We start from the raw sequence: 70,775 nt of genomic DNA, 5'->3' as shown, positions 1-70,775 counted from the left end.
TTTTATAGTAAATAATTCTCAAGGAGCTGTTTCATCACAGATTTCAGTCTTGACAACTGCAGAGATTCCTGCCATCTCTTGAATATAATGGAATTACGAAACTCCACCCACTAACTGTTTCACTGTGCAGAAGGAAGTGTGCATCTACTCGATCTCAGAGGAAAAGACTAAAGGTCGTCGCCTTCATCACTAGTATTATGCGTTTTAAGCTAAGCTGTTTTATTTCATACTTTTCATGCATTAAATTGTGCCTTTGCCAGCGTTAAAAACAGGGTCCTAAAGTATCAAATTAGACCATTGAAAAGAAAATTCAGGGGAACATGCACCTCAGCTTCACCGCACAACCTGAACACCAGTGAAAAAAAAAGTTCAGTAAAAAAGTTTTTTTCACCAGCACCCATGTGACAACGCAGGGTGTAAACATTAATGGCGTCCTCCTCAACTGAGCTGCAATGTTAGCTAGCTCAGTGGTGCTAGGTGAGCTAGCAGTAGATGCACAATTCATTTTGTCAGTTGATGTGGTTAGTGGGTGTTGTTTGGGAGAGAGAAATTAGTTCCTACATGAAACTATTCACAACAAGTGCTGTAAATCAACTTGAGTACCCATGTCATGATCTCTGGAAAGAGACATTGATGTTGAGTTTTTCAAATGTAGTTTTTTGGTGCTTTGAGCACCATAAGCTGAGTGCCATGTAGTTCCACTGGTCGAGAGAAGGCAGACATCTCTACGACTGATATCTCCAACACTCAGCAACTCACATCAAAAATCTCGACTGATAAACAGCACTACAGGTAAGAGGGAAAATATGTATATTTGACTTTGGGGTGAAATATATATGTATATATATATATATATATATATATATATATATATATATATATATATATATATATATATATTTAAAAGATACTTCTTCTTTTAGGTTATAGCAAATGTTTATATTTAAAAAGCACTTGTAAAGTTTCATGTAGGAACTAATAAACAACAATGGAAATCAAGGTTTTAATGTATTTTTTTAATCATAAAATCATTTCCCTAAGCTGTGTTTATTACTGCAAGAGAGATGTGTTTATAAATTAAATTATACATCAAATAGGTTTGTGTGAGACCGCTAACACCTTTGACGCTCGTCTGAGTTTAAATCAGCTTAATTATTACAACATAAACTGGTATTCTTTGATTTAAAAAAAAACTGCTGATGCTGCTGAAAAGGCCTCTGACTGAACTCACTTGCTCTTCGCTCCAGCGACAGCCTGGTTAAGAAAAGCCTGAGGAGTGTTCTGCTTGCCCATTCCTTCAGAGTAGCCCACCAGGTGTTGATTAAAATGTTTTAATATGTCTGTTATAACAAAGAAAATAATAATATAAAGAAAAGATGTCAGTGTTAACAGTGGCTCATCCCTGAGCAACAAAAAATGACGTTAACATGTTGTTTTTTAACCAGATGGAGGTCATTAAGAAGACTCACTGGGCAGCGTGGTGACAGTTGTGAGGTTTTCATCTCCACCAATACTGCAAAACAAACAAACAAACATAATACATAGTTAAATTTATAACTTGTAAATTACTTTTCAACTAAATTAACGGACATAGCAACATTTAATGTCAACACTAAAAGAGATATAACATAAGCATGATGTTGCAATGTTGTCAGATAGTTATGCTGAAGTCTTGACTCACCTCCAGGATAAACCTCTGTACTGTCTCAGGACGTCCAGGACGTTGCTCGGGTTGGATGCGATACCGTTCCCTGCCTGACAGATACAACAGGACGGTGTTTTAAGGGAAACACTACAGATAAATAGGGTAAAACTTTTAACTGCTAAATATCACCATGAAACGTCCCCAGTTAATACTAAGATTACAATACTTATTTTCTGTATCACAAGCTTTCTGAAATTTTTATGTTTAAATATGCAAATTATTCACGATTCACAGAGCAGAAATCTGAACTAAAATAAAAACCTTAATGTGTATTTTGGACTCCGCTGTTGTTTACTCATCTTTCCAATTCTCTAATATAATTACATAATAAATTTCCACCAGGGCCTTGATATCTCTGGACTGTTCACACACTCATGCCAACTGTTATGTCATAAAGTCTCACTATTTTCATTATTGATTAATACACAAATGATCTTTTCAATTAATCAAACGCATCTTAATAAATCTAACAATTTGAAGCAGCATCTGGTCGGGTTCACAAATTAATATCAGGTCACTCAGTGTTCATGCAGATCATATTTATATCACAGATCCATCTGTTGTAATCTTGCAACACTATCTACTGATGTCTGACACTTTTTATCTGTATATACAGCTATATATTTATCTAACTCTAAATTATTTTATAACTGACCTTTACCTCTTGGGAGCAATTATATCTAACATATAGTTGTAATCTTGCAACACTATCCAGTGTTATACTGTTCATTGTACACTGCATATTAATACAGCTATATATTTATCTAACTCTAAATTATTTTATAACTGACCTTTACCTCTTGGGAGCAATTATATCTAACATATAGTTAGTCATTGTCCAAGAACAATCCTTCATGTTACTGTACAGGATGTAACATTACTGATCATTAATCTGGGTCCCTAGTGTCCAGTGTTATACTGTTCATTGTACACTGCATATTTATTATATTTCAGGGTTAATTATTATGGTCCTACTGCTAGGATCCATTCTCAGCTTTTATTTTATATATATCTAATTCTATTTGATGCTTTAGATTATATGGCTTATGTTTTGTTATAACCTTCCTATCTACTTAAATGACTGATAAAATGACTCACTGTCAGAGAGTCTCCCACAGCAGCCACCACTTTGATGTCTGCAGGTCTGAGTTCATGGACTGAGGAAATAAAGAAGACCAGTTAGAACAGTAAAGGCTGTTAACATAATGAATCAGACAGCAAAGGACACTCAGAGAAAATAAACAGTAATATAATAATTATAATACATGTGATCATAATGATTTGGCAACAAGACTAACTGCAACTAATGCCATTTTATTCTTGGATTTTTTTTTCTATTTCTATTTTCTTATAATTTCTCCATGTCTATATACAGTATAAGAGCAACTGTAACATCTTCCAGTTTCCAGTTTCTTTCCAGTTTTAAACACGGTTCCCAAATATTTCCATTGAAAAGATTTCAAAACGTTTCCATGACTTTTTAAGACCATTCACAATGTATGAAACAAACAGAACTGTATAGGATAATTTACTCTCAACGTTAATTACTGTATTAAAATTAATCAGGAACCTTTTTCAATTTTTAATAGTTGGTGGTTATGTTCATATTCAATTCCAATTCTTCAGACTACAGGCACAGTTTGGCACTGACTTTCAAGCATGAAGAAACTAATTATATTATCACTATAAACTATTTCTGGGTGCTTGTCCAAAACCAATGCAGCAATATAAGAATGTAGGCATACGCATTATAAGCTTTGAAAGTGGATGTGGAGGGTTATCTACAGACGATTACTGTAACAATCAATTTCATTACACACAATACAGTTCCATGGCTTTTCCAAAACTTTCAATGATATTTTCTAATTCCATAGCTTTTCCAGGCCTTGAAAATGAGATGAAATTCCATAACTCTTCCAGGTTTTCCATGACCGTGGGAACCCTGAATAAATCTGCCCTGACTGTTTAATCTAAGTCCCCATAAAAGCATGTTTGACATTACACCCTGCCATGTAAGTGTGAACCATCTTACCTGAGGTGGGTGTGGAGGGTGAGGGGCTGACGTCCTCGCAGGGCATCTCTGTGCCTGTAAACTGACCCGACACACACAGCAAATCCACTGTCAGAACTACACAGGAGGCGTACAGCACTGCCACAACCTCCATTTGGGCTCAGTGCCGCATGATACTCACTGGTTGAAGGAGAGGAGAGGCATCACTGTGGTGATTTGAAGGAGAGTTTCCCTCCGTCCTCAGGAATGGTCGGTCCTTTGGGGAGGGAGGAAGACAGCCGGAGAGAGGAGGAGGAGGAGGAGGAGGAGGAAAAGAGGTGGTTTGAGATAGGAGAAGTGTAGAATATGAGTTTTGCACACTGAAACCTATTTTCCAGTACAGTGAGTCTGATGCTGCATTTTTAAAATGCTGATTTAGCTGCATGTGTGTGAGCTTGCAGCACAGTTACTCACCTCAGTTGGACACGGCAGTGTGATGATGTTTCCATTGTCTTCTGTGTCATCTTGGTCGCTTGTGGGCTGCAGCTGAGAGACAGAAAAGTCATTGTGGACATGTTTGTGACAGAGGGAACAATGACTCTGTATGTCTGTGCGTGTGTATGAGCAGTGGTGGAATGTAACTAAGTACATTTCCTCACATGCTGTACTTTAGTACAAATTTAAGGTACTTTTTAATTCAGCTTTATACTTCTACTCTACCACAACTCAGAAGCAAATGTTGTACTTTCACTTCACGACATTTTTCTGACAGCTTTAGTTACTTCAAGATTACAATTCTTCAGACCCTTCCTATCCACTGAAACCAAGGATCTCAAGATGTATTGATTTTGAATGTTTGTGACAAACTAAGGGATGAAGCGTTCCTTTGTGGGTTGAGAAAATTCTCCTTCATCTTAAGTTAAACAAACAATCAAAAAGTGACGGTACAAACACATGATGATCTCATAGAATATGATGCACTGCTGTAGATTTAACTACCCAACAGTGTATAAAGGAGTTAAAGTTAGCACAGCCTTGAAGGGAAACTTTGGTATCTTCAACCTGGACCCTATTTTCACATGTTTTTGTGTCTAAGTGACAACAATTTTTAAAACTGGTCCAGTATTCAGACAGATGCTGCAGCCGCAGCAGTGATACAGGCTGCAATGTTTCCACACATGGCATGTTCACACTATCAATATATGTCCATTAAACAAGCTTATTTTTGCCACTGACAGGCTCAGATTTTTATAAGTGTCTTTCAACATTACAGAAAGGACCCTACAGAGAAATGAAACATTCTTCCTCAACTTTTATGGCTCTGGGGTCTCATTTATAAAACAATACGTAGGATCTACACTAAAAATTATCATATGGACAAAAGCCAAAAATGGTGTGCACCAAGAATATTCAACAATATCTCCAAAATGTTTGTGAACCTGGGTCAAAGTTTCTCCCATCAACTTTCTTCACAACTGATCACAACTTTTGCTTGGGAAGTGGTGTACGCCTCTTTTGGGCATCGTTTTGTGCCAACACAGTGTTTATAAATGAGACCCCTGGTTTGTTTGTATGTGTGTGTAAGTCTTGTTCAAGAAGTCTCATTTGAAACTTTGAGCAAAATCAACTCTTCCTGCTACTCCTCTCTCCAACTCTCACTAACATTTTTACCGTTGTTTTTCCTGCAACAAGTCACCTTTTGCGAGATTTCAGAGCGAGACTTCTCCTTGAGCAAGACTTAGCTAAGCACAATAACAAACAAACCAGTGAAAGGTAAGGAAAACCACTTAATTTCTCTGAAGGGTCCTTTCTGTCTGTCGTCAGACACTTACGATTACAATCTGACCTGTCAGTGGCAAAAACAAGAACTAATGTAAATTGACGATGCACAATGGCCCATATAGGGATTACACTGCACCCTGTTTCACTGGTGTGTCTCTTTCAATACTTGACCAATTTCAAAAATTTTTGTCTCTGTTAGTCACTCAGACACAGAAACATGTGAAAGTAGGTTCCAGGTTGAAAAATACTCAAGTTTCCCTTTAAACACCTACAGCAGTATAATGCAACATACAATTAATAGACTAACATTAATCCGAAAATATTATGTTCAATAATAAAAAACTGACGAGGAATATTTTACTGGCGAGTACTTTTACTTTTTATGCTTAAAGTATAATTTGTTGTGAGGTTTGAATGCCGGACTTTTAATAATGAGTATTTTCACAATGTGCTCTTAGCAGTTTTACTTAATTAAAGGATCTGAATACTTCTTCCATCACTGTGTGTATGTTTGTCTGTATGAGAAAGGAAGAGCAGACGATTAAACTGCTTTAGGCCTCACCAGGTTCGTCCACATCTGCACCATCAGTTTATCAGTTTGCTGTGATGCTTGTGACTCAGACAGAGGCTTCCCACTCTGTTCAAAAAACAACATACACAACATCATACTGAACGTTAGACACAGAAAGTACATCTTCAGTAAGATAACCAGGACTCTGTATCTGTTACTGTCACAAACTGTTACTTTTGTTACAAAAAGTCATGATGTAGAAAAAGCTGGACGAGATTCTCAGATTATTTTCCTTATATGACACAGTGAGCTCCATGACACGAAGGAGTTGTTCGTACAAAAGGTACTGAGCTGGTAACCGTCTTTTTGTTTTGTTTGAACAGGTGATGTTTGTGGGTCTTGTTTTAACTTTAGTTTTGATTAGTCGACATGGTAGTTGTTGTAAGTTAATAGGAAGTTAATTTTGTAATATTTATTGCTTTGATGCAGTTGCATTTTTCTAAATTGTGTTTTGGTTTTTTTTGTATCAATTTACTGAGCTTTTAAACAATGAATGGTGTTAACAGCCTGATTGCCACGGTGTTATGTTGTTTTCTTTTCCCGTAGTTTTTCTAGGTTGTAACATAAATCAATAATAACAAAAAATAGTAGCTCATAAAAAAAGAGGGAAACCTGTCCTCTATATGGAAAATATAACTGTTAGACTGCCATTAAAAACAGACATATTTCTAACTAAATGGGCACCTGTTATTTCCTAACTTTTTAAATGACATGATTTACTGGACTTTTTGTCCTCTTATTTAGAAACCATCAATATTAATTTACAGTATACTTTTTGGAATGGTGTGGACCAAAGATGCTCAACCCTACAGACTCTTTTGCAAGACATTTATCCATGAGCTGTATCTGTGAACATACTGACTGCACGATAAGACTGAATTGAACTTGTTGAAAATAAAAAGAAGTTAAAACAAAATGGTGCAAGTGAACTCACAGAGGCAGATGAAAGGTCTGTGATCATAGGAGTGTCCTGCACGATGACGGCGAAGTCATCTCTGTCACTGTACCAGTGTCTCTCTACCATGAGTTTATCCAAAGACTCCTGGTCAGTGAAAAGGAGTTGAGAAGAAAATTTCACAGCAGTTAAACCATCAAATGGTCTGAATTAAGCTGTTAGATAATCTGATATGAAGGATGGACAAACCTGCAGAGCATGACTCAGCATGGCTCTCTGAAGTCTGGCCTCTCCGTCACTGTTTGTCTCCATGCATCGACACATCCTGTCAGTACAACAGAATCAATTGTTAATTAATATGTATATTACAATTCAGAGAGAATTAAAGGTGCCGTTGTAAATATGAGCTCACTTGTGGTGGAAACTGTCGCTCTCTTCATCCCACAGTGCAACACTGACGATGGTCCGCTTCAGCTGCAACACAATGATGAGAAACAAAAAGTCAAATATACTAATGTTGGCAGTAAAAGCAACTTAATAAAAGATACTGTATATAATCTGAAACATACCTGAGAGTGCAGCAGCTGCAGAGCATCATTTACCTCTTCAACCACGCCTTTGATAACAGACTCAACCTGCACACAAACACAGTCAGATGCCTCAGTAATCTTTTCATTAATCTCGTCAATCATATTTTTTCTTACTATTATCAGTTTATTATCAGGTAATAGGAGACAAAATAGCAGCTATGAGGAAGCATTTCTTTCATCAAATATTTTGCTGCCTCCGCACAGTCTCACTTAGTACTGAACCAGATTCAAAAATTGTTGTCTCCATCAGTCACATGAGAAATTAGGGCCCAGGTTGAAAAGTACCAAAGTTGGCCTGTAACAATAGTTTAGTAACATTACCTGCTGCTGCTCACAGGCACAGAGCTGATCCACCTGAACAAAAAGAAGGACCAGCTTCCAGTCTCTCTCCACGTCAATGACCTGTAGGAGTAAAGAATAACATCAACCACTGTAAAGCTGCTATGGTACTCTTTTAATATTTCTGACCCTTATAATTATCCTTTAAGATGGGAGTGCAGACACTGGAGGACCCACCTGATTGTTTTGAAGGTGGAGGGACAGTTCCTTTGCCTGCTCCACCAGTGAGCTACAAGCCAACGACAAAACAATAAATCATTGAAAGCAGATAGAGTTGTTGGTACGATACTTCTCATGTGTTGTAAAGTGCTGTCTGTACCTGTGTTGAACAAACTGAGGAGCATACAGGTTTGTTTCATCTGAGAGAGGACTGATGAGCGCAGGGTTGAACAGGGTCAGCAGCTCTGATGGAGAGACGTTAACGCAAGTTTGTAGGTGAAACCACTAATCAGGTAGTCAAATGACGGAAAATGTATCTGTAATAGTTATAATATTTGATTAATCATTTTGAGGATTTTTTTTTTTTTTTTTACCTCTATTACAGTGATACTCAATTTTTGGCCCATGGGCCAAATCTGGCCTGCGATATAGTGCCAGATGGTCCCCTTCAACCATTTTCTAATTTAAAATGAAAATAAACTGATTCACATTGGGAAGAGCTTGTTGATAAAGAAAAAGTGCCAGAGGAAGATGTCCCGGGCCTCCCGACAGAGGTCCGGGCTAAGCATACACCTGACCTGCTGCTCTGGCCCCTGGCCTCCTGTCATCTAGCAAAAGTGGCCCCCAGGCAAAGTAAGTTGAGTATCTCTGGTTTATTATAGCAACAATAGAACAACTCTGGTAATCTAATGTTCACACCAAACATGATTCAAATTTTTGTGTCACATTACTCGTGTGAGTTTGAAAGCTAGAATATTTTGCGTTGACTCGCGTCATACACACATGAAATCTCTAAATCAATGAATGAACTTCCTCCAGTATGTCCTCAGCATCATATGTCCCCAGAGGATCTCAATCCTGACTGGCTATCGCCGTGCAAATTGGTTGCTGAAATCAGGTTTTTAAACTCTTGAGAAGTGTATGATGCAAAAAGGAGCTACTCGCTTCTTTCGTGACGCTTAATTTGTGCGTTTCGCTTAATTCACATCACGTACATAGCACCACATGAATTTTGTGTCTAATCCCGTCTTTACATTGACTTGACACCTAATTCACTCACACGAATTGTTTTATTCATGCCCAGTAATGTAAAAAGTAATGACAATAAAATAAATTAAATATCTTCATTCTAATAAATCAGATTAAAACATTGCAGTGTTTCAAAATGGTTGCAAATCCTGGACTGACATTTTATTCAGAGGAAAAGTTAAATCACACTTTGGTCAACAACTGTGAGCTTTATTGTCAGTCACTCTTTTATCTGCATGAAGTACAGAACTTTTTATTTCATTAATCTCTTTAGCAAAGATAACAGACACAGGCCTGGTGTGTGGCGAGTGTTGGGGTTCATTGTTTCAAATTATCGCGTTCGGTGTAGATATCAGTGTAGTAAAGATACCGCACAGTAGTGTAATAGAAGATCATATCAACCTCTTCAGATGAATTACGCTGTTTATTCAAACTGTTAGCCAATAATAGTTAATAAAAGTTCAATTCTGATTTAGCAGCAGTTACTGGACCTTTCCCAACAAGGCTGTGTGAAAGCAGCAGAAACAAATAAGAGTGCAGTGATTAACTTAAAGGAGTTAAATAATTATTTAAGGAACATTCGGCAACAAAATAAAACTGTCTTACCTCTGAGTCTTGATACCACCGTGGACAACTCAGTGCTGTACGAAAAGAAATAACCACAGTACGATCATGTCTTTATGCTGCTGACTTTTAGACCTCATGGTGCAAACATCACCTCATGGTTGAAACTAAACTGTAACTTGTGCTCACCTGTGTGCGTGAAGTCCAATGGAGGAAAGCACGGCTACATCTGAGGGCGTAACGCTGTTAACTAGAGAAAAAATAATCATATGTATTGAATCTCAGCACTGAGATAGAGAAATATATGTTGCAAATCAGAAATGAAATATTTTGCACTAGAGTTATGAGGGTGGATATAAAAAAAGGGCTGATAATTTGTTTGCGATATTTAGTTAGTGTATAAATGCATCAGTGGTGGAAGACGTATTCAGATCCTTTACTTTAGTAAAAGTAACAATGCTACACTATAAAAATACTCTATTACAAGTAAAAGGCCTGCATTCATGGTTTAGCTGCAGTAAAAGTATGCAAGTATTAGTTGTACTGCATCAAGCATGAAAAGTAAAAATAAACATTTTTGCCTTTTTTAAAAGATTATTTTTATGGCTTTTGCCTATACATTGTAATGTAGTATAATGCACATAGTTTTGTATTTTTACACACGGCTTTATTTTTCATTTGTTACATAACATGTAGATGTAATTCCATCCATTGCAACAGTTGGGAAAATCAACTGGACCAAAGCCTTTAACAGAAGTCAGGGTCTGATAATCTGACTTACCATTTGAAGGGGGCGACTGAGAGGGGAACAGCTGAGTGCAGGGCAGCCCAGTTACTGAAATCAGGAAAAGTAAACAATTAGGAACACACATGCAATATAGTGGATCGAATATCATTTTTAACAACTGAACAGCCGTGCAGAGTATTTAAATGTGGCTGCTGAGCACACTGGGTAACTTTTGTTCCTACAACTTGACCTTCAAACACATCAAAGCGTGTCTCCACATTATGCTCGTGGTAGTGATTCTACATTCAACTGTGCTCAGCTCAAAAGTGTTCAAACCCACTCCTCTTAAGAGGCACATATATATATTACACTGAGATATTGATATGCTACATCAGCGAATTAAATGTCATTAAAAGGTCACCTGTCATTTTTTACAGCTACTCTTTCCTCATCATTTCAAAAAATGTAGTGAAATTCAGAACCATCAAATCCAGCTTCATTCCCCAAAAATTGTCCTTTACAATGCATGATTTATAATGTTCAGATCCTCTATAGCAGTTTCAAACAGTGATTATCAGTTTCTCCTGTCAGATTTTTAAAAACTGCAGCATTAACAAGACATCAGCATTAAATTAGGCAAACGGTGGAAACCTGTCGTCCATGTGAGCCCCAGGACTGTGAGCAGAAATAGCTGTGGAAGCTTCATCTCTCTGATCTTTAATGATTCTGTCCTCATGGATCTTTTCTGCAGCCTTCTCCTCTCTCTGTTGGTCAGCCGTCTTCCAGTGTCATTATCAGTTATACCTGGTCAGAATAACTGATAATGAGGATCATAAATATGCAGAGGGGGGAGGGACTGGCCTGCTTGTCCAAAGGACGAGGCCATAAGGTTTTACAATGATACTGATAATGAAAGTTTTATTCTAATAATGAGTGAGAGTGAACTCCAGGGTGTTAATGGGATTCTATTTCTGGACTATAGAAAGGCCATACAGGCTAATTTTCATCTGCAATAAATGACATGTTTCAGCTAAAGAGCCATCATCAGTGTGACAAAACATGACACGGTATGAAAATTTCATACCCGATTATGGTGACCAAAATGATATTATCACTGTCGCCCATATCCCTGGAAGAGGTTGCTGAGGTAGTCAAAATGATCCCGAGCAGCAAGGCGCCAGGTGTGGATGAGATTCGCCCTGAGATGCTGAAGGCTCTGGATGCTTTGGGGCTATCTTGGCTGACACACCTTTTCAGTGTCAGGTGCAGTGCCTGTGGAGTGGCAGACTGGGGTGGTGGTTCCCTTTTCAAAAAAGGAAGGTGTGATCCAACTTTCTGGGTATCACACTGCTCAGCCTCCCGGGTAAAGTTTACTTCAGGGTGCTTAAAAGAAAGCTCTGACCGATTGTCGAACCTTGGATTCAGGAGAAGTAATGCGGATTCCATCCTGGCCATTGAACAGTGGACCAGCTCTTTACTCTTGCGAAGCAGCTTGAGGGGTCATGGAAGTTTGCCCATCCAGTCTACATGTGTTTTGTGGACATGGAGAAGGCTTACGACCGCATCCCTCTGGGGTCTTGTGGGGGGTACTGTGGGACTACGGGGTACTGGGCTCGCTGCTACGAGCAAACAGGTCCCTATATGTCCAAAGTGAGAGCTGTGTCCACATACACAGTCAAACATGTTCTCAGTGGGCGTTGGCCTCCGCCAGGGTTGTCCCATGTCACTGATCATGTTTGTGATATTCATGGACAGGATCTCGAGGGGCAACAAGGGGGGGGGTCCTGTTTGAGAGCCTCAGAATTGCATCTCTGCTGTTTGCAGATGATGTGGTTCTGTTGGCTTTTCCAGACCATGACCTCCAGCAGGCACTGGGGCGGTTTGTAGCCAAGTTTGAAGCAGTCGGGATGAGAGTCAGCACATCCAAATCTGAGGCCATGGTTCTCTGCCGGAAACCAGTGGATTGCCCTGTCAAGGTTGGGGCAGAGTTACTGCCTCAAGCAAGGGAGTTCAAGTATTTTGAGGACTTGTTCACGAGTGAGGGTAGAATGGACCGTGAGATGGATCAGCAGTTTGGTGCGGCCACTGCGTTGGACCATCTGGTGAAGAGGGAGCTGAGCCAGAAGGCAAAGCTCAAATTTTTTCAATTACTCAGTGTACTTGAAACTGTAACCCTTTTTACACTGCCAGATCTTCCGCAAATGTTGGGCCGTTTTGCCGGCAAGCTGTGAGCGTTTAGATACACAGAGCCAGATTGGCGAGTTGGTCCGAGGTGCACAATTTTCTGCATTGTAGGGTAGTCATATTGGCGGAACCCTTTTAGTTTAAAAAGACCAAGGCGGCCTTCTGCCACGGGAGGGGCTATTGATGACTTGTGGGAGGAGCTGTTAATGATGCTGCACGTGCGACCCACTGGTGGTGGATACACAGGAAACAGCTGATAGCAGGAATTAACAAGCAGCTAGTAGCAAGAGGGAAACGCAAACCTGAAAGACACTGTAAAGATGAGTAACTTGGGAGACAAGTAAATGTGCGCCCTCCTTGTCCTTGCAAACGAAGAGGCCATTAACCGTCAGATGACGGGGACTGTGAGGAACGGGCTGACTTACAAGAGAATCGCCGAAAGATTGACTAGACGCGGCTTCCCTCCCACATCACTGTTTACGTCACACGTTGAGCTACACGTTTTGTTACTTGCTCACGCCCCCCACTGCCCTGAAAAAGGCACATTCTGTATGAACAAAAGTAGGTAGGCAGCATTTTGCTGCACATCCCGATTTTGTCTTTATACTACCAATGCTGAAAAAAGACTGATTGGGCTTTCCTGCAAATTTGCAAATACTGACTGTAGAGAAAGTTTATCATGAAACCGGTAACTGTTTCATTCCTAGGTTTCACACACATTGCACACTTTCACTCTCACATCCGTACAGAAAGCATGTAGCTGGAGCCAGTTAGTTTAGCTTACCATAAAGACTGGAAAGAGGGGAAATTGCTAGCTTGGCTCTATCCAAAGGTGACAAAATCCACATACCAGAGAGTTTTACCATCTGATCAAAAAAAGTTGTTTTATGAGGGTTTGATTCTTTAACGCCTAATATATACCGTAAGTCCTTGGCATGATGACTCGACCTCGCCACTGTAATATAAGTTCAGGAATTACGGCACTTTGAAGGCCGACTGTAACAACAGATACATGGTGTGAGAAAGCAAAGCTTCACTGAGGCAATGGGGGGAAAGATTATCTCAGTTATTTACACAAATAGTTGCAACTATCTCTTTTTTATCTTTAAGACTTTATGAGTTCAATGACAGAAAATAATTTTCCCACTCACTCAGAACTGGGTTAAAAGTGGGTGACACCATAACTCACTATTGAAACTTTTGTGCTTTTTTTCTTGTCCCATAATTTAATTAAACATTTGCATATACATCACTTAATTATTTGGAAACAGCGGAGATTACCTTGTCTTTTGAATCTCACTATGCATGAGGATGATGATATGCTTACTGATTATCTTTGTATTGTCATCATGACAACACAGCTGGGAAAATGCCCTTTTTTACATAACAGCAATGCCTCAGTGTTGTAAAGCTTGACTATCTCTTATCTCTCTTCTGATTAGAGAGATGATGGATGGCCACAAGGAAGGGCAAAGAAGTTAAGAAAACAACTAACCATGTTTTTTTAACGTTAATCCTGCCTCTAATCCTGCCAGTATTAGCATTGTATACAGCTGTACACAAAGTCACAAACTGTACATATTTAAAGGACTCAAAGTTTGCTCTGTACTGAAAAAAGTAGAGTCATGATCTCTCTATCGTGCCCTGGTTGCTCCCTGCAGATATTTAATGCTGCAGAACTATGAACGTTGTGTCTGACCGAAGAGTCGACTTTAATCATGATTACCATAATCCAGATATGAGGTCGCTCTGCTTTTACAGTCTGTTATCTTTCCTCAAGGACATTTACTCTGCATGAGCCTACGGCTGAAGCATGGCTTTTTATCTGCCGCATCTACGCTAATCTTTGAACAGGCTTAGACGGGCTGAACAGTTTGTCCTGTAGTTACACATCTGCAAATTAAAAAAAACACTGTGACAGTCATCTTCATTATCTGTGCAAACAGTAAAAATTAATTGGCCTTACTTGACGTGTCATCTTCCTTCTTCGTCTGGAGAAAAGGTCAAACTATCAATGTTTCACCACGGACAAGGCTGTTTTTTAAAGTCTGAGAAGAAAAAATGTGTTTTAGGTCAGCACCTGCAGCTGGAAGAAAGGTTAATCAAGTGAGGTGGAGACACATGAGAAATAAATTAAAGTAAAATTCTTCACTTTATTCATTCACCTAAACTTAAGACGAACAGCTACAAATCAGATTTCTTACAACTTTAAAAATGGTCCTTCATACAAGAAAGCTCAAGCTTTCCTCTTACCTGTAGTGCTATTTATCAATCTTGATTGTTTTGGTGCGAGTTGCCGAGTGTTGGAGATATCGGCTGTAGAGATGTCTGCCTGTGGTGCTCAAAGCACCAAAAAACTACATTTGAAAAACTCAACAGTAAAGTCTCTTTCCAGAAGTCATGACCTGGTTACTCAAGATAATCCACAGACCTTGTTGTGAACAGTTTCATGTAGGTACTATTTTCTGTATACCGAACTACACCCACCAACTGTATCGACGTGCAAAAGGATCTGCTGCTAGCTCACCTGGCACCACTGAACTAGCTAATGTTACAGCTCAGCCAAAAAGGCATCATTGATGTTTACATGTCACAAGCACAAGCCTCTAGTCCATAAGTAGATGCACGCATCCTTCTGCACGGTGATTTGGTTGACAGGTGTAGTCCCCAACAACGTGTTCAAAAACACGTGGTTGGGTTTAGGCAACAAAAACATGTGGTTGGGTTTGGGTAACAAAAACACGTGGTTGGGTTTAGGCAACAAAAACACGTGGTTGGGTTTGGGCAACAAAAACAGGTGATTGGGTTTAGGCAACAAAAACACGTGGTTGAGTTTGGGCGACAAAAACACGTGGTTGGGTTTAGGCAACAAAAACTCGTGGTTTAGGCAACAAAAACACATGGTCGGGTTTGGGTAACAAAAACATGTGGTTGGGTTTAGGCAACAAAGACACGTGGTTTAGGCAACAAAAACACATGGTTGGGTTTAGGCAACAAAGACACGTGGTTTAGGCAACAAAAACACCTTGTTGGGTTTAGGCAACAAAAACTCGTGGTTTAGGCAACAAAAACACGTGGTTGGGTTTGGGTAACAAAAACATGTGGTTGCGTTTGGGCAACAAAAACAGGTGAGTGGGTTTAGGCAACAAAAACATGTGGTTGGGTTTGGGCAACAAAAACACGTGGTTGGGTTTAGGCAACAAAAACATGTGGTTGGGTTTAGGCAACAAAAACACGTGGTTGGGTTTAGGCAACAAAAACATGTGGTTGGGTTTAGGCAACAAAAACACGTGGTTGGGTTTAGGCAACAAAGACACATGGTTTAGGCAACAAAAACTTGTGGTTTAGGCAACAAAAACATGGTTGGGTTTGGGTAACAAAAACATGTGGTTGGGTTTAGGCAACAAAGACACATGGTTTAGGCAACAAAAACTTGTGGTTTAGGCAACAAAAACATGGTTGGGTTTGGGTAACAAAAACAGGTGGTTGGGTTTAGGCAACAAAGACACATGGTTTAGGCAACAAAAACTTGTGGTTTAGGCAACAAAAACATGGTTGGGTTTGGGTAACAAAAACATGTGGTTGGGTTTAGGCAACAAAGACACATGGTTTAGGCAACAAAAACATGGTTGGGTTTGGGTAACAAAAACAGGTGGTTGGGTTTAGGCAACAAAAACAGGTGAGTGGGTTTGGGCAACAAAAACACGTGGTTGGGTTTGGGTAACAAAAACATGTGGTTGGGTTTAGGCAACAAAAACAGGTGAGTGGGTTTGGGCAACAAAAACATGTGGTTTAGGCAACAAAAACACATGGTTGGGTTTTGGCAACAAAAACACGTGGTTGGGTTTAGGCAACAAAAACACGTGGTTGGGTTTTGGCAACACAAACACGTGGTTGGGTTTTGGCAACAAAGACACGTGGTTAGGTTTAGGCAACAAAAACACATGGTTAGGTTTAGGCAACAGGAACATGTGATCAGGTTTAGGAAAAAAGAACAGGGTTTGGCTTTATAATCTTTCGGGACGCAAACACCGCTCTCGTGGGTGAAGGTCGGTGTTTGTTTGACCCATCCACCAGCCCTCCTGCCCGCCCCAGTCGAACTTTCACCTCCTTAACTTTTGTCCTTGCCCTAACGCAATGGGCACAAATAAACTATAACGGCAACCAGCCGCGCATCATGCCGACGTTAAAGGACGCCTTTTTTCATTGGTTTTTGATGCCGCAAGTCACTGCCCAAGCACAGGATTTGAACGACTTCGGAATGAGACTGGGCTCAATTTTCTATCTATGCCCTGAAAAAGTCAAACCCATCTCCATCATTGTTTTCTGTTTTTGTAAAATAATATCAATCCCTAACAAATTCTAGGCTTATTCTGCATAAAGCATAAAAATTATAAAATTATATAACTATAAAAAACTATTTGATTAAACTAATAATTTCCCGTTTTTTCTTGTAGTTTTTGTCATATACAGAAATCTAAAGATGATTGCTGGGTAATATGTATGTTGATGTTGTCCAATATAAAGTCTCTGTTTAATCATGTAATGAGACGATACGATTTACAGCAGCTCGCTCAGGTGCAAAATCTATCAAGATTGACAAGCTGGGGACATCTGCAAGCACGTATGACATAAAAGCAGCAGTGTGTAACTAGGGTGCAGTAGGGCCCATTATAGGAGTGTGCACTGGGGCCCATCGTCACTACCTTACGCCACTGTATTGGAGAGTAGGGAAACATCTCTATGACTGATATCTCCAGCATTTGCCAACTCACACCAAAATAATATGTGTTTAAGTGTTAAAGAGCACTGCAGGTAAGAGTAAGAATATGTACTTTTGATTTGTGGTTGAACGGTCCCTTAAAGTCGGTGCAGATCCTCGACAACTTCAGCACAAAAACAGAGGCGTGTATATGGCTTCTGAGACATGATTTTAAGTGACTGTACAAAGATTAACTGATATCTTTCAAGTTAGTCTTTCAGTTTATCAAAGTGAAGTATCAAAGGGAGGAACAGAAGAAACAATAAGAGAAGGTGTAGAGAGACAGGGCTGCTTTCATATCCCACCGACTGGAGCGAAAGTCCCCCAGATGGATGTTATTTATTGCTGCTTGGCACAGACAAACATGATGGGAGAGAATTGTCTTTGACTCACTGTCATGTAACCTAAGGTGGGAGGCTCTGAGGTCTTTGAACAATCTGGTGAAGATGCGAAATGTCATGGGAGAATAAAGTGCACTACAGGCATATAGTATGAGGGCAAAAAGCTCACTGAGCTGGTAAAGGTTGAACAGAACATGCGTGTGAGGTTACTATCAGGCCTGTTGGATTTATATGGCACTTATCTTTTTATTTGAATGTAAGGCATGTATCAGCAGGTAGAGCACACTGTCTTGATTTTCTTAATCTAAGCTGTAAAGTTTATCTGTTCGTTGATAGCAGGATTTTTTTTTGTACATGATGATAAGTACTTGGCCGTGTGTTGATGTCTGAGTAGTCTTGATTGGCGCTAAATTGGTCCATAATATTTAATGACTACGTGCACTCTCTCCTGTTTTCCATCTCCTGTTCCCAACAGACTCAGGAGAGGTCGCCATTGCTGTAATGTATTCACCTTTCTGCAACATTAAATGAATTAAATACAAATGAATATTCAACATCTGACAAACCAGAGACTGATCTTGAAGGATAAGGCTAAAATGTCTTCAAAAACTAGAAGAAGATATACTTCATTGCTTTTATGGGAGTCCTGGATGGATTTATATTAACTGCTGGAGCCACAATAACATTCTTTATATTTGTTTTGGTTTGCGATTAACTAATGGCAATTACATGTTAATAGATGCAGGTTTGTTGTTTGTACACAGGGTTGCTCACTAGAACAGGAAAACCACAGGTAATATAGGTAAGGTGCAGGTGATGAGCAGCAGGTGTGTGTAAGCAAACAGTTTTAAGACCGTGTTAAGTGTGGGAGCATAAAGAGTTTGTAGCCTCTTGAAACTGAAATTGATGAATGGAAACTGACCTTTGACCCTACCTTTCAGCTGTTGGATGGACACTAACCTGTGATGGAGTCAGAAACTGTTAAGTGGAAACTTACCTGAGATGAAGTATGGACATACAATGTTTTACCTGTGTGTATGTGAGCACGTGTGAAAATAAATGGGTCACCACACTCAAAGAAACCTGACGAATTGGACATTGGTTTATTGTTGTCGCCCAGGTGTCCAAGCAAGTTCTCCCTGTTCGCCCCTCAGATACATTAGATGTGATGTTTTTTATTGAAGGACTCTCCTAAAATAAAAACCAAAATTAGGGTGATTTTAAATGAATTTAACAATAAAGATGCATGTATGATAAGAGGCATCCAACCTGGGAATTAGCAATGCAGCATTAGTAGGTTAATCCAAGACAAACAATGGTTTTAAAAAGAATAAATGATAAATGCTGGCTGTGCTCTGCTGCCCTCCTGTGGTCATAGTTTAGAGCTACATTAAGCCACCAGGGATACACGGGAACGACTGGGAGGACTCCGCATTCAAAATAAAAGCATAGACTTTGTATTTGAGGGGAAAAAAAGTGGTTACAGGCGTGGCGTTGTGGACTCTGGTATTCAGCACAGACTACTAAAAGTTTAGGGTGATTATTGTGATCGTTAGTATTACGTTTTTACAATTTATAACACCCGTGACTGCATAAATGTCCTCAGTGAGGATTTACTTTGAAAGTTCTGACCGGAAATTGTCGTTCCCATAGTAGCTAGCTTGATTGCTCACTGGTTGTATCAACTGCTCTGCTGAGGCGAATTTGACAACAATAACAGAGGAAACGGGGACCGAATAAATCACCCGAGAATAAAGACACACCGGTGAATTAAGTCACTTCGACGACAAAATTTTCCTCGCAACTGCCATTTTGCTAGCTAACGTTACGAGGTGAGAAATTTGGCTTCGACTAAAGCGTTTTCGGCCTGTTAACGGTAACGGTTAACGTTAGCTAACGTTACTATCTTGATGCTTTGACATATTTTCCCCTGACAGACCTTTGCGTTGATATTTTTATTTTTTCCATACATCTTAGAGCTTTTCTTTGTTAACAATAGGAAGCTAATATATATTAAAACGTTTCTTTCTTTCTTGACTTTTGCTTAACCTTGTTATTGACATACCAGGCCAAATGATGCCTTCACGTGAGTCCAGCATTTCAGGGTGAAAACCGTAAATACAGTATCTTTTTCACAATGGGTCACCACAAAATGAATGTTTGTCGGTCATTTTGTGTCGCAGAGACACCAATAAAAGGGACAACTGATATGCGACATATAGCAAACAGTTAACGTTACTGGTTGTAAATTACTGAGAGTATTTAGTGAATTAATACATGCAGATAAAATAGCCCCCTCAATAATTATTTTTGGGTTACATTGAATGCAACACTATTATAATGCTCTGATTGTATATTCTTTAGTAGGTTGGCACTGTCTCTGCCATTTCTTTCATCAGGGCTCACCCTTATGTGTTGCACTTTTTAAAAATTTGGTGTCACAGACCAAAAAAATGGGCAATTAGGATAAAATCCCCTGTCACGGTACCCTATGTAATTTTATGTCACAACATTAATATTTATTGAGATGCAGTAAACGCTGGGAAAACCAGTTGAGACTTTGTCGATGGAAAAAATTATCAGATTGAAATGTCTTCTGCAATTCAAGCTAGTAAAATACCTGACAAATGAAGGTATTTGATCTCACTGATGCAAAACAGGACAGATAGTTGAATTGCAACATGGTCTAAAATGGCCTCATACAAGATATATTAATGGAGAGCTACGACTTTAAGCTCTACATAAGCTCTCTCATTCTTAAACAGTTTTATTGTTCAAGTTATTACAGTTTTCTGTGTAACTTTTGGATAAATCATTATATCGATCACCAGTGAAAAGGAAATACAATTTTCCCCTTTTGTATTTACTTTGCTGGTTTACAAGCCTGCTTTGTTTACATGTTTTTGTGCTTACCTTCTGGTGGTAGATAAAATGGGGCGTATCTTCTTGGATCACATTGGAGGGACTCGCCTGTTCTCTTGTGCCAACTGTGACACAATCCTGACCAACCGAGCTGAGCTCATCTCCACACGCTTCACTGGAGCCACAGGCCGAGCTTTCCTCTTCAACAAGGTACCTGCACATCACCTCCTTCACCTGGGTCATGGGATAAGAGAAGTGTTGCTTACTTTAAGATCACCCAGAGACAGCTAGTCATTCCCACTGTAGGTTAAGAGATGTGTAAAGATTTCCACTGATTCTGAATTAAATATATTTGGGTGTGGCAGATGGTCAGAGAAAATAGCTATTTAAAGACACCAGCTTGGTTCTTGAGAATTTTTCTTTCCACACTTTTTTGACATTTTATAGAATAAACAATAAATGAAGAAATCAAAGTATTGCAGTTGCCGCCCTAAACTTCATCAAAATTAATTCATTTTCCAGCTACATCTGGTCCACACCTATCAGACTTTTAAATGTTTTGACTTTGCTGAAATTTTCTTGGAAAACCTACAAAAAAATCTGATGAAAAGCAAAAAACTGTTACAGTGACTGATATGTGACTGCTGCCCTCCAGGTTGTGAATCTGCAGCACAGTGAGGTGCAAGACAGAGTGATGCTGACAGGAAGACACATGGTGCGGGATGTCAGCTGCAAGAACTGCAACAGCAAGCTGGGCTGGATGTACGAGTTTGCAACCGAGGAAAGCCAACGCTACAAGGAGGGCCGCGTCATCCTGGAGAGGGCGCTGGTGAGAGAGAGCGAAGGCTTCGATCATGTTTCCTCTGACACCTCCTGAGTTCACTTCAGTTGCAGTTACAATGCTCAATCCGTGCATACTACAGCTTTTCCTCCTGCAGCAGTACATGGACTTGCATGGACCATGTGCCATTTGTGAGTAGAGCTACACCAAAATAATATCACAGGCTGCAGCCTTTATGGGAAGTTTAAACAAGAAGTGGTGGACATTCTCCCCATAACGTAAAACATCTAAGAATTTCCTCTCTGACGGGTAATACCATCGCTTCTCTACCCATTTAAAACCACCTGCAGTTTCAGTGTGTTCCCAGCAGGCTGTGATGTTGGAAAATATGTCAGTGTGGTGGGGTTTTGGCTGCTGTCAGAGGGCGATGATTCGCTTCTGCTCTCGTGCAAGAAGCTCAGACAGATAAGACAGATTGTTACGTAGAGGTCTGAATAGCCATGAAAGGCACTGGTGAATTCTTAACAGAAGATGTAGTCACTAGGCTTTATGCTGTAATACATTCCTTTCCTCATGTGTTTAATGTGATACCATTCTTTATACTTATTTGAAATAAATAAGTACTTTTCTTGAACATTAGCTGTATCAGAGTATTCCCTGAGAACACCCATCATCATCTTGATCATATTGTTATTATCCAGGTCTCAGTTTGACCTATAAACAGTTTAGACATCCCTATTTTATTTTATGTCATGATAAATGATGACAAAGTCGATCAGAATCTGTTTTACAGTGATGGAAACTGCATGTCAATACACTCTTGCTGCAAACCTGAGTCCATGTGCTGTTCATTTTAACAGTTTCACAGTGATTCCTGCTCAGTTATTCTAATATTTAAATTGACTGATGGCAAATCATTAAATACTTAAATGACATATAGAACATGTTTATTTCTTGTTTTTTTTGTCAAAAAGAAATAAATTCAAACATTTATTCACTGCATCTGTGTTGTCTTACATGTCTGTGCATATCAGATTTGAATATTTTGTTTTGCCCGCACCATGACAAAATAGTATTTTTGGGAGTTTATGACTTTATGTGACCTATTAATTGATTTGCCAATGCATGTAAATGGAATTTGACAATTGCTAATCAGTATCTCTATCATAAAGGTCCTGTTAACTACACAAAAATAATGTTTTACGCACTTGTGCAAATGTTTTAAGACTGAACATTTGGCTGTTTTGTCACGAAAATGGTTGGACACAGAATAAGCATGTGAATATCTGACAAAAATGACAACCATCATTAAAATCCTTAAAGTGTTTACACTTACATGCTGAACAGAAATTAAACTGGGGTCCGTTTCACAAAGCAGGTTTAGTGAAAACTCAGTCTGTTAACCCTGAAATGAGGGAAACTCTGAGAGATAACTCAAACCAGAGAAAGAGGGGTAACTCTAGCCTGTTTCAGAGAGAGAGGTAACTTAAGCTCTTGGTCAGTTACCATAGTAACAGACTCTAACCTGGTCGGGACCAGGGGCCTGTATCACGAAGCAGGATTAATGTCTTAGTGAGGTGACTTCAGGGTTAACCCTGGGTTTTCGGTCTCACGAAGCCGGTTCAGTTCTTATCGGGGTAGATCACCATGGTAACTTACTCTGAACAGCTATCCTGCTCCGGAGCAGGGTAAGTTCAGGGTTGAATCTGATCCTATAAAAAGCACCACCCACTGGCCAATCAGCTGTTCGGAAAAAAATGACTCCGCTGACAGAAATGCAGCCCAGTCATGACAGGAAGTTTAATTCATTTGATTGATTTTGATTTGAAAGTTTATTTTGAACATTAAAAAAGAAAAGAAAGCAACAACAACAGACAATGAAAAGATTGTTCAAAAAGGAGTGGAAAGAAGTCGAAATGTCATCACACCCCTTCATAAGAAAGAAACTGATCATTTGCGGACACTTAATAGCACCATTAATTAGTGCCAACATTTTGTTTTGTTGGAGGAAATGATCCCTGTTAAATATAATGGGCCTAAGTGACAGCTTTGCTGCTGGAAATGTGTAAAGTAGCCTATCATGTCTACACTTCATGGTGTTTGAGGGATTTTCCTTTTTGTTTTTTAAAGAGGGAGACTAGGTATATTTTTGCGCAGCTGTTCATTTCTAACACAGCTCAATATCAGGATGATTTTATTCAGACTATCAATTTGGTGTTGATATGATTTAATTGTGGCGTCAGCTTTAAGCTTTACTGTAGCATATATAACGTTATGACAAAGAAGACCAATTTATCAGACGCAATGATGTTAGACGATAATTGTTATACACGCAATTCATCTGCGCAGCATTGATTTCATGGGATTCAAGGGTGTGATCAGTGTCAGATGTACAGGTACAGGTACTGTAGCTACTTGAACCAGTGATGAGTAATTTAACCTACACATCATTTTATTTTTTACCTTGTTTTGTCTTGATTTTTCCCTCTCCTCTCTTTCTTCTTTCCTCACCCGTTTTTTTCCTCTATTATGTGATTTCATTGATGTTTTGACAGGAGAATTTCTTTGATAAGCTTTTAGTGGCTTCTAACCTCTCCGGCACTTTTCTTTTTTTAATCTTGTAAATGTTATACTGCCTGTTTTTAACATTATGTGCAAATAAACTAATCTAAACTAAAACTAAACATTATTCATCCCGTTATGCGTTGCCACGCATGTTTCCTCCTCCTGCAGCTGCCACGGTGTTGGCCTTTTCTGTAATGTTGCTTTTCTCCTCCTCATATTTTGGCAGAATTAATCTCTGATCCTCACATGAGAAATACTTTTTCCCCTCACATACGGCGCTCTGTGAGGACGCTCAGTGACGCTGCGCTTCTCTCATGATTGTGATTGGTCCGCTGCGTACGCGTTCACGGCTCTTGATAAAGCAACCCTGGGTTGAGTTACCGAGTTGATATTCAGCGTCGTGATACCTTTTATCCTGATTGCCATTGGCGACTTTTTTCACTAACATGGCATGTCCTTTTGATAACGATCCCGTGGATGAAGGTGTAGCATTACTGCGCAGAGAATTAAATATTCGTCGGGAGATGGTTATCAGACCGCGCATAGATGTTTTACCATTTCCACACAATTATCTTTTTGAGCTGCACCGTTTCACGTCACAGTCCATCATCTACATACACAACCTAATCCGTCCTTACATTTGCAAGATTACCAATCGTAGTCATGCTCTCACATCCCAGCAGATATTGTGTGCTGCGCTGCTTTTCTTTGCAAATGGAAGTTTTTTGTACAATGACTGAATGAGACGCTGAGCACTTGAGTAAGGCAACTGTATGCAGGGCGGTCAGAAAAGTGTGCTCGTTTTACAGGCATCTGCCTTCTTTCTGTTGGCTGAGTAGAAGTCTGTGTTAGTTTGTTTGTGTTTTTGTTTGACTTTTGTGTGACTTTGGTGAATCTTAACTAACCTTTTACAACACCAAAGTCACAAACTAACTGAACGAGGCCGCGGTAGACCAGCAGCTCTCATGTTCAGTGAGGTGAAATTACTGTTTTTGTCAATGGAGTCTGGCTTTGAAGAGTGGATAGATAAGCTTTATTTTCAGTTTAGTTCCCTGCTGGAAAGGGCTGTCTGTTTGGGAAGTACTGAGCGTACAACTATATAAATAGGACTTTTTGAACTGATGTTTGAATATATTTTTGTGGTGGTTAAACACAGTCGGCTACGACTTCAATTAATCAAAAATTTTCTCCTTTTTTGGATTCTTCTGTGTCTGCGCAGGCACATGAGAAAAACAAAGTTTAACTTACAAATTAAGTGCAACACAGGGTGAGTAGCTGATACACAGATGGTCATTTGAGGGGTGAAGTGTTCCTTTAACGTGTTCATTTTAAGCTCCAACTTCATCGTCTTCAAAAGCAACAAAACTGACCCACATACAAACAGGCAGGTTAGACTTTAAGACAAATTGCTGAGCCTTTCTTTCCACCATGCTTCGACGCCAGGGCAACTAGGCTGGCAACGTCAGATTGTTCATGGCATCAAAGGGGGACTGGTATTCACATGGGCTGGCCAGGTCAGGTGCCCCATTCAGCTGCACAAGCAATACACACGCATATATCACTTAGATAAATATATATTTTTAAGCGAAGCCTGTCATCTTGGAGGAAACAGGTTAGAGCTACTGTACCTGAATGTGTAGACCAATTCTGCGCATGTTCCTGAACCACCCTGGTTTTGATCTTTAAGGCTACACCGTCTGTGGAGCAGTTCCATACTTTATACTAGCAATGACATCACAAATTCAAGTTTTAGCACTCCAATTTTTGGATTTGGGAGGGAGTTGTTCATGTTTACTCATATTTTGGACTGTCTTAGGAACAAAATGTATGAATTTTGAAAATGAGCGTAGATCCCCTTTAAAATTGTGTCAAATATTTTGTCCATCTTGGTACATGACATATGGGGAAGCAAAAATATTAAAAAAAAAAAAACCTTACTGTACTACTGAATTAAAAATGAGTCACTGTTCTAGATTTCTTGCTAACAACTGTTGACAAGCAGTAGCTAGCACATCCTCATTTGACCCAAGGAATCCGGTCATATGGCGGTCCCACCGCAAATTCCGGGAGATAAACCAAAAAGTTGTTACCTGTTGCTACCTGTTGTTACCTGTGATTCAGCAGTGAGTAGCATCATCAAAGGTAATTTCTAATCCCACAGGTGTCTACTGTCTGTCAGGGAGGATTAAACATTTGCCAGGGGCGAAACGCACGTTTAAATCAAACATTCCCGCCGACGGTGCCATCCCAGGCTGCTTTTCTCAATTTAGACGTTTGGTTCGCCCCGGGAAAAACGACATTTTATCAATAACGGTTAACAGCTGACACCTGTGAGAACACTTGAATACTTATAAATGTAAAAATGAAAGTTTTCAGTGGTAATGTTATGTGACAGAATGACGAATTGACGCAAAGAGTCGTTATTTAACAAACAAACTGAATTCCAGGATACAGAAAACAAACGCCCTCTTCATAGCGTCGACTCGCGCTGCATTCTGGTAAATGAAGTCAGTATGCCACCAGGCAGGAGACTGAGCCAGACTCTTTACGCGATGTGTAGCTAGCTGGTCGGACAACATTCCTCAATCCACACTGGATATGTGTGAAAGATTTGATGGCATGTAACGTCAGCGGGATTATCGACTTCCTCGACTCTCGGACGGACACAAACCAGAGCAACGATGGCCGGCGGTGAGTTTAACCAGTTATTACAAGCTAGCATGGAAGGCTAATGTTAGCCGTTAGATGACCAACAGTAACGGTAACAGCAAAATAAACTGGGGTAAATTAATTAAAGAGCTGTTAGCCAGTAGTTGTGTGTTAGTTATAGTTTCGTTATCATTAAACGAAGTGCTAACATTTGTTGTCAATGTTTAAATAACTGTATAGAAATGACCGTTAGCTAACGTTACATGAAGTTAGCACTGTCACTACATTTCCATCCTGTCTCTACCCAGAAAATGTGAGCGTGGTTTTCAAGCTGTACTGCCTGGCGGTGATGACACTGGTGGCGGCTACATACACAGTGGCACTGCGATACACCAGGACCATCTCATCAGGCGACCTGTACTTCTCCACAACTGCAGTGTGCATCACTGAGGTCATTAAGTTAATACTGAGTCTGGGGATGCTGACAAAGTAAGTGTCACCATTGCACTTGAATAAATATGGTAACAACAGAAGAAAAGTTTTTTATTTTCTTGTAGGTGAAAAAATGACCAAGCAAGTGGATTCACAGAATGATAAATAAGATCTCTCTCAAGAACATCACAGCATAGAAATATAGAGACTTAATCACACGGGAGAATGTAGTAAAAACACAGCAGTGCATGTGTATTTCTATAGTTGTTCACAAAGACTTGACTTCAGTGCAGGAATCCTATTGTGCAAAAAATATGTGTATAACCGGTATAGTTACTTCTTTAATCTCTTGAAAGACACGTTTGCTCGCACATAGACAAACTGTACAAGCAATCTTTATTTGTACAGCACCTTATTATACATACACATTTATTTGTTCACATTTTAATGGTTAGTGCACTTGTGACTGAAGCTAATGGTAAGACTGTAAAAAAGATATACCTACAGTTAAGTAATTGTTGTCTACCGCAAATGGAAAAATTTGGGATAAATATGCTTTAACAAGAGTGGAATAAAATTAAAATTCCAATGGAAATACTACAAGTAAAAAATAAGTAAAGTAGATCTAAAAAAGGCAACAAAATACAAGGAAAAACTCAACAGATAGCTGTAAATATTTGAATCAAAAGCCATGCTAAAGAGGTAAATTTTAAGCGGATGTTCTTCAGCTATTCTTAGATATTCGGAAACACTTGCAGCATGAATTTGACCAACAAAAAACTAGGGTCAGAGATCCTGAGCTACCTTACTGATCAGACACCGCACGTAGATTATTGAAGGAAATTCAAGACATATAAGAACTTCCATTAAGTGGAATAAATTGAATCATCTGAAGTGTTTAAATTCCTTCCTCATCGCCCTGTTTTTCCACTCTTCTCCCAGAGAAACAGGAAGCCCCGTCAGACTAAAGAAGGCCATAGTGGAACATATATTCTGCAGCCCGAAAGAACTGCTGAAGCTGAGCGTGCCATCGCTAGTGTACGCGATTCAGAATAACATGGCCTTTCTTGCTTTGAGTAATCTCGATGCAGCAGTTTATCAGGTAGGAACAGAATAATCCTGTTGAATCATGTTGAAATGAATGTACAGTGTGAATGGTCAATACAGTGGCTGGGTGTGGATGGTTGGTAAACCTGTTGTGTCTGTGCTGCACCCACTGACTTCACATTTTAAAGAGATACAACAGTTGCATCGGCAATACAAGAGCTGCACCTTAGAAATATATTCAGTATCAGATAAACCGCTGATTGTTTTTTTCATTCATCATTTAGTCTGTAAAATGTCAGAAAGTATCCATCCATCATAATAAAAAACAGAGAAAGCATAAAATATCCTCACATTGGAGAAGCTGTAATCAGCAGATGTTTTGGTTTTTACTCAAAAAATGACAAGTTGATGATCAAACTAGCTGCTGATTTATTTTCTGTAGATCAACTAATCATTGTAGCTCTAATAAACACAATAAACACAGCTCTATTAAACAACTTTTTAGTATTAATTTTATTGAGAAGCTGAAATAGTTTAGAGAATAATATCCAATGTCATGATCCACTATGTGGAATAAAGCACATTGTCCTCACCAAATTATTTCATGTTGATAGCTGCACAAATATTGGATACATCATCATTAAATACATAATTATATAGATTAAAATCGTGCTTATGATTATGTCATTTTGTAACGTGAGTGAAGTAAACTATGTCATTGGAGTTTAATTGCTATTCTTTTTGAGAACTGTTTGTATCGATGAGGGTGGGTACACACTGGACAGAGTGTGGCTTGGTTAGCAGTTAGCAGCTAATACAATACAAGCATTTTCATTATTGGCTAACCTGCTAATTATTTAATTTATAGTCACAGTCCAAAACATAAGATATTTCAATTAAAACGTAGAAGACTGTTGAAAGCTGGAAAGAGCTGTTACATAACTCTAACAATTAAAGACATAATTCACCGCTTTAAAGATGGTCTTTAAACCTACAACTACCAGAATGCACTGCCAATAAATGGGACCAATAATACTTCCATTGGTGGGTGACATATTTGCTTACCAAAAACAATACGGCAGCTGGCTGGTAGCAAACAATCTTGCATTACAGTTAAACAGTAAGCTAAGTTATGATTTAGAAAACAACTGAGGTAAGAAATAGGCAACCTAGTAATAATTTTTGGTTCATATTTGTCCAGCGCTGTTAGTTTTACCATTTTTATCTGTGTTTTCGCCCACTTCCTGTTCACAAATTCTCGTATTGCAGCCAAACAGTGCACTAAAATGTGTTTCTGAAAACATTTTAGGTGAGAAATAGGTGATACAGTAACAGAATTGTGGTTTATATTTGATCAGCACTGCCTAGTTTAACGTTTCATGTTAATTTGAGAGACAAAGGGGCGTTTCTCTCTCTCTCAATCAGCTTCAATACTCTTTGTGTTTGTGGTGGCAGGGATACAAAAGCCCCAAAGTTAGCAAAAATTAAATTTGAGCCGAGAGAGGAGCAGGGAAATCTGGGTACTGGTAAGATGGATGGAAGTTTACCACAGTTAATTTACACTTACTAGCCACATTCAACTAATTGTTTTAGCTTGATAAGACACGTTGTGGCACAAACACTGAAACCTGAAGCTCACCCTGGCCTCTGTTAATGTGATCTGTACTGTTGAACTCTACCCTAAAACAGGTTTCCATAAATATGTGTGGAATTCTCAGTCCACCCTCCCTCTATTATTAGGTCAAAAAAAGAAATCAATAGATTTTAGATCCTAACGTGTGTTTTCCCGTGCAGGTCACCTATCAGCTGAAGATCCCGTGCACGGCCTTGTGTACAGTCCTCATGCTGAACCGCTCTCTCAGCCGGCTGCAGTGGTTCTCTGTTTTCATGCTCTGCGGGGGTGTAACGCTTGTCCAATGGAAGCCTGCAGAGGCGACTAAAGTACAGGTGGGTGTGGCATAACCAAAAAAATTTAAATGTCCTAACCCTCCTTCTGACTCTGTGAATGATATGCGCAGTGACTCATTCTGTCATGGGTTTAGCTTTTTATTACCTGTATCTCCCTGAGCTGCGTGTGGTGTTTACTGTCTGTCTGGTGGCTCATGGCATCTCTCTGTTTTGTTTTTGTTTTTGTTTTTGTTTTTTCAGGTTGAGCAGAATCCTTTTGTTGGGTTCATTGCCATCGCTATTGCTGTCCTTTGCTCTGGATTTGCAGGTAAATGTATTCTGTGTAAATGAATATCCAAATGATAAGCCATGGGTCTCAGAATCTGTCAAGAACACAGCTGTTGAGTGAAATATCATTTCTAATAAAGGGGATCTGGCCCAGTACAGGGAACTACAGACAGGTTAAAAAAAAAAAGTCAGACTTGCTACGTATAGCCATAAGGGTGGTTGAAAAAAATGCTCAAGCACCGGACATTCACGGATGCAGTCCTAATACTGCCCTATTCCCCTCAATGGCAAGTATTCCTTTGAATTTTCAAATGAGCGGAGTACTTTTTATAATCGTTTTCATGTCCATAATTTTAATGAAGAGCTGTCAGTCTATCAAAATGCTGCTCCTGCTCTTAAGGAGAACTGCATTTAGATAAGGGCAAAGTCCTGAAACTCTTCAGGAGTGAAAAAGAAAGGAAAAGTCCTGACCCTGATGACATTTCAGGCTGTATTCTTAAAAAATTGTACTGTTTTCTGGCTCAGATATGAGGTTCCTTGTCTGTTAAAGGACAAGAAACCTCACACCTGAGCCAGAAAACAACCCTCCAAAGTTATTTAATGACTACGGGCCTGTAGCATTCACCATCGTGGTCATGAAGACGCTGGAGAAGATGGTGAAAGATGTGCTTTTGAACACGGCAGGCAAGTTTGGACCTGCTCCAATTTGCCAGGCAGGGGTGTTGAGGATGCGATTGGTACATTACTTAACATGATTTCATCACATGTTGAGGGTGCAAAAATGTTGTGAGTTCCTTTTTGTGAGGTTGATTTCTCTGATTTCAATTGTATCCAGCCACATATTCTTGCAGAAAGACTAGAGAGCACTCACCACGCTGATCGTGGTCCGATGTGCTGGCTGACAGACTTTTTAACTGAGAGGTCACAACGTGTGGGAGTTAATGATGCCTTATTCAGTGCTGTCACATCAGGGCTGCGTCCCCTCAGCACTTTTGTGTTGTACACAAAGTGTGCCAGAGTCAACATGTGAGGCGTCACATCATTAACTCACCACTGATAGTGCCACTCGTCAGCAAAAATGACCCTGATCATGGCACAGTAGTGACCAAATTCACTAACTGGTGCAAATCTTCCTTCCTAGACATGAAAGAATCTAAAACCAAGAAGATGGTCCTCTTGTGGTTTTATTAATAATCAGGCTGTTGATGTTGTGAAGCAGTAAAAGTATCTTGGCACCAGTTTGGAAAACAAGCTGACCTTTGAGCATCAGGTGGATGCTGTCTGCAAAAGAGCTCATCAGCGCATGTATTCCTACCCCAAACTCTGATGTTTAATGTTGACAGCACTTTTATTAAGATATTTTATTCCTGTTAGATTGAATCACTTCTTACTTTTTCTTGTATCTGCTGGTGTGGCGCACTTAACTTAAAGCACAGAAACAAGTTGCTGGGCATTGTAAAGGTTTGCAGCAAAAATCGCAGGCGTATTCATTTTATTTTTGTATTTATCGTATGTTTTTTATGTGCCCTGTGAAAATGGGTGTATGACACTGCTGACTGTACACCAGCTGTCTCTTAGGGACAGTAAAAATATCCTGCATCCTGAATCCTGGTGGTGGTTTCACCTTTTTCCCAATATTGATTTTGCTGCCATGCATAATGCAAATACTTGAGTCACTATACAAACACAAACCAATTAAACGCATCATGTGCACTCAGACGTTAAACTGATACCAGCTGATGTCTTTGCTCATCATGCGTTGCTTTAAGTGTATTATTGCGGTAATTGAGGAGTGAGATCTGTCATCTTGTTTTTGACATTATTTGAGATTGGCATCGCAAATTTTTGGTATTTTCTTGCACTAATAGCTTTGTGTCTCCTTTCTGATTAAGGTGTGTACTTTGAGAAGGTGCTGAAGAGCTCAGACACGTCTCTGTGGGTGAGAAACATCCAAATGTACCTGTCGGGCATTTTGGTCACACTGATTGGTGTTTTCATTAACGATGGTGAGAAGGTCCTGGAGAAAGGCTTCTTCTTCGGTTATACACCCTGGGTGTGCTTTGTAATATGTAAGTACGACTAAACCTGACGAAGTTTTCTGTTTGGTGTCACTTTCCTTCACAGTATTTTAGCTGACACTGCTTTCTCTGATTTCAGTCTTGGCCAGTGTGGGCGGTCTGTACACATCCGTGGTGGTGAAGTACACGGACAACATCATGAAGGGCTTCTCTGCTGCAGCCGCCATCGTTCTCTCAACTGTGGCATCTGTTCTCTTGTTTGGACTACAGATAAGTAAGTTTCTCAAAACCAAACTGTGGCACATCCCAAAAATACTCGATCAGATTGGGATTTGGAGGTGAGGCCGATGCTTTGAGGTCTTTGTCATGTTCCTTGGGTCATTCTTGAACATTAATAGTCGACCAAATGTTAGTCGACCAGAAAGGTCTTTAGTCGGCGAGAGTCCATTGGTTGCTTAGTCGCAGAAAGAAAAAAGAAAACATGAAACTCTATAAGGAGCTGTGCCTTGTCAAAATGAATCAAAACCTTTATGACTGGACCATGTGGGAATTTAATTTGAAAGGACAGACACAGGAAGTGGCCTCGTTCAGCAATCAGACAGGATTCCAGGGCTGGTACCTCGGTTATTCCACAGGCTAGTTAATAACATGTCGGGCAGGAAATCCAAAGTGTGGGATCATTTTGAGAAGGTGAAGGACGAATCCAAGGTGATATGTAAACTCATCTTCATTGGTCGACTACAAATATGACGTATCATCTGAAACATGTCAGTAGCTACATGTCCATTAGCCACTTAGCACAATCATTACTGCTTTGCCCACAGCGTCATTAACAGGCGGCTCGCTCAGTGTGTGACGTGCACTTGTAGATAAAATATAGGCCTATATTAATGAAGGTTCATTAGTACGGTTTTGTATTTCTCTGTAATGTAGCACAGTGTTAACAATGTTACTGACACTATTCTTTCTCACAACTTCAACTCAAACCATTGTGTTGCCCTGCCCAAAATCTATAATTTAATAATTAAATTGATATTGTAAACATGCGGTGGACTAGTTGACTAATGGCCCTAAATGACGACTACTGGTCGACTAGGAAAAATCTTAATCAGGGGCAGCCCTAGGCACATCAGATGGCATTCACATGAATGCCAGGATCCAAGGTTTCCCAGCTGATGATTGCTTTTTCAAAATTGTTTCAATTCCACAAATGTCTTTTTTAAATCACAGAAATGTCTGATTTTACTGTTCTTACCTTCTTGTGCAGCAATCTCGTTTGCCACCGGAGCCTTCCTGGTGTGCATTTCCATCTACCTGTATGGACTTCCTAAGCAAGACACATTAAAACTGGCCCGGCAAGACACAGACAAGGAGTCCAAACAGAGACTGATCACTGTGTGAGCCACTGACCTGCAGCAGAGGAGCCTCTGTTGCCAGTGGACCAGGTCTGTGTTGGGAGGGGTGGGCGGGTGGTTCACCTTTTCTAGGGGCCTAAAAGAGCTCCTGCACTTAGGGGATTTGGGGTCCACACTTACTATTTTCCAAATAGACACTCAGTGGAGTTCTTTATGTGTTTAGTTCATCACATAGACAACTTTTGGTCCATTTACATGTAAATTCAAGCAATGTTTCAGTTGAAGTGAAGAAAAAAAAACGACACATCTGACCTTTAACTGGTCTTTATAACTGGCTGCTTTTAAAGTTTGTAAATTATCTGAAGCAATCAGTGAAGTCTTGTAATTCATCTTCAGCCATGCTGGAGCAATAAGCAGTGACAGGACTTTGTTGCTCTTTTTGATGCCTCCTTATATCTGTTCTAGGGGGGTGTAAAAATATCACGACTTCTTATCATGTAGTTATTTTTTTCTAATCCATAATTAGTTTGTTTTACACTGTGCAATGTTAGTGTCTTAAAAGAATATTTTACTCTCAAAATGACCATTTGTATATCAATTACTCACCACGTGTTACATTGAATTCATGAAGAAAATGCCTTCTCGGTGAACAGAGAATCCAAAAAAGTCTAATCTTATTTATGGGGACCGCGTTTAACAACAGCAAAACTTAAAACGTCTGTTACAAACTCTCACACAACTCCTGCAGTATAATCCAAGTCTCATTCATCCAGTCATATGCTCAGTACTTTCCAAAGACATGCATTTTTGTGAAACACGTGAAAATATAAAACGCTTACGTCTACGAGTAGTAATGTTTTAGCGAAAATGCCAGTGTTTGGGAAGAACTGAGTTTGTAAACAGATGTTTTGATACATTTTTGCTGCTGTTAAACGCACTTTTACTTCAACTGATGAAGAATGTTCACCTTATTTGGATTCTTCGTTCACCCTGGAGGCATGCAGGAGAAACTATTTTTTTTTTCCATGAGTTTAGGTAATGAGGTGAGAGTTTGATATACAAATGGTCATTTTGCGAGTTAAGTAGTCCTTTAAGTCCATATCACATAGTGGTGATTCTGAATGTGCCCAACCCACGGGAAAACATACTTGAAAGGATGATGATGACTGACTGCATGTGTGATTATGTTTATAATATCTCTGCAGTGTCTTGTGTCTTTTGTATCACATCTGGGACGCATTCTGTTTTGAAAGTCATTCATTAAAACTGAATTTAAATACGGTAAAAGCGATGGCTACTATTTCTGCTCAGAATGTACGCAGTCTTTCGCAATGTACTTTCAATTGATTGTTTACTTAACTCCTCCCCCAAGTAGTGAATTTCCAATCATAGCATAGCAACCATAACGAGGCACGGCAGGCCTGTCAAGTTTTGGATTCCTCCACATGCTGAAGCACTGTGCATGGGGCTTAAGTAAAAGCATAGACTGTAAAAGTAGTGGATGTAGCTACCGTGACATCACCCATTGGTTTGAGAACTCTGTTTTGAAGCCTCGAGTTTGGCATTAAAGCTGTCGCCATCTTGGTTTTTTGGAGCCAGAGGACACTATTTGACATCCTGTCACTCAAAGTGGCGCGCCCTTAATTATGTGCAACTTTAAGCCTTAATAAAATGTAAATAGGTTATATAGGTTTATATTTATATATATATATATATATATATATATATATATATATATATATATATATATATATATATATATATATATAAATCCACCCCACATTGTCATGAACAGAGAAATTAGCTATAGAGACTATAACCACTTTTTGTACCAGGCTGTAAACATGTTTATATCTGCTGTTAAGTTGGGCATTTTAACGTGGGGGTTTATGGGGATTGACTCACTTTTGGAGCCAGCCTCAAGTGGCCGTTAAAAGAACTGCAGTTTTTCTGGACTTCGGTGTTTGCTTCATTTGTCAGCCCTGGAGATTGTTGCTTGAATAATAGTTTTAATTGACATTAAAAGAATTTAGAGTGAACTGAGAGACCAACGTGCCCACTTAAGGGACAGGAAGTGTAAATCATTTCATACTATTGGCGTAGCTTGTAACGTGGTCTCTTGTTATAAAGCATCTTTGCCAAAACCTACACTAATACAACTTGCAGTAGATCATATCCTTATAAAGGATATAGCATTCAGTTTTTGTTGATACGAAGCTGTTTAGGTGTTGATTCAACTTTATGGTCATTTTAGGAGGCTGCAGTTTGTGGTGCTGTTGAATTTTATCACATTGCGCTGACAGGTGTTTGTATTGTTTTGTCTGCCCTATTTAAAAAAATCGAAAAATCGACATTTATTGTTCCCATTGTCAAGAACAGGTCAGATACTCCAGGTGTGTATCTGTCTGACTTGGAGGTAAAAGTCAGCTGGACCAGTTCTACCAGTCCAACCATGATGATATGCCTGGCATGATCAGTTTTCTAGTCACATTAGGGTCCATGCATCTGCTGTTACTATAATAGGAGCTGAGTGACATAACTCAACTCTGGTTTGACATTTCAACAGTACTCAATGTAAAAAAAAAAACAAAAAACGAGTGAGTGGAAAATACCTTAAACAGTAGTAAGAAAAGCAAATGGCTCTGTGAGGTAAGATGATTTTATTTTGAAAATAAAAGGCTTTTTATTTACAGTGCAAATGAGCTTTAGCAGTATGGTACCTACAGCAGTTAACATAACACTGATAAGGTAAGAAACTCTGTAGAGTTTTACATTTTATCAACTGGTGTGATGCCCAGGATCCTCATCCCGTTGGCGAGGACTGAGCAGGCCCCGCTGAAGAGACATAACCGCGCCTGTTGAAATTTAGCAGACAAGGTAACGCTTAATTTAAATATATATATATTTAATTTTTTCCAATTAAGAACATTTTCATTTGCTTTACAGTTCATTTACAGCTGACTTATTAAAAGTTTTATACAGACAACAGGATCTACAAGACTAACAATTTTACTAACATTATTAGTTTAAACTGTAAATATAACTGTTGCCAGCAAATTTATTCAGCTGCAGCTAATTAACGTTCACTATCTTTCAGATTGGTCCAGTATTGAGTGGGAGCGTTGCAGCTGTGAAACAGGCTGCCATGTAACTACTTTATCAATTTACGTCCACTTAAAGTGTTCGTTTTTACCACTGACAGGCTCAGATTGTTATTTTATGTGTCTGACAACAATATGAAAAGGATCCCTACGGAGATAAAACTTTTTGAAAGAGAAAAATTATTTTTTGTTTAACCAGAAACAACTTTGAAATCACTATCAGCAAAGCCACCAGACTCCATTTAAATAAACAGCAATTTTATCATTGTGAAACACAGTTAAATCACAGAAAGTCATGAGTCATAAGAAACAAAATAAAACTCACAAAACCATCTTGGTTCATCTTTCCACTGTCTAAGCAATTACTGACTCTTGTTTGGTTGAAATAAAATCTTAATTCACTCAGTTAAATGTGAAAATATGCTGACTCTATACACACCAAAATTGCTGTTTATTTAAATGGAGTCTGGTGGGTTGGGCAATGGCAACTTTGTGGCTGTGCTGGTTCAACAAAAAGGATCTTACTCTTTTAATTAAAAGGTCTATCTCTGTAAGGATCCTTTCCATAATGTTGTCAGACACTAATAATAACAATCTGAGCCCGTCTGTGGCAAAAACAAGCACTTTTAATGGACATAAACTGACAGTGCACAAATGCCCCGAGTGGTTACATTGCAGCATGTTTCGCGGCTGACAGCTGTAGTGCTCTCCCTCGATACTGGACTAATTTCAAAAATTGTTGTTGTCACTTACAAACAAATTATTGGAAAATAGAGTCCAGGTTAAAAAATACTGAAGTAACCCTTTAAGCAAGAGAAGGCATACATTCAGAGAACTAGCGGCAACGACTGCTGCCTTGCCTGATGTCACCGTGTCTAAGCCAAAAAGTTGCAAAGGAACACACTGCAAAGACTACAGCTGACGGCCAACCAGCACATTCTGCGCCTGCATGAGAGAAAATAACTCTCCACACCAGCAGACAGCGGTTGTCTGTAATTGTCATTGAAAAGGGAAACAGGAAGACTGTCTTGACGCTAGTTAGCACGTTAACAACACAATCCAAAAATAAAAGTTCAAAACACTGTAACCTCGTGTCAGTCAACAGTATCACAGACCATCAGGAAACATTTCTGTTCAAGAGCTCAATGACTAAAGACAAATAGCCTTACGTAACAAGTTTGTTTTGGTCTCACTCCCGCTTGACTTTAGCTCTTTGTTTACTTGCCTCATTTCCGTTTCTCTTGTGTGCTGAGCTGAACTGCCAATCAAAGTGATTTTATTCACCAGCAAGCTCTGCCGTCACTGACGCCGATTCAACATGCTCAATTAGCCAATAAAAAGCTAATGGGTGCCTATGAAGGGCAACAGTGCAGGATACACCGCACCAACTAGGGCGATGGCGCTCACTGACGGCCCAACATTGACCAGCGATTGACTGTCAGCTTGGTGTGTCAGGGCCATTAAATAGATAATTGCAGTGTAACTGACATTAGTGAGTCAGTTTACCTGTTTGATGGCTCTGTTAAAATGTGTTGATTTAATACAATACAGTGTTTCGAGACTTATTTATTGTAATTACTCTAATGTATTAAAGGTGATAAGGATTTACTGATTGCTTGCATGATGTTACATGGTGGCACATTTAAGAGTAAAACACGAAGATATGTACGTAAGTGATTGATACATGATTTTCTTCCTACCTGTGCAACATCCCGAGGGCTTCCTTTCACTGGCAGCTCTCTGTGAGCTAAAGCGACCAGGTGGCTGGAAGAGATTAGAGAGGAGTAGCATTAATACACTTGAGTACACCATTTAATTAAATATCAAATACCATTACACTGGCTGTAAAAAACACACTGAGCAACCAAAGTTCCCCGCACGGCAACCACCCTCCTCTGGACTAACATCCTGTTCTTACCACAGCTTCAATAAAAAGTTGACGAGGTGTTTGGGCTGCAGATCCTGGGCCGACTGGTACAGCACCTCGTCGTAACTACAAAGAGCACATGAAGACTTTTTAATTGGAGCAAATATTGACACAACACTGGCACATTGTGAAAACCTGCAGAAGATTTACGGGATGCCACTGTTTAAGTAGTCATTTGCTTACCGAAGGAGGTGCTGCAGGATGCTGATACTTGTCTGCTCCAGTAGAAGGGATGGATCAGATATAGATGCCTCTATACTTTCATTACTCCGCATTAAACTGCAGTAACAACACCACAGTAAAAAATGTGAGCAACTTTATTCAGTTCTCCTGTTCTCTAGGTATATTTGGAGAGTATTTGTATCTACACAGACTTGTATTAACACAGACTAATGCCCAAGAGTGACTGTAAATGATAAGCTAATTAACTATTGTGTGTATTTTATTCCAAACAAACACTAAACCAACATAACAGGAGACCTAGGAAGTGAAATCAGCTGGTAAAGGGTGTTTCCAAATGAAATCTTGGTTCTCAGCAGCATACGACTGAGCAGTGATGGATGTACTGTACTTAAGTATGTAATTGAGGTATATGTTAACTTCTGTATTATGCCACTTAATACTTTAAGTGCACCACTTTTCAGAGGCAAATATTGTACTGTTTACCCCACCACATTATTACATTACATTAGTCAAGGAGCTAATTTGACACACATTAGCCTTGTTTCCACCAAGCAGTCCGGTTCAGTTCAGTTCAGTGCACATGAACGGTTACTTTTTTGTTTCCATTGTTAAAAGTTGTGAATGGTACCAATAAAACTGGCAACATTTTTGACACCCTACTAAAAGGTGGAGCTGTGAACACTGCAGTCTGTCGACTGGTCATTAGAGAACTGTAAACCTTGCTCAGGGGACACTTGTGGCAGGTTTTGAGGCTCATGTAACCACTGTTCACACCGTGGCAAAGTTGTACATACATTAGTAAACTATAATTATAAAATCAAAGGATGATTTAGTTCATCTTGCTGTTCAAAGGCTACTGTCGGCAGCTACCGCCAACTTTTACAATGCAATGTTTACTTGGGCATTACACAGTGCATGAATTGATGACGTCAATCAGTCAACATACCTTAAATGTCAATATGACAACTGACTAATTTGTATTTACTGTATCTCTAGGATAACGTATGCTTAAGTGATGATTTGATCTTTAAGCTTTTTAAAAATGTCAATGAATTTCAACCAGATTACGTGAACTGTAAAATCTATTTCTTCACTTGGAGAAAAAAACGTGGCGGAGCGTCGTTCTAGTGCGCTCCGGCAGCACTACACCCCTGCTCTTGCTGGACAAGGACTCAATGCACAAACCCGCTATTTTGTAAAATCCCATCAAGAGAAACTCTCCCTTTTTTGCTCTGAAAATGTCAGTGCACAGCCTCGTTGTGTGAACAAAACAAGGTGCAGACTTCCCTCTGGGTCACTGGTGAAGAGGACATACAGTGAGAGCTGGACAGAGCAGTGAGTGACAACAACCCCGCCCACATTCAGCGTATTGTCTGCTGTGGAAATGCTCCAAGGATTTAGGTTCTCAGTACATGTTCATACAGGTTCTGTGTGTTTCTAAAGCTACTGTACCTAAAGTTTTTGGTGAAAACATGGCTATTAGGTTATAGAACCCCATTTAATTGATTTTGCTTCTGGGACCTCCATCTGATCCAAATAGTCACTGTTATGACTCTTACTCACATTGGGGTCATTTATATAGTGAAAATAAACCATTTTCCCCATTTTCTGGGGACCACCAGCTACTCCCTTAAGGTCCAAGACCCCTGGTCAAGAACCATTGGATTAAACAACCCAGCAGCATATTAAAGTATAGGTTAACATTTGATCAAGTCTGTCTCAAAACAAAAAATGAGGCACACACGTGAGCACCGATACAGGTTTTACTGGCTGTAATTATTCCTCCTGTCCTCCACCTCAACTGGTTATTATAATAAAATGCAGCTTATATGTTAATGCATCATTATTAATAATGCAGCAATCCAATATACAAATTAATAAGAAGGTAAATAAAGAGAGGTTCCCCTCTTAAAGGGTTAATTAGTCGTTTTGCTTTTATACATTATGCTGATAACACTTATTTATGTTTCCCTGAGTACAATTTTGAATGCAGGATTGTCACCACCCATATCGAGGGCTGCTGCAGTAAGTTTTATATTTTAATAATTAATGCCATGTGCCCGCTGATTAATGCATAAAACTAGGTATAACTCAGAATTTAAAGCTCACCAACATTATCTCCAAAAAATTATAGAATAATTGATTAGGTGATCAAATAAACTACAATATAAATTTAATTTATGAAGCGAAAACACCAAATTTGAGGATGAGCTTTTTTCTGTTTTAAGTCATTATAAAATAACCAACTTGGACGGACAAAACAAGACATTTGACGGGGTCACTTTTGACTCTGGGAAATTATTGTGGACATATTTATGGCTATTATATTCTACTTAAAAACTATGGACTAGTCGATTATTAATAACAGTTATTTGTTGCTACTGTGATGGAATTATACCACAAATACCCACAAAACTAAATCACCCAAATGGCAGAGTGACTACAGAATTACAAGAATTCTTGAAACAGTTATGTTATTTTTAGTGGCTGATGAATACACACCTGCAGAGTCGAGCGTGTGTGTACTGGAGGAACACTCCCGTCTCTCCCTGCGCCTGCAGCATCCTGTCCCAGTCAAATGTGTAGTCTGAATGCAGTGGACCTTTGAAGTCCTCAAACAAAGCCAACAGAAAACATGAAATGAAAACTCAAATCTCTCTTGTCAAACCCTGCAGACACATCTGGAAGTGAAACAGGTAGCAGTTGGATATTTGAATACTAGACTGTAGAGGTAAAAATGAAAACTGTAACAGTTCACCTGGACTATAAGTGCACTGATTCCCACTTTCTCTGCAGTGTCCTCTGGGTCGTCCATTTCTTTTGTAGCTGTGGAAAGAGCGAGTTCCCAAATACAGGTTCAGTATTCCCACACAGATCAGTTTTCTTACCATCATACATATTTGCCATTTTAAAGAGATTGAGATGGGGAATACTGGTGACAGCTTGTTTTGCATTCACACATTTGCTTGCCTTACTAAGACAACTGCATTAGTTTGGTCTTATCAATAATAAATATCTGATGTACCAGTACCAAAATGATCCTGATATAATTACACTGCAGCAGAGACATCTGGGAGCATCTCCACTGAGTTGGAGGTGCTGAGTATGTCCCAGTTCCATACTACATACTAACTGAATACAGTATGTATATATGTCTATATACTTACCTTTGTACTGGACAGTTTTTGCAGTTAGTATACAAGAAATCAAAATAAGGTGTGCTCCCAATTACATACTTTTTTTTTTAAACTTTCAGTACGTACTGCAGCTGCCTTTACAAAGTATGTACTGTTGCATTCAGTATACACACAACCAGCATGTGCCACTTAGTCATAATATTGCACCCTAAATTTGACCCTCTGGCTCATAAATTTGTTACCTTGGAGATAAAACAAAACACCATTTGCTGAGCTCGCCAGAGACACAGGTCACACTGGAGAGCTCTGCTATTACTTTGCAATGTGTGCAGTTTAATTTTTAACACATTTTCATGGACGAAATTTCTCAAATTTCAACTTTTCCATGACTTTCCAAGGACCCATCATAACATTTCCTTGACTATGCCCAACATTTAACACAAACAGAACTGTTGAGTATACTTAACTCCAACTGTTAATTGCTGTATGAAAATTAAACAGCAACTTTTTTGAATATCTAATAGTTAGTTAAATCCATATTCACATTAAATACTTGAGACTACTAATACCTGAGACTTGAGTCAATACATTGTTCTTTAAAAAAAGAGCTGCAGCTAAGGGTTTTCCACAGAAGATTACTGTAACAATTTTTAAACAATTTTATTAGGCTACACACCATAAAATTTCAGGACTTATCCAAAACTTGCAAGAACTTTACTAATTCAATAACATTTCCAGGCCTGGAAAATGAGACTCTCAAACTCCCTGACTTTTCTACCTTTTCCATGACCTACAACTGTATGATACCGCTGCCGATTAATCTTTACAAAGAGACTGCTATATATGTTCCCAAAATGTGACTGTTGTCACCACCACCAACATTTTGTTTTAAATTCGTCCAGCTTCATTTGTGCATTGCATTGTGGGAGTGCAGTGTCCATCAACAGCACACTCAAAAGTGTTTTTTTTTGTAAGCATAATGGCTGTTTTGGGTCTAGTTTATTTTGTACTCTCTCCATTCTCATTCTCGCTGTGAGCCAAATAAATAAGATTAATGTGAGTATTTTGTCCTCCTTTACTTGAAGACTTGAGATGTGCTACCTTTTCAATTTCTGGGAATAAGCTCACTGGATTTTGGGTGTAGCACTCCACTGAGAATCCCACTGTTGAAGTGCAACCTCTTTTTCTAAAGTCAGTTTTTGTTGTACCTTCTTCAGTGTGAATGCAGCACACAGAATGAGTGCTTAGTACAGATTTCTGACTACTAGTGGAAGAGCAGCGTCAGCGTCTTGTTGTGTGATGCAACCAGATAATCCCACTTGATGCCGTAAAGCACACACTGTGGCTGAGTAACACTGTAACATGCTGTGGAGAATGGTAAACACTGCCAGGGCCCACAGTAATGGCTTCATTATCCCAGGAGATAATTATACACTGACTGGTGGATTGAGCAATTATGTATAAACTGCACAAGAAAATTGTATCATAAGGACACATGCAAATATACTTTGGGCACAGAGTGCTGTGTGCTGCTGAAAATACTGCCTGATTAAGGTGTGAGAGGCTTTACTTTTTGACTGGCTCATGTTGTGGAACATCCTGGCTCGAGCTTCGTCCAGCACGTCCTCCAGAAACACCACCTCACCGCTGCGGGTCTTCATCCCCCGCACCAGGCCGAAGGGCACATGGTGACAACTGAAAACAGCCGTGGAATACATGTTGTTTAAGTCAAAGCCGTACCACATTATAAAGAAAAATGTAATTAATGTATCAAAAGAAAAGGTAGTCTTTATGCATGAATGGCTACATTTTGAGTGTAATAAATGGTCTCACTGTGTATTATTACTGATGCACTGATGGGTAAGCAGCAATTTAATGTTGAAGCTGGTTGAGGTGGAGCTAATTTAAGGTTAAGGTCTGTTGATTGTTTTGATTTATATTGAGGGTCTGGCGGATGGAGCCAGTGTTTGCTCCCCACATGAATGTAGAGCCAAACAATGTTTTTTTTTTTCTAAACCTAACCATGTACTATTGTCGACGTCTCACCGTTGGTAGCGGCGTTTCAGAACGTCAACAGCAGATGCAAGAGGATACCTAGGGCGTGATATATGGGAGTGAAAGACCGCTGAAAAAGACGCAATATGTGTCGGCTTGGGATGAGAACATTCTGTGCATGTAGTCCCATCTAGAAAACTAGGTATCCAGATTTCGTAGTCTTGAATGGGTTGTATCTGGATCAGGGTGATCCAATCCAATGTTGCCTTGAAAAGCTGGCACAAAAGTAGGATGGATTAGCTGATCCTGGACAGCTTCATTCTGATCCAGATACATTTTTTAAACAACTGGGCCCGGTACATACATTTGAAATTTTGACATAGGGTATATCTAACACCAAGAATATCATTTATACAAGTTGCATGGGAATGTCCAGGGGTTTTTGGTTTTTGGGGAAAGGTTATAAGTACCATTGCAGAAGTAACAGGGATGGAATTACCAATAGACCCTGCTGTACAGCTTCTAAATGAGGATTCCCATCTTTCCCTTATGGACAGAACTCGCAAAGTCTGCCTGGCAGGTTTGACTGCAGCTAAAGAGATTTTAGTCCAGCATTGGAAACCCCCTCATGCTTCGGAGCTTTTTGGAACCTTTCTTATGTGGAACTATCAACAGCAAGAGTCAATGATCCATATCCAAACACAAGTGATATCTAATTTTAAGGATCTTCTGTCTAAATAAGGATGTTTTGTCTGCATGGGTACTGCTCTCATGTTGGCTGGTGGAAGGGAAAGGAGTGTGGGGATGGATGGGGGGTGGCTGGGTAAAACACTCAAATGTAATTAGCAAACAGTTTCTGTTTATGTTGCAATAACGAAATATTAGTGGTTAAAAATAAAAACATTTTGACCTGATGAAGATTAAAGTAGGCTCGAAACATTGTTTTCATTAATATTTATACCAATTCATCACATTAAAATGAATTATATGTGTTACTGTTTTACACTAAATAGCAACTATAGCTGTCAGATAAAAGCAGTGGAGTAAAACTATAATATTTCCCTCTGAAATTTAGTGGAGAAAGGGTATAAAGTTGCATGAAATGTGTACAAAACAAATCTAAAATGTATAAAAAAAATAGTCCAGTAAAGCAGCAACACTTCACATGAGACAACAGGAATGTCTCTAATTAAAACAGCTGTCTGTGGTGGGTGGGGTGCTGATTACGTAAAGTCTTGCCAAATCCAACTTGATCCACTCACAGTGTTTTTAAAGTTGGAATACTATTACAGAGACAGTGAAGTATTCCTTTCAGCGAGGCAACTTTTCCTGTTATTCCAGACGAGAACACATATTTGATTTAAATGCCACCTTAAAGATAATGTGCCTTCCTATCATCAGACATTCTTAGACATTCTTTACTACTCTTTGATCTTAAATGAACAAATACTACAGTACAAACTAACAACTAACAGCTGCCATTAAACTGGTCTTTGATATGTCTCAAGTTGTGTTCAGGTGTTTCTCTGCTCACCTGTCGGCCCAGGAGTGTCCCAGAGCGAGCAGGATGTGGAACAACTGCTGGAAGTGATTAGCTTGACTTTTATCCGTCTTAAAAAGAAGAACAGACACAGATGCAGCAGACTGATAAATAAGCAGGGATGGGGCAGAGTGAAAAGGGGAATAGAGTGATCTAAACTTGGATTAACTGGTTCTGCATTTACATAGAAACAGAACGGACGGCATCAACCAGTCTCACAGGACTCACATCATCAGAGAGTCAAATGAACTTCAGACTCACTGTGGGTAAACAAATTTCACATTTTGACGATATATTGTACCAGTAATAAGTGCGATAATCAATATTATTGTCAATTTAAGATAATTTTATGCCATAGATATAATGTGATAGCATATTAATGCAGGTACACCCCTTTAAAGAGCAATAAACCTTTCATTCTTTAGAATTATCAGACACTGGAATGTGAAAAAAATCCATCCACAAATTACATGTGAATTACATGAATATTCATGTGTGAAATATATGTATAATTCAATAAAAATACTGTTAAACAAAAAAAAAAAAAAAAACAGAAATGACAGCAGAATGTGCCTCAGTATAGTTTTTTTTCCATTGGGGTGCTGTAAAAAAAACAAAACAAAACAAAAAAAACATTAAAAAAAAAACTTGCGTAGGCGCTGCGTCCAAGTCTTATAATGGTGAGGAAAACTCTGCTGTATATTCCGGCATCTTATTGGCTTAAGTGTTTGTGACATTCTTATGTAAACAAAAACATGCAAACACAAGGGCAACATATGGACATGACCTCAATCATTTTTTGCTGACCTCCACAAGTCGAAAATGTGATTATTGTGATGACATAATCACAATTTAGAGCCTGAAACTCGGGAATGTTTTTTTTGGTTTTTTTTGATTATTAATCAATTATACAAAAAGTTGATACATTTTCTGTCAGTTGACAAATTGTTTCGGCTCTGTAAATAAGTGCAAAGACTTTTTTGTTGGAAGATAATTAAAGCAACATCATTACTCGTCACTAATGGCTGTAATTATAATAATTATTATTATTATATTTCCACGTCTTGTGTAGCTCATGTCGTAGAGTAATGTGTCTCGTGTCTGTGAAGTTAAACTGTTACATCATTTATTTAAAAGACAGCAATGTAACCACTGAGTGCATCAGTTTCCTTACCACATAAATCATCTCATCAAAACTGTATTTTTCCTTTCGGTCAATCGCTGCAGCGAGATCTCTGAGAAAACAACAACAAAAAGTAAGTCATGACTGCCATGTTCACCTTCAAATCTCATCTCTCATGCAGTATTTATCTGATACCTGTGCTTTTCCTTCATCTATCATTTTAAAAAAATCGACATTTTCCTGCAGATTTTACCTAACTGACCACTTCTCCTGGTACTGACCTGGTGATGTAGAGAGACGTGCCGTCACTGCGCAGCACCGTGCAGACGCTGCTCATGTCTCCAGCAGGAGAGAGATCCACTACGCCTGTTTCTCTCCTGTAAACACAAGTCCATGTGAGCTCAGGGCTTACTGTCAGTGTCAGTGTCTACTGCAGTGAAGGAGCATTCATTTCATTATTTGTGTACAAAAGAAATCACAGCCACTAGATAATCAATACTCCATCTTGTGTCTTAGGAGATTCCATGTTTTTTGTTTTTTTTTGGTCTTTGTGTAAACAGAAAACTCATGTATGATTATTATTGTGTATGAAATGTTTTGGAACTTTCTTTTGTTTTGTACAGCTTAAAACAAGTCGTGAAAGGGTTACCTAATAATAAAATATGATATTTTAATAAGCTGAAGCTTCAGCCTACAACTACAACAATTTGAACAAACAAAGTAAAGTTCACAGGCTTTTTTTAAAACTTGCAAAGAGAAAAATATTTCTGCATATTCTTGAAAACAGGCCACCATAATAAGAGCATGATAATTTGAGAGTTTTTGTTTGATATACTGACTGACACATCTCTGATAAAACCTCTTAAATGTGTTTTTTAGAGAACTGGGATCAGCATGTGTGAGGTATGCCTACTGTTCCTGCTGCAAATGGTTCGTACTGATACTAATCTTTATACTGTATATATTCAACATCTTCATATCTGCCACCTACTGTTTATTATATTTATATTTACCACCTGACACATGAACACCACTCTGCATTTTACAGCTTTTTGCACATTAGCTGCATTTTGTTGTCTCAGTACCTGCACTGTGTCCACAAATCAACACATACTGACTGAGCAGTAAACATGAACGTGTCAGTGCTCTCTGGTGGACAAACTATGTAAAGGAGACACTGTTTCTGATTTACCTCACATATCTTTGGTATCCCTGGGGCCTCTTTAAGAAACTTCCTGAGTTTGAAATCCTGTAAATCTTATCTGAGTTTAGGATGACATTTAGGATGTTGATGCTACAGAAACATGTTTCCTGACTGCATTTAAGGAAACTCTCATCTTATCTTAAGACAGGAATTTAGTTGTTACAGAACTGTCTTAACTTAGAGATGTTCCAAGTTAGGGATCCTCAGCTAGGATGTCAAAGACACTGTGCCAGAAAAAGGCAGCATCACTGTTGTTCGGTGTGTAGGGCGATGAGAATGAAGATGGGAACAACATGAACACCTAAATATAATGACTGAAAGTCTGCTCAAACCATATGACGACGCTGTAAATGTACCGGACCATAATATGTCACCCATATATCAAGTACACTGCTGTGGCTGTTTGTTGCGTCATGTACTTGTAAAGCTTACTATCACTTTTTTAATGACGTTTCATATGACATACTATACTGTGACTTCTTTAGTCCATGATAGCAGGCTAGCTGCTAGCAAGTGAGAGCCAGTGATATTATGGCTTGTCCATAATAAGAGGCTACAAATTCATTCTAGTGAAAGACACAGGTAGTCTGTGCACATTCTTGATATAGTTACGGGACAGGGCGAGTGTCAATTGAAGAATTGAATTGACAGATATAGTTAAGCTTTCTTAAGTTTAAATCTGCCCCCACCATTGACTCGTCTAAGTCCAGGCTCAAAACCTACTTTTATTCATTAGCGTGAGTCCCCCTGATGTGGCTTTCCTTGATGCTTGCCTGTGTGTGTTGTGTCTCTAAATGTTAGAGCTGTGTACCTGACAGTTATGTCGCCTCTTATGTATGTTTTTTTGGTAATTTATTCCTTTTGTACAGCACCTAGGTCAACATGAGTTGTTTTTAAATGTTTATAGATAAATCTGAGTTGAGTTGAGTTGAGTAGATAAGATGGAAGGTCTGAGATGGGACAGGACACAGCCAGGAGTTTAGGAATTGTTTCTGTAATAGGAAGATGGGGGTTGTCCTATCTTTGAAACTTTCTTTTTTAACTGCCGCTCAGAAACGTAACGTTAGCTCTTCATGGTTCTCGTTTTCAAGTCAAAAGTCTCAAGTCCAAATGAAGTCATTGGTATTAAGAGTCCAAGTCCAGTTGCAAGTCTTCTTTCATTTGTCAAGTTGAGTCTTAAGTCATCAAATTTGTGTCTTGGAAAATAGTGAAATATGCCCTGTGTAACTCCCCAGAGCCTAAAGTGATGACATCAAATGGTATATTTTATCTGACCAATAGTCCAAAAATTAAAACTTAAAACTATTTAGTATAGTGCCATGTTTGACAAAGAAAAGTAACGAATTATCACATTTAAGAAGCAGAAAACCAGTAAATATTTGGCTTTTTTACTTTAAAAATTACTTAAATAAATATTCCATGTACAAAATAGTTGCTGATTAACTTTCTGTCAATTGAAAAATGCATTAGCTCTAGTTCATAGTACAGTTATTTTAACAGTTATTTTAGAAGCTATCCAGTATATAAACCAACTGGGAGCATGAAGCTGACCGTCCTCACACACATGTTTACTCAGAGCGTGTCATGCCAGTTACTGATTAAAGGCTGTCACATACTGTCACATACTCAGAGGTTTTCAACAGGCCCTGGCTCTGCAGCTGCTGCACCACCTCCTGGGCTTGATCTTGGTGAAAAGACTCCCCAGAGTAAATATCAAAGTGGATGCCCAACCTCTGAAAATGATTAAAATGAAACAGTTTACAATATTTCATCTACTGGTATTTGTATTTCAGAGTTGAGCTGTTGACAATGGTGTCAGCTGGTCGTGCGTGTTATTCAGCTGGCTGTACCTTGTAAATGTGCTGATACTCGTCCACCGTGATCTCTCTGAACTGTTGCCATAACGACACGGCCTCGCTCTCATGCTGCTCCAGCTGTCTAAAGAAGTCTCTGGCAGCCTGTTTCATATCCTCATTGTCCTCTGCTTCCTTGTTCACTCGAACATAAACCTGCAAGACAAAAGCAACAAACAGTGCCAAAAACCAGCTTGACCATGTCGAACAAAAGCCTTTCTTTCTTTAAAAAGCATTCAGACCACGTAACACAAATATAACTCAATGAATCTGTTGAAGTTTGGATGACAGATGACTAACATTTATTATGAAACACACACTCATTCAACTTGCAAAACTGGTCAGTGCGTCTTTATCCAAACATGCAAACTCACCTCAAACAAATGTTGTAAGGGATTCTGTTTCAGTTTCTCCTGACATCCAAACTGGCCGAACCCAGCTCCCAGTAAACCTGAAACAGAAAACTGGTCTCATCAACAAAGCCCATATTAAAAGCAGCATCTGGGACTTAAAGCACCTGTGGATATTTTGCACATTATGTACTCACCAAACTGCATACCCCAGTCTCCCAGGTAGTTCATTCGAATGACTTTGTTTCCTAGAGACTGCTTTAAGTTAGCAATGAAGTTACCTGGAGAGGAAGATGTCAGCTCACTGACTGTACGATCAATTTAAAATGTACGTTTACAGTGTAGCAAGACAGATACAGGTTCATAGAGGCTGAGACCAATATTAATATCTGAGGGTTTAAAGGTCCAGTGTGTGGGATTTAGGGGCATCTACTGGCAAAAATGGGTGACAGCACGAGGGTTCCTGGTTTGAACCCAAGGGTGGGGGAGCCCTTCTGTGCAGAGTTTGCATGTTCTCCTGTGTCAGCGTGGGTTTTCTCCAGGTACTCCAGCTTCCTCCCACAGTCCAAAGACATGCAGGTTAATTGGTGACTCTAAATTGTCCGTAGGTGTGAATGTGAGTGTGAATGGTTGTCTGTCTCTATGTGTCAGCCCTGTGATAGTCTGGTGACCTGTTCAAGTGTTAGCTGGGATAGGCTCCAGCGCCCCCCCACGAGCTCTAACAGGATAAGCGGTTACGGAAAATGAATCAATATTGGCAAAAATATTATATAATATTCAGAATTATGTTTTCACTTGTTTGTAATCACCTGAAAATAAGAATTGTTGTGTTTTCGTTACTTTAGAATAAGCTGTTTATATCTACATACGGAGCAGGTCCTTTTCCATGGAGTCAGCCATATTGTTTCTACAGTAGCCCAGAACGGACAAACCAAACACTGGCTCTACATAGGGCTATTAGAATTTTCACATTGGCCATCTGAGTTCTCCTACGTGTTTGCTGCACAGGAGAGGTTTAAGTTCTGCAAACTCACTGTTAGATGCCACTAAATCCTACACGCTGGACCTTTAAAGCAATCAGATAATAATATAGCAGGCGACATTAATCACATTCATCAACATTTGTCATTTAGATTTCCTAAATTTGCTTTTGTAACAATGACCAATATGCTGGGCAGGACATTTTACGATTAAAAAATAAACTTCACGACTCTCTGGAGGACACACTACGGAACAGTGACGCTATCTCAAAACATACATTTGTCATTTCTGTAATTCAATTTTTTTTGTCATTTATCAGTGGACATAGACACAGATACAGATATGGCAGTTACACAATAAATTATTCATTCATTTTCCATAACCTCTCTTATCCTGTTGGGGGTCATGGGGGGCTGAAGCCTATCTCAGCTGACATTGGGTGAGAGGCAGGGTACACCCTGGACAGGTCACCAGACTATCACAGGGCTGACACATAGAGACAGACAACTATTCACACTCACATTCACACCTACAGACAATTTAGAGTCACCAATTAACCTGCATGTCTTTGGACTGTGGGAGGAAGCCGGAGTACCCAGAGAAAACACACACTGTCACAGGAGAACATGCAAACTCTGCACAGAAGGGCTCCCCATCCCGGAGTTCAAACCAGAACCGCCTTGCTGTGAGGCAACAGTGCAAACCAAATAAAATAACTCACCAATAATTGTAGATCTTAAGTGTCCAGCGTGAAATTTTTTGGCAATATTTGGAGAGCTGCAACATAAAACAGATTAATTGTGTCTGATGGCAGTCTATAAGGGGAAGACACTGCATGTGGTGTTAAAGGAGACAAACCCACCTGTACTCAACTAATGTTGTTCCTCTCTTGAGAGTATTTAAAAGTTCACTATTCAACCCAAATTTCTCATCCTCCTGCTTTCCAAATGGCTCCAACATTTTCTAAAACAGATGCAGTAAATCAGATTATAATCACAGTAGAGGCAGTCAAGTCTGTTGTTTGTATCACAGTGGAAAATGAACCTGACAAACCTGGACAAGGAGTTTGCGATTCACTTTGAAGTTGATCATTCCACTTCCAGTAGATATGTCTTCCACCACACTGTCCTGCTTCAACTGAAAGATACAAAGTAGAATATACAAGGCTCTGTGTCTTTCTGAGCTCAAGAAAACAAACAGAATAGACGTAGAGTGCACCCAAAAATAAATAGAAATATTCAATTAACTTTGTGATTTTGGAGAAATGGCGAGGAAAACTTTGCATTACACATTTTATCCACATGGACACTCATGTGTACTTTACATAGAATGTAGGAGCAAAAAAAGAAATAAATAACAATAGCAGCCGTTCACAACAGGCAAACAGGTAGGTGCATATATGCAAAACATCTCAAGTAAGGCTACTCCAGCAGCTAGGAGCATATAACAAAATGAGCATTACATGGAAGCCAGTGTAGTAATATCAGGACAGATGTTCAGTGATATGCTCTTTTTAAAGTGTGGCTGCAGCATTCTGACTGATCTGCAATTACCTCTCAACCTTCTGAGTAAATACCAGACAAAAAATCATAACAGAAGTCTATTTGACAGGGTTCAAAAAAGTCTTTCTATGTCTATTTTTTGGTTAAGTATATTCTAAAAAGGTTATAAGCTGATGTGGAAACGCAGTCATGTTTGTGGAAACTGAGGATGTGCACTGATAAGGGTACAGAAATTTTGGACATCTTTAGATTTAAGAGATGAGGAATAAAGAGGCCCAGAGTAGTTGTAGCTCAGCTGGTAGCGCATGTGAAGATGTTAAGCGCTACCAGTGTATAATATGCATGCAAAAAAATGTAAATCAAGGATGCACAATATTGGATTTGTTGCTGCTATTCGATGCCAATATATAACAACTCATTTGGTCAATAAGCGAAACCCATATCGATATATCCACTTCACCAAGTCTCTTCTGTAGTGGAATTAACATCATATTATGCATGCACACTCTTATCGTGATGGCCCACCAGCAGATGGAGATATGAAATACAATGCTTCTCAATGTATGTCATATTCATTCATCGTGCAAAATAAGAAAAAGCATGTTGGCCGATTCTGATCATTCATTTTAAAGTCAATATGAACTGATACTGATGATATGCTTTTATTATCATGCATCCCTAATGTGAATCACTTTGGACAAAAGCTGTCTGATAAATAAATGTGACGATAGATGAGCCCTCATTTGTCATTTCTTTGCCTTGGCACCAAAAAACATTGGCTCATTTTGTCTTTACTTGGGATTCCATCCACTGGTGTAGGTCATTTTAATACATTGTATGTGTGAGATGTGGTGGCAAAACAAAACATATTAGATCTGCTGTTGCCTTCACACATGAATCTCACCCGAGTGGCCAAGTCTTCTGTCTGCAGCTGAATGTCACCACTGGATGGTAAAATCCCACTGACCCGTAATGCGCCGATGGACAGTTTGAAGTCAGCAGACTGCCTGAGGAGCACAAGTTCAGACAGCTTTAACAAGCTGACACACACAGAGCATCTGACTCAAACAAACAGGGTTAATGTTAAACACACTTAACTGTTTCTTAAAAACTGGAATTGCTGACAGAGCTGGTATGAAGGCATCTTCAGACTGCTGCAGCGTCTGACCCAGCTACACATTGAAACACACAGAGAGGGGAAATAATTCAATAAAAGGAAGCGTGAAAGCAATATTATAGAGCACAAGCTAACAGTCATGTACCAGAATTAACAGACAGTCCTGCCTCCCTGTTGTTGTTACTCCAGGGTCAAGGCATGCTGCTAAGTTAGCATTAGCATACAGTGTCATCTTTAAACTCTCCCGGCTTCCGTACCTTTGCTGCTATTCTTCTTCTGAAGAAACACGCCATGTTCCGCAAACATTCGAACACTAAATAATGATAATAACAGTGTTGCAAAATTAGCAACAATCAAAAGCTGTGTGGTGAGTTCATTCACATTGACATAGCTAGTGTACTTCCGCCCTCGCACGCCACTTCCTGTCAGCTCGTCCAATCAGAGGTTTCCTTCTCAATCGACGTCAGCAACTAGAAAAGGTTCGTTGGATTATATTCTCCGTTGCTCCCGACAGTCATCATCGTCTATCCGGTAATTTACAGTCTTTCCCAATCGTTTAGTTCATCTTTCCTGTAGCTCAAGTTCTCAAAACTCTAAACCGGAAGCTGGAAGGGGCTAAACCATTCTGTGAAAACCATGGTCAAAACTCAGAAAAGTCTCACAGGTCTCTTGCAAAATGAAACACCGCACTCAAAACCATCTGCTCTCTTCTAAAAACTGATCCTTTCAACAAAAAACAACTCACACAGCTGTCACTGAGCATTAATTAAACACTGGTGTAATACATTTAAAGCACTGTCTAAATACTGTTAATATATGTTTTGTCTTCACGAGGCCATGTTACATACTCAAATATACAAAATGGTGTAGAAATTGTTTACTTTTCTTCTTTAAAAAAAAATAAAGGGTTTATTTCGTCCCAAATTAAGCTGCATTTTCTTGGTACGTGAGGTATAAACTTGCCATATTGTAATACAGTACTGTGAATATACCATTCATATTGCATTGACACAATTATTCTATCAGCATAGTGAACAATGCACATTCCTCTGAGCTCCCATCACAACCCTGCTAAAATACACAACTGATGCCTGTTTTGGCCAAACTTACAGTAACTGAGCTCAGTGCTGTAAAAGTATCTGGTGATGTAATGATGAAATCAGTGCACAAATACCAAAAAAGGTAACACAGATCATATTTATTTGTTACCGTAATACATTATCCATGCTGCTCCGTTTAACCCCAACATGGTAGAAATTACTTGAGGCCTTTTTGTGCTCTGGCACGTGATGGAAGTGTTTTGCCAACTGAGATAAGTGTCGAACCAATTGATAATTAGGGTGTCATTTTGGAATTCCCCTCTGGGATTAATGAAGTATAGGAGTTTTGTTGTTGATACACGAGCTTCAAGTTTTCAGGATTGTGTGCATGGTTCCCTTTTTTTTGTGTGTACAATAGAAAAAAAATATTCACCTGAAAACAAGGTTTCGAACCTTAAATGTATTCCACATCAATATTCATGACATTTGTAAATGTGAAAAAAAACATCCTTAGTATTCTTTATTAGAGGCTTAACGACTCAAACTCAGGAAACCAGCTTCATCAGGACTGTTGGGTGCGGTTTGATCTAACTTCTTGGCATTTCCTTGGCAACAAAAAAAAAACAAAACCCAACAACTGTCAGCACACAAATAAATCATCTAAATATGACATTGCTAAATTCTGATTAGTGCAACTTGAGTTAAGGATTTTAAGTCAAAACACTCAAGATTTTTTAAGTCCAGGAAAAAGCCAATGAGTAAAGTGTAGACAATTTCTATTAGAGGACATGCTTGTTATAAAAAACACAGAACCCCGGGTATGAAACTCACAGGGTCTGACATGATTAACCAATTATATGTATGTCACCAGCATCAGAATATAATGAAAAAGAAGGTATGAAATTGACTAAAATTAACAATTAAAATCCTAATAATTTTCATGACATTGAGCCGTCTGCTTTTCATATTTAATCAAGATAATAGTAATCTATTTCGTAGCCTGCTTCATTAAGTGCAGAGAATAGTTCCATGAAGCTTTAAAATCTTCCATCATTCTAAGTTTTCTGCAGAAAGAAATAGTACCAATGACAAGTGTTGAGTTTGTGGAAACAGACTTTGCTGATGAGACATGCAAGTCAAACTAAATTCAGCTCCCCTCCACAGCTCTGTTCTGGCAGCATGTAGAAATCAGCAAAGCTTCTCAGACTTGTGTGATCCCTTTAAAATATGAAAACACATTACGAACTCAAATTTGTGTAAACATTTTATTGTTTACTTTTCTTGAAACAAAGCCCCTTTATACCTATAGCAAATAAAATCGTGAAATTTTGGTACAATGAACAAAAGTCAAGCAAAAAGAATAAAAAAAATACAGTGTATACAAATGTAATAGCAGTTTACTGCCAGTACAGTTTAAAACAATGCTGAGAAAAACCAAGAGGCCTGATCCTGGACTCCAGTCTGGAGACGTCTTGGTTTGTCCACTTGTCAATGTTCAATCCCTTTTTCAAAATGTACATATAGAGAAGCTGCACAGCTAACATCCTCTCTGTGAAATAACTAAATCATCCAAAAATAAAATCAAAAGGCCAAGTGTGAGGTGGCAGTCAGCCTTTTACGAAGGCATCAGAACAAAGCCAAATAAATATTGACACGGCAGTTGAGAGGCCACTGGTCGAGTCACAGAGAGTCCTTGAAAGGGGGTGGCAGCAGGAAGCCCTCCTAACTCTGGTAGACACAGCAAATGTGAATGCCACAGACTGAGTCCACATAGAGGCGGTATGGCACAGCTAGGAGAAAAGTCCGACTGGACGCACTGAGTCCCTGGAGTAGCTCGCAGCAAAGGGTATTCCTCAATATCAGGTGCTGACACTCAGGAAACATCTACGGAAGAAACAAGACAAGAGCGTTAACACATTTCATATCATTATGAGGACATGGCTTCAGAGCTCATGTCTGGGACTCGTACAGGACAGGAGTATAGGCTGGATCTGTAAGTCAGACCTGCATCCCAGGTATGTAACAGTCTTCTGGAAGTTTATACAAATTCAGTTTTACCAGATGTCAGGAATGTTCTGGGAGTTCCCAAACTTAAAACAAAGCTTGGTTAAAAAAAAAAGCCCCTAAAACTTCTGCTCAGCTAAGATGGAATAAACTTCAGCAGGAAGTAAAATTGATCACCACATTTCTACGGCCAATTGTCAAATTTTAAGTCCGCCATTGACTAATCCTGTACCCGCTAGATTTTGATCTCGTCTCCACAGGTCGCATGTGAAAGAGAAAGTGAATGGCTCTCATCTGTTCTCATTAGTCAGCACCAGAAATACGTTCACTCCCATGGGTAGAACTCTGTGCACGTCTGAGCAACCGAAACAAGTCTGCAGCTTTCCACTGATGTGCTTAAAGTATGTCCGAACATGACACTTATTCAAGCTGGCTGGAAGATCCTGAGAAGCCTGGACATATGCGTCTGCGTGTGTTTGTTAGGTATGGACTTTAAATATACAGTAAATAAATGTTACTTGATAACTTTTAGTCAGTTAGGGTTGGGGTTCGTAGTGCCACGCATTTCAGCTGTACTTAAAAAAAAAAAAAAAAAAAAAACCAACAATAATTGTTTTTTGATAAATAAGATAAATAATTTTAAATGGCTCTTATAATATACACAATATTTATCAGCCTTATACATTAAATTGTAGTAAATTCTGACTGTTTTCTGAGGTTATTTCAGTTTAGACTAGTCGACTAGTGTACATTTAAACTTCCATTTAAATGTCAGGGAAATTAGTTGCTGGAAACATCTCCAACTCTCAACAATCACTACGGCTTATGTTTGTCCTGATGTTATATTAGAATAGTTCAACTGAAACTGTGAGTAAAACTGTCTCCATCTAAACTGATTCACACAATGGGGTTTAAAATTTGGCAGAGGTTTGACCACCGGGATTCACACCAGTACTTGTTTTATAACCGACTTTGAAATACAAAGTGAATGCTAAGCTGAGACTGAGGTTTTCATTAAAACTGACTGGACACACGAGCATAGGCTGATTGTGGGGCATTATGACAATGGCTGAGGACACTGAGTAGTTAGATACTTACAACACACTGCAGTAAACACTGCTTGATTAAGACACTACTGATATAGTGCACTACTAAACCACATTTCCACTGCTCAGCTCTACTCAACTCGGACGTTTTTGGTTATTCATTAACTAAAGTTGGGGATAGTATCTGGTATGTTTTTTTGGTGCCACTTCGGCTGAGGTTTGAAGCGAGCTAAGCCGACACAAAAAGGTGGAGTTAAAACACTGCAGACCACTGATTGGTGAGAGAGAAAGGTAACTTGTGCCACAATACCACCATTTTTATATAGTAACGCTACCGTCAACAGCGGCCATTTTTTAATTGCTGACACGATTTTTAAAAATGGCAGCCTGCAAAACTACCCTGTACACTACGCTGCACAAGTAACGAAGTGCAGATGTTTCTCTGTTTGGTTGCAGATGAATGGATTCAGCAGGTGTCTCAGTGAAGATGATTTCACAGCAGTTTCACACGGCGTCGCTATGGCAACCAGCTGAGAATCCAGAGGGGTTACAATCTGCACTGGAAAACTGAAACAGTGACGAGGACCTAGTACCAAAAGTGAGCTGAGTTGAACCGAACCATGCAGTGGAAATGAGGTATGATGTTTCACTGTACCGCTAACGTTATGAAGCTTAGCCACACCTCTGACAGCAAGCTGCTGTCCCCTGTGCAAAGTGTAAACACAACACGTGTGCAGTGACTCATGTAACAGCTGACACAGACAGAACAACAGCTGGACCAAAATCTGTTTTTAGAAACTGATAAGCAAAAAAAAAAATTTCCTAGCGAATGTCCTGTTCTATAAATTTGGAATCAGATTCCAATTCAAAACCTGTACTTAAAACTCAGTTGCAAATGTTGTGTCAGGCTTTTTATCAGCAGATACTAGAGGCTCTTCTCATTTGTCTATTTTGTGCCTTCTCGTCTCCTCTGTCCAGCCTGTGAGCCAGAAATCAATCTCAGCGCGCCATTTTAAACAATGTCTCCAGTCCTAAAATGCACCTCAAGGAAAGAGAGTGAGGAGAGTTGAGGCTTGCCGGAGGACCTATGAGCACGAATGCGCAGGTGTATCCTTTGAGGAAGTCTTTTCAGCACCCGTGCCGTACAACAGATGTGTGTCCAGCGTAACACTCAGCAGCTGATGCACCTGTGCCACCAGTCATTTTTATTTGAATGTAACTTTAAAATGGCGGCTCAGAAAACACGGACGTCTCATCTTCTTAATGCCTGCTACCTTGACTGCTCTCTCCTCATGTTTCCTCTTTGCCTCCTCCATTAGGGAGAGGGACTAAGATGCAAAAAGAGGAGGCAAGGAAAGGAATCGAGGATGTACAAAGTGTAAAACGAGAAAAGCGTTTTTGCAAAACATAATGATGTAACAGTAAAGTTGACCTTTGACCTTTTGGATATAAAATGTCATCACTTCATTATTTTATCCTGTTAGACATTTGTATGAAGTAATGTCATGATTAGCATATGGATTCTTGAGTTATGGTCAAAACCATATTTTGTGAGGTCCCAGTGACCTTTGACCACTAATATCTACTAAGTTCATCCTTGAGTTCAAGTGGATGTTTTTGCCAAATTTGACGGACGGACAGACAGACAACTAGAAACCATAATGCCTCTGACCACAGCTATAGCTGGCATGAAGGCATAAAAAGACAAACACACGGGGGAAAGTTTTGTAGAGATCATAAATGGGCTACAAGTGTTTGGCAATAATAAATATACTCACAGCTAGCAGGCTGCTCTCCAAACCTTCGCATCAGTTGATCATGTGTGAACTTGACAAACGCATCATATTGCTCTGTTGGAAGAATGTACACGTATTAGCACACAGTGTGGATGACTCATGACAAACTGCTGTTTTAAGAGCCATTTTGGAAAAACAAAACAACAAAAAAAAAAAACATACCGGCGAGCTTTGTCGTTAGTATCTCGTCGTACTCCTCACGGATTTTGTCCTCTCGCTCTTTCAGCAGTCTTTCACAAATCATCCCGACCTGTCTGAGGGAGAATAAAGGCTGCTCTTTTCTGGTGGGGGATGAGGCACCCGAGGATGTACCTGTTGGAAGAGTCAATATCACACTATTAATACTGAATATATGACATTACCCACTGACAGAACATTAATGTTCTGACGAGGGAACCATATTGTGTAATATCTATCACAATATCAGCATCAGGCTGATATTGTGATAGATATTACATTACATCATCCTGTTTTAATGCCAATTAGGTATGGCAACATATTCATGCTTTGTATCTGTCTCTAATACATGATGTACACTCCCCCTCAGAGCATCAGTGCATTTGACTCCATAATGAAGAAAGTGAAAGGATAAGGGGGCTTTCCACCTGAAAGTTTTGTTTCACTCCAGGAGTTGGCTAAGGATGTGGGATTCCCCATGGTTGTCGGCAACTCAAAAGGTAGAAAACATCCTAATTTGTTGGTGTAAAGTGAATTGATATGTCAGTCATTGGTAAGTAGGTGCTCCAAATCAAATTAATCTCAAAAGGGAAAATGGCTAAACAGGGAGGAATCATTAAGAGATGACAATATGGCTGTTCTGTCTCAGTATCTGTCTTGCCACTATGTGCCTATGTCACGTTGTCATCCTAACCAGGAGCTATACCACCTAATCTGGTGAGGTGATCAGTAAAACGGTTTGTAATAACTGGTCAATGTCCTCATAAGACTGTAGCTACCTGGTAGGGCAGCTCCACTGTGGATGTTCTGCAGGTCCAGAGGACAGCAACTCTCTGCCTGCTGGAAAGCAGTGTCCAGGTGTCGTCGCTTCTGCAGACGCTTGTACTCTTGTTTGATGTTGTGTAGAATTTCCTCTGGAAACAGAGAGGTAAACATTTCCTTCATTATATAACACCTCAACACAGAGATGTTGCACTTCTGTGAGACAAAACCACTGCAGAATTCACAAATCTGTTGACTTAATGTGGCCTTGCTGATGAATCCAGGTACATCATAACTTTAAAGAGACTGTAGTCAAATACTGCTTCAATCTATTAATAACACAGCAGCATCACAGTACTTGCATTCCTGTTGCTCCCACACTAACTTTCCCAACCCACTGTGAACTAATACTAAAAACCAAATATTGAATCACAGAAACTACCAGGAAGTGTTTGCTGAATTTACACCTGGGAGATTCACCACATCATAGACACCGGTACACACGGGGTAACGCTAACGTTGTCCAGTTTACAGTAAAGCCTGTTTTTACCGTACTGAACTTGAAATGACACTGAAATATAAGATGTGGATTTAAACTCCTACCTGTGGTGAGTCTGGACGACACTTCCCCAAACGGCGACGGCTCCATACGCAAATATTTCTGTGGTGAAGAGACCGGGGACACCATCGGGGCGCACCTCCTTCTTTTGGGTGAAGCCTGGCTCATTAGCGGATCAAAGTCCAGAGTCCTTTTCAGAGTAGCCCCGCAAGCCATTGCGCTAAAATGTGTCGTAAAAAAAAAAAAAAAACAGAAAAGCTAAAACCCCCTGTTATTTGGGAAAGTGGCTAACCTGGGCCCCGGTTTGTGCTGCTAATGCTTGCTAACGTTAGCTAGGTCAAACTGCAGCAGCGGTTCCGGGCAGCGGACAAAAACGCAGTTTTATCGTCTCTCGTTGCCTTCTGCTGACAAATCTCATAAAGATTACGTTACAGAATATATATTGACTTAACCTCGATAAAATAAACTAGGATAAATTTGCTAGAAAATCGGATGATATCAGATTTTGCAGCACTGCCTCTGCGTCGTACTCACAACGGTTCAGACTAGTTTACCTTTTCTTCCGTTCATTTCATCGGGTATGGGCATGCGCAAAGAAGCGGTACCATGCTGGTACTTGTAGTTTTTCTTTCCTATCTCGCCTATTGTCTTAGAACCTTGAAGACTACATTTCCCGAAGACCTTGAAGCGGTCGTTTTTTAAATTTGTTTTGTTGGCTAACAAAACACCCTAAACCACAGCGAAGTTTCAGTTTCACTTAAAACGTGCACATAGAGACATTTAAAGGTACTTTAAACGCATTTATACAAAATGCTTAATATGATATTTGCAGTTTGTCTTTAGACAAAAAAAAAAATCACACTATTTGAGCATTATTATTTCTTTTAGATAACGAATTATGGGTATTTTTCGGTCCAAACCAGACTCTGCTTTGGTCCTTCAATAACCTTATGCATGCTGAATTTTCACATGGCATTCTCTCAGTCTAACTAATTGCATTGTTATTCTTACCCTTAAAAAAGCTTGCGCATTAAATGTATATGGGAGACCGGGTATAGTTCTAACACTTTTTTCAGCACCTGTAAGTCACTGAATTTTTGTGTAAAAGCTCTCAAATTTTGACACGAAGTACCCTTTTGTGTCTACTACAAATAGCAATGTTTCCAACTTCTCAAACTATATCACAGAATTAATTAATATATGTCAAGTACAAGGAGTTCATTTGTTAAAACCTGCCCTACTACCGGGAACAGTTATAACAATAAGTATGACAAATTAAAAATTACACAACTGCTAAAAATATAAATGAAAAACAGATACACTAATGATCAGTTCCTACCAAGGTCAAGCTCACTAACCTGTACCTGTCAGATGCTTAGTGACTTAGGTTGAGCGAGTCCAAAATACAACTGATGCCTCAGTGAAGTAACCAGTCAATCTCTTGCTGTGCATATAAAGGGCTCCAGGGTTAATGTGTTTCTGTAGACTGATGCGGAAGTTTGCATTGCCCTGGTTCCCTCGTCAAAATTGGATTTTGTTCCCATTGGATTTTGGATTACTGCAGAAAATAAGCTCTCTGGCAAACAAACATTTATAATACTTACTTGCCTAATGCAGTCATCAGAAGTAAAAAGCTAATGTTAGGCTATAAACGAACTATACCCTGGTTGCATGACCAAACATCTCCACCACAACAAGACTGTAAAGTCGTGTTCAGCATGACTGTTCTGCAGTCTCATTTAGCCGCTTGTTAGCAACTGTCTTTTTTAAGACACATAAATGCTTCAAAATTCTCAAGTGGTGTATTTACTGACATATTTTATGTCGTAGAACAAAATGTGAAAGTCTCTTAAGCTTGCGTTAACCACAGACATTATTTCAGTCATCGAAATAATAACCCATTCAAAGAAATCCACTGAACCAGGAGTGGTAAAATACTCAAATCTGAGTTTAAGAACTTATTCCTGGGGCACCGTATTGACTGGTGTGATAGCCCACACCTGGCAGCTGTATTGATCCTCTTTCTCTGAGTACTCTTAAAGCACAGACCCTACTGTCTTTCCCTGCCTCACCTTATCTGACGCAGATTTTAGTATGCGTGCAAGCACACCCCCATCAGTTTTCCTCCTCAACTCCCCAGACACCTGAAGAAAGGAGTGAGATAGGAGGAGAGAATGTGTTTAGTTAAGTTATAACACTAATTAAAATATTGAAATGGCCACAAAAAGTTGCTTTCATACCTGGAAATCTGTGTTTTCGCTGTAAAATCTGCACACTTCCTCATATTGCTTAGACATTTCACATGCATGTCAGGAAGGAAGCGGTCATACTTGTTAAACATGACTCATAGGTAATTTCGTATTGAGGAAAGAGGTGCTGTTATAACCATCCTGTTTTTACAACCATACTCGGTCTCATCTATATTCTTATATTTTATAATTTAGTAGTTATAGTTTGGTACTGTATATCTATAGCGTATTCTAGTATGCTCTGTAATTTATAGATTATCTATCTATCTATCTATCTATCTATCTATCTGGCCAATTAATAGGTCGTAGAAAACTCTTGCATCTTGGTCCAATCCAGTGCTCCAACAAACTATTATTTTCACTACTGATTAATCCGGCAATTGTTCTCTAAATTATTCGTTTGGTATATAAAACATTAGAAAATACTCCACACATGGTGGAGTAAACCTGCCTCATGACTTTTCACAGATTGGTGTATTTGGTAGATAAATGAACACAATCCTGTTGACATCTGTGTGAACAGATGTTGCAATTTCCCTGTCCCCTTTAAGCCAAGAGATGAAAAGAACAGAGCAGATGTTGGTGCCAGAGGATAATGTGCCAGCTAGTATCTTGTAATTTGTCACTTTGGGGGGTTACAAGAAGTAACCACAGTATTGCTAAGAAAGCTGAAAATCGATGTGTAGAAATGTTTTCTCAGAAAGGCTGCCACTAGTAACAGTGTGAGATCTTCCACAAGGGGGCACTAAAATATCACTGATGACTTCAGGTTGCCATCAGCTCAGGGCTTGGCTCTCCCTCTCTGTGTGTCTGTTCCTCTTGCATCAGTGATTGTTGGGTGAATTGACCAAAATGTGCTGTGACCTCTGGTTCCAAATAATCAATCAAACCACTGCAGGCGAAATGACAACCAGCTGCAACTTTATTCGAAAGTTTGAAAACAGCAATACTAAAAACACTTGACTGAGTCTGGTTTTTAAGCCATAGATTCCTCATTATGCCACCACTGTACAGAAGCCACTTGACAGTTGACATTTTGATCTTCAATACTCAATAATACAAGAGGCAGCAAAGCATACTGATAAACAGCTGTCTGGATAACTTTACACCAAGATAAATGTCTACAGAACAATTGTGCTGTGAGATTTCTAGATTAAAAGTACTACATCGTCTATTAGAAAAGTCACATCTTCTCAGATTCTTTTGTAAGGTCAGCTGTCGAGTCTCCACACCACGCACACACACAGACTTCCATCCAAGTAACCAGCTAACGACACGACCCTTGTTTCTTTGTTTAGATAAGTAAAATTAACAGCAGACATATTTTTATTTAGAGTTACGCCAAAAGTACTTCACTAGGCCTGTGCATGGGTTGCTTTTATTTTCCGAAATGATGCCCCGCTGCAACAGTAGCACTAAAACAACTCACTGCAATGATCAAAAGGCTCAGGGTCGGAAATATATCACCAAGTCACAAGGTATCACACACATAGGCTGAATCCAGTTAAAATCATACATTGGATGAAAGCAGCTATAGTCAGTTTGTTACAGTAGTGACCAGCACACTGCGTCCAAATTCGGTTTGGATGTGTTCAAGCTTTGGCCAAAGGCCTGTTGTTGTTGTTGTTGTTGTTGTTGTGTTGGCTGTAGAGCTGAATGACTCGATCTGAACACTTTATTTTGCAAGAGAACACTGTACAGTTGTTAGGTATACATTTGAACAAAGACACGTCACTCTAAAGGTCTAACGGCTAGCGGGTAAAGAAATGGACAACAGGGACGATCGTCACTCTGCCACAGAAAATGCCATTCCAGATTCGACACGCTCAGAATCCATTTACCTCCATCTCGTCAAGAGTTTATTTGTGATGGTGATAAATATGTTCTTTTTTTTATCTTGAGCATGAATCACCTCTCGTTTCTTAAGATCTCTTCACGCATTTTGCCACTCGCTGAGTGTTGTCAGAAGAAGTAAAAAAGTGACACGTTTAATGGCAATTTTTTTTTGGAAATAAACAATCATTTGAACTTTTTTTTTTTGTATCATTCCCTCATAGAAATGCCAATATGCAACATGTACATGAAGCCTGTAGAAAGTCAAGACGCGGAGATTTGTTATATTCATGGTGCAAGACACATTTTAAAGTCTAAATGACACAGTAAAACATCTCGAATTAAAAATGTCAGTAGCCCCTTATCCCATAAATGAAGATATATTGTTTTCAAAACCTGAATTCACAGTACAAAAATATAATATGCCTTCACTAACTGGATATCATGAAGTCTATGGTAAACAGCAGACTTATGATAGTCTTTGATAATCCTTTCAAATTGTGAGTCCTTCCTATGAACTTGCAACACTGTTTGGCACTTTGGCACACTGTGTACTCACAAACCGACGTAAAATAATGCAACCACTTAAGCGTCTATGTGAGGATGTAAGTCGATACTTTCAGGAGAGGATTTGTTTGTTTTTTTTCTCTGGAATATCTAACTTCTGCTTTATTGTGTTGAATGGCATTGTTTGGGGAGGATGACATTTACACAGTTTCCCCCCTGACGGCCAATTAGACAGCCTCTGCAGAAGTTTCAGTTGACACAGACATTGTTACTTTGGCTATTTTCACAGTGGTCTTCACGCAGCTCTCTGCAGCCCTGTTGGCAGAAATGTTGGCATTTCTGTTCTGGCAGTCTGACTCGAGGCTATTGTCCAACTGCTGGGCACTGCCCCTGCAGGCATGGCAGGAGCTGAGGAAGGCATGCCGCAGGTCCTTGCTCCTCAAGGCGTAGATGATTGGGTTGACAGTGGAGTTGAGCAGGCAGAGTATGCTGCAGAATGCAAATACTGTCTTGATGTCATCGTCCATTCGCCAGAAGAGGTCGTATACCATGATGGCGAGCACTGGGCCCCAGCAGATGACCAGCACCGCCAGGATGAGCACCAGGGTCTTGGCCAGACGGATGTCCATGCGTGCCTGCTCAGGGCGTGTGGTCTGCACTTTAGTCCCATCTGCTGAATAAACAACAAGGCTCTTCTGGGAGGTGCGGCTCAGCATGCGCACAGCGTGGTGGTGTGCTTTCCACAGGATGTATATGTAGGCGTAGACAATGAAAAGAACCAGCACGCTGGTTACACCGATCCAGAACAACAGGTAGTTCTCATCAATCAGAGGGAATATGTCTGAGCAAACAGTATTGAGACGTTTACAGTTCCAGCCCAGCAGAGGTAGCACTGCAATGACGATGGAGATGGTCCACATCATACAAAAGGCAATGACAGCCTTGGTCCGTGTGACGATGCGCCTGTAGGCGAGAGGCCGGTGTATGGAGATATAACGGTCAATAGCAGTGAGGAAAAGGCTCCCCACAGACGCAGTGAAGGATGCCGTGACTCCACCCAGCTTGAAGAGAAAAACATTGGGGCTGTCCTTCCTGTGGAAGACATGGAAGTCCAGAAAGCTGTAGACATATATGACACTTCCCAGCAGGTCAGCCACAGCCAGACTGCCGATAAAGTGGTAGGACGGGCGACAGCGGAGGGTGCGGGACTGGAGGATGACGCAGAGCACCACCAGGTTCTCCAGCACCGTGAAAGTACCCAGAGTCAGAGACAACACAGCCACAGCCAGCTGCTGGCTCGGGGTCAGGATCATGAAACACTCCATGTCCATAAAGTTCTCCCCACATTGTATAGTGTTAGTCTCATCTCTGAACGTGCTCCTGTTGCTAAACAAGTCTGTGGCATTGGTGGGGAAGAAGGGGATGCCTTTGAGGATGAGCTCCTCATCCGCAGGTACTTTGCCCGGGAAGGAGTTGCTGCGGAAAGCAGATAAGGGCTTCTGCACAGAGAAGCCCGTCTTGAAGTCTACATCATTGAGGGGGTCATCGTAGTTGGCATCATTGGAGCCCAGATACTGTAAACCAGATGTAATAGTCCGGAAGGTGGTGTCCGCCACACCATCCAGCACAGATTTCATGGCTGTGTCTGAGGGTAATACTGCAGTGTAAGACGCCTGGATAACCTACAAATTGATGAGAAACATGTTTGAAAAACCTAAAAAAAGAATCCCGTGCATATTATGACAAGAGATTAAATTTGCAACAGTGCACACCTCTCATTAAAAAGGGCCTTTAACGTGAAAACATGCAAATATTTTGAGTCTTTGATAGTTCTGCGCAAGTACATTTTAGCGAAAACTGAATTAGGCATAAACCACATCTGATGTCTGAGAGCTTCTGTACTTATAAATATTGTATCATGCATCTTGTTCTTATCAACACATAGGAAATTATTGGTCACTGCATGCTATCTTTCTTTTTAACAACAGGAAACCTAGCTACTTATAAAACCAAGACACATGAAGCTGAATACAAAAACGCCTCTTTTTTTTCTATGAGGTGCAGCAGCAGACAAAACAATGCAATTCCTCTGCACCTGTACAGACCGGAGCACTATTGCAAAACACATACATACAGCTAATAGCTAATTAAATATGTGTAAAACAACATATGCATGCTCAAATTCGGTAGTTTTATCTACTGCAAGACTAAGGAGATACATAATTGCTGTTGCATAATTTAAATATATGCAAAATTTGGAAAGTTATTTCAGTGTTAGGCTCTTTTGAGAGTCTTATCAGTGCAGGAGTGCAGGTTCAATCGTCAATCTGGCGCAAAAGCACAAATACATTCATAAATCCGCACATTTAACAAAAAGAAAATTGATGCTTTAATGCTGGGACAAACAACACAAAGCATTTAAAGTGTTAGAATACGCTTGAAAACAATTTTAAGAGCTGTATTTAATGATTAAAAAGAAGAGAAGTGCTTCTTTACCTTACATAATTTTCCCAAGTGCGCAGAATCGCCCTTTACCACCGCGCGTTAATCCAAGTCAGAAGCGCATCATCCAACCAACCAACACAGATCTTATATAAAAGGAGAGACAACCAGCGTGCATGTGTTAGAGTGAAACCACCAGCATCATCATAATTATTAGTTTCTTTCTCAAATTCTATATGTAACATAAGTTTATCAGGTATCTGCTGAAGTGTCTCTTGGAGTGCGCTCCTGCTCTGTGTGGATACAGGTTGCCGCTGCTGCTCCTGCTGCTGCTGCTGCTGGCTCCAGCGTCTCTACAGTCTGTTTCTCTGTGTCTTCACACTTATGAAGCGTCGCTCCTACAAGCCCTGTCACGTGTCTCCATATAGCTTTATCTGCCCAACCCATGAAGCTGTCAAGCGGTGCATAGGAACAAGGGAGACGACAGTAGTGGTGGTGGTGGTGGTGGTGCTGCTGCTGCTGGTGGTGGCTTATAAAAAGGATCTGATTTGAATTCCCAAAGCTCCACCTAGCAGACGATGTGCTCGGACAAAGAACAGAGCACAAAAGCAACCAAAAAAGAACAGCCTTGAATAACCGTTTTATCTCCCTAATTCATGAGGTAATTGTGAACACAATTTGTACATTTTGCAGGAACAAAAAGCCGCACTTCTCCTAAAGTCTCCGCATGAAGGCAACTTTTTCAAAATGGGTTTCTTTCCCTTTTTTTCCACACATTCAAAGGCAGATAGAGGTTGCAGACCTCATTGCTAGTCAGTGCATGTCTGTTTATTGTGTGAATAATTAACCAAAAATTGAGAATCTCAAAGAACAGAAAGCAGACTTCATCATTTTGATGTTGGCTGAGCTGAAATCAGTCATCCTGACGTCTTTTTTTCCCCCTGTTAATAAACTGTTTTTACTTTGTACCTGCAAGTTGTTCACTTTCCAGATATTCTCTGATCCAAACCAATTATTTGGAGGACTTACATGTGAGTCAGTGTTTGTTTTTGGACGAAAATGCAAGAGAGAAGTAAATGTTAGGAGCCAAATGTGTCATTTATACACTTCACAACACACAGCCCAGTCACCAGAAGAAAATGTTGGTGTTGTACTTTCTTGCAAATCACGAACACATTACATTTGTATAACCTATGTATTATATCAACGTTTCTAAAGAGATGTATAAGCTGACTCTGTCATCTGAAGGTGGAGCAGCTTTATAGGCACCATAGGTGTTTGTAATGACCCATCACCATTTTTCCAGCAGCTTTTAATATAGCCATGATGCATCTTTTCGTGGTTTTGTGTCTCTTTGAGGTCACACTGTCTTTTTTGGATGTTTGGAAAAAAATTTGTTTTTAACCAAGACATCAGTGGCCCGAAAAGCAGTTGTCTTTTACTGAGACATGCTGCTTCTCTTGCAGGACAGTGGCCCTAAAAGCAGTTGTTTTTTACCCAGACATAGCTGCTTCTCTCGCCGGATACTGTCCAGAAAAGCAGTTGTTTTTTTACAGTGACATCGCTGCTTCTCTTGCGGGATAAAGGCAGAAAAAGTGGTTATCTTTTACCGAGACATCGCTGCTTCTCATGTGGGATAGTGGCCCACAAAGTGGTTGTTTTTTACAAAGACATCTCTCCTTCTCTTGCAGGATAGTGGCCTGAAAAGTGGTTGTTTTTTTTACCAAGACATCTCTCATTTTCTTGTGGGATAAAAGCGCAAAATGTGGTTGTTTTTTACCGAGACATTGCTGCTTCTCTTGCGGGATAGTGGCCCAAAAAGCGTTTGGTTTTTACAAAGACATGGCTGCTTCTCTCGCAGGATAGTGGCCCGAAAAGTAGTTTTTACCCTGGCATCGCTGCTTTTCCTGCTGGCATTATGCACCCTTATCAGGGTGTTCTAAGCCAAATCATATCTAATCCTAACCATAACCAAGTGGTTTTTGTGCACAAGCCTAACCACATATAAACCACAGTGTAGCTGAAATGTAAAGTTTCAGTATCTGTTACATAATAATGTACAAATGTACCGTGTCCGTGGTTGCAGAGACACACAATGCCAACACTTTTCCTGGCAATAGGGTTCCAACACAAGATGATTCATACACATTTTCTGATCTATTTTTTTCTGATGTTCCTTCTCCTCAAACTAGTTACTTATCAGCACGTTCAATTACACACCACCACCAAATCAGTGAGTCAGATCCTGCTATGAATCACAATAACAAAGACATGGCCTTTGTGTGGCCTTAATAAAAACAGATTCAAGTCACTGATTATGAATGATCTAATTAGTATTCATTTGGCCATATACATGCAAACATTTAACTGATGTTTTTTTTATGTCTTCATACTGTCTTCCACAGTGGCAGAGTAAATGGTGCAGGCCGAGGAGGCAGGAGTCAAGTGGCTGCATTGTCGTAGATAAAATCAGAATAGATGCATTAATGTGACGTTTCGCGGCCACAGATTGCCTCGGCTGACAGAACATGAAAACCTAGTGTCACGTTGGGACTGAAATGAGGCTATGGCTCTATCATCATCACAGGTGTAATTATTAATATCGCTCAGCCATGGCTGCCTGAAATGAACAAAATGTTCTACTCCACAAAATGAGAAGACATTTGCAGCCAGCAAATGACAGAAATGTCTGAAAAAACAAATCTAGAGGAGTTTCAGGTTCATTTTTCTGTGAATTTATTTCCCTTTTTTGGCAAAATTATCTGCTGGCAGGTTGTCAGAGCAAGCAGCTGACTTACTTGTAAATCTTCTCCAAGCTGATTCCC

General features: G+C 39.6%; 6 protein-coding genes across 6 annotated transcripts in view; 2 read left to right on the top strand and 4 right to left on the bottom strand.

Annotated features, from left to right (window-relative positions):
• Positions 1–11,104, bottom strand: part of LOC125897513 (phospholipase B1, membrane-associated-like) — a 24,321-nt gene extending 13,217 nt beyond the window's left edge. The window contains exons 1-19 of the mRNA XM_049590892.1: positions 11,003–11,104; positions 10,406–10,459; positions 9,814–9,874; positions 9,667–9,701; positions 8,192–8,276; positions 8,050–8,101; positions 7,855–7,935; positions 7,513–7,578; positions 7,356–7,417; positions 7,193–7,268; positions 6,983–7,090; positions 6,040–6,114; positions 4,170–4,241; positions 3,898–3,972; positions 3,738–3,798; positions 2,804–2,862; positions 1,682–1,755; positions 1,470–1,513; positions 1,232–1,340 (exon numbers count right to left, since the gene is read on the bottom strand). Of these exons, the coding sequence (XP_049446849.1) occupies positions 1,232–1,340; positions 1,470–1,513; positions 1,682–1,755; positions 2,804–2,862; positions 3,738–3,798; positions 3,898–3,972; positions 4,170–4,241; positions 6,040–6,114; positions 6,983–7,090; positions 7,193–7,268; positions 7,356–7,417; positions 7,513–7,578; positions 7,855–7,935; positions 8,050–8,101; positions 8,192–8,276; positions 9,667–9,701; positions 9,814–9,874; positions 10,406–10,459; positions 11,003–11,087 (1,334 nt within the window). The 5' untranslated portion in view covers positions 11,088–11,104. The remainder of the gene's footprint in view (positions 1–1,231; positions 1,341–1,469; positions 1,514–1,681; positions 1,756–2,803; positions 2,863–3,737; positions 3,799–3,897; positions 3,973–4,169; positions 4,242–6,039; positions 6,115–6,982; positions 7,091–7,192; positions 7,269–7,355; positions 7,418–7,512; positions 7,579–7,854; positions 7,936–8,049; positions 8,102–8,191; positions 8,277–9,666; positions 9,702–9,813; positions 9,875–10,405; positions 10,460–11,002) is intronic.
• Positions 11,105–19,292: 8,188 nt separating this feature from the next.
• Positions 19,293–22,298, top strand: LOC125896586 (protein yippee-like 5). Its single transcript, XM_049589240.1, has 3 exons — positions 19,293–19,470; positions 20,565–20,710; positions 21,156–22,298. The coding sequence occupies exons 2-3, from the start codon at positions 20,570–20,572 to the stop codon at positions 21,375–21,377; spliced, it is 363 nt and encodes a 120-aa protein (XP_049445197.1). The 5' UTR covers positions 19,293–19,470; positions 20,565–20,569; the 3' UTR covers positions 21,378–22,298.
• Positions 22,299–26,357: 4,059 nt separating this feature from the next.
• slc35a1 (solute carrier family 35 member A1) lies at positions 26,358–34,809 on the top strand. Its single transcript, XM_049589238.1, has 8 exons — positions 26,358–26,537; positions 26,804–26,984; positions 27,870–28,029; positions 29,769–29,921; positions 30,123–30,189; positions 32,042–32,218; positions 32,307–32,441; positions 33,435–34,809. The coding sequence occupies exons 1-8, from the start codon at positions 26,528–26,530 to the stop codon at positions 33,566–33,568; spliced, it is 1,017 nt and encodes a 338-aa protein (XP_049445195.1). The 5' UTR covers positions 26,358–26,527; the 3' UTR covers positions 33,569–34,809.
• A 1,354-nt stretch (positions 34,810–36,163) lies between these two features.
• Positions 36,164–53,932, bottom strand: rars2 (arginyl-tRNA synthetase 2, mitochondrial). The gene is made up of 20 exons (XM_049589236.1): positions 53,793–53,932; positions 53,517–53,590; positions 53,323–53,425; positions 51,970–52,053; positions 51,779–51,879; positions 51,638–51,693; positions 50,133–50,216; positions 49,960–50,036; positions 49,583–49,741; positions 49,359–49,465; positions 46,810–46,905; positions 46,580–46,640; positions 45,400–45,476; positions 43,441–43,565; positions 41,492–41,559; positions 41,236–41,345; positions 38,734–38,829; positions 38,542–38,616; positions 38,324–38,387; positions 36,164–36,377 (listed from the first exon to the last, which is right to left on the bottom strand). Exons 1-20 carry the CDS (start codon positions 53,826–53,828, stop codon positions 36,291–36,293), a joined length of 1,740 nt encoding a protein of 579 aa, XP_049445193.1. The 5' UTR covers positions 53,829–53,932; the 3' UTR covers positions 36,164–36,290.
• A 1,894-nt stretch (positions 53,933–55,826) lies between these two features.
• akirin2 (akirin 2) lies at positions 55,827–61,499 on the bottom strand. The gene is made up of 5 exons (XM_049589239.1): positions 60,964–61,499; positions 60,378–60,512; positions 59,584–59,733; positions 59,404–59,475; positions 55,827–56,459 (listed from the first exon to the last, which is right to left on the bottom strand). The coding sequence occupies exons 1-5, from the start codon at positions 61,133–61,135 to the stop codon at positions 56,449–56,451; spliced, it is 540 nt and encodes a 179-aa protein (XP_049445196.1). The 5' UTR covers positions 61,136–61,499; the 3' UTR covers positions 55,827–56,448.
• Positions 61,500–64,072: 2,573 nt separating this feature from the next.
• cnr1 (cannabinoid receptor 1) lies at positions 64,073–68,476 on the bottom strand. Its single transcript, XM_049589237.1, has 2 exons — positions 68,005–68,476; positions 64,073–67,190 (listed from the first exon to the last, which is right to left on the bottom strand). Exon 2 carries the CDS (start codon positions 67,143–67,145, stop codon positions 65,736–65,738), a length of 1,410 nt encoding a protein of 469 aa, XP_049445194.1. The 5' UTR covers positions 67,146–67,190; positions 68,005–68,476; the 3' UTR covers positions 64,073–65,735.
• Between the last annotated feature and the right edge of the window lie 2,299 nt (positions 68,477–70,775).

Source organism: Epinephelus fuscoguttatus, linkage group LG11, assembly GCF_011397635.1.
Source record: "Epinephelus fuscoguttatus linkage group LG11, E.fuscoguttatus.final_Chr_v1".
NCBI lineage: Eukaryota > Metazoa > Chordata > Actinopteri > Perciformes > Serranidae > Epinephelus > Epinephelus fuscoguttatus.
The sequence above is the reverse complement of the archived record's forward strand: the minus strand, read 5'-3'. Positions and strand labels throughout refer to the sequence as shown.

Bases quoted from the DNA above. Each gene is read 5' to 3' on its own strand.
- rars2 (XM_049589236.1), bottom strand. From the start codon at position 53,828: ATGGCGTGTTTCTTCAGAAGAAGAATAGCAGCAAAG. The intron at 53,426-53,516 runs GTTAAGTGTGTT...TGTGCTCCTCAG, and splicing joins ATTCCAGTTTTTAAGAAACA to GCAGTCTGCTGACTTCAAAC. The intron at 52,054-53,322 runs GTGAGATTCATG...TGTATCTTTCAG, and splicing joins CAGAAGACTTGGCCACTCGG to TTGAAGCAGGACAGTGTGGT.
- cnr1 (XM_049589237.1), bottom strand. From the start codon at position 67,145: ATGAAATCTGTGCTGGATGGTGTGGCGGACACCACCTTCCGGACTATT.
- akirin2 (XM_049589239.1), bottom strand. From the start codon at position 61,135: ATGGCTTGCGGGGCTACTCTGAAAAGGACTCTGGACTTTGATCCGCTA. The intron at 59,734-60,377 runs GTAGCTACAGTC...CTCTTCCAACAG, and splicing joins CAGTGGAGCTGCCCTACCAG to GTACATCCTCGGGTGCCTCA. The intron at 59,476-59,583 runs GTATGTTTTTTT...TTCTTCCAACAG, and splicing joins ACTAACGACAAAGCTCGCCG to AGCAATATGATGCGTTTGTC.
- LOC125896586 (XM_049589240.1), top strand. From the start codon at position 20,570: ATGGGGCGTATCTTCTTGGATCACATTGGAGGGACTCGCCTGTTCTCT. The intron at 20,711-21,155 runs GTACCTGCACAT...GCTGCCCTCCAG, and splicing joins GAGCTTTCCTCTTCAACAAG to GTTGTGAATCTGCAGCACAG.
- slc35a1 (XM_049589238.1), top strand. The intron at 26,985-27,869 runs GTAAGTGTCACC...CTCTTCTCCCAG, and splicing joins AGTCTGGGGATGCTGACAAA to AGAAACAGGAAGCCCCGTCA. The intron at 29,922-30,122 runs GTGGGTGTGGCA...TTGTTTTTTCAG, and splicing joins CAGAGGCGACTAAAGTACAG to GTTGAGCAGAATCCTTTTGT.